This window comes from Taudactylus pleione, unplaced genomic scaffold (genome assembly GCF_031769625.1).
Source record: "Taudactylus pleione unplaced genomic scaffold, aTauple2 ptg001950l, whole genome shotgun sequence".
Lineage (NCBI taxonomy): Eukaryota > Metazoa > Chordata > Amphibia > Anura > Myobatrachidae > Taudactylus > Taudactylus pleione.
In genome coordinates, this window is record NW_028286346.1 from 299262 (window position 1) to 366999 (window position 67738).

The following is a 67738-nucleotide window of genomic DNA, read 5'->3' on the forward strand; positions in this document are numbered from 1 at the left end:
CGCAGTCTCCTATATACAGACTCAGGAGCACACAGATATACAGGTGTCACATATCACATTACTCAGCGCAGTCTCCTATATACAGACTCAGGAGCACACAGATATACAGGTGTCCCATATCACATTGCTCAGTGCAGTCTCCCATATACAGACTCAGGAGCACACAGATATACAGGTGTCACATTACTCAGCGCAGTCTCCCATATACAGACTCAGGAGCACACAGATATACAGGTGTCACATTACTCAGCGCAGTCTCCCATATACAGACTCAGGAGCACACAGATATACAGGTGTCACATATCACATTACTCAGCGCAGTCTCCCATATACAGATTTAGGAGCACACAGATATACAGGTGTCACATATCACATCACTCAGCGCAGTCTCCCATATACAGACTCAGGAGCACACAGATATACAGGTGTCACACATCACATTACTCAGCGCAGTCTCCCATATACAGACTCAGGAGCACACAGATATACAGGTGTCACACATCACATTACTCAGCGCAGCCGCCCATATACAGACTCAGGAGCACACAGATATACAGGTGTCACATATCACATTACTCAGCACAGTCTCCTATATACAGACTCAGGAGCACAAAGATATACAGGTGTCACATATCACATTACTCAGCGCAGTCTCCATATACAGACTCAGGAGTACACAGATATACAAGTGTCACATATCACATTACTCAGCGCAGTCTCCTATATACAGACTCAGGAGCACACAGATATACTGGTGACACATATTACAATATTCAGCGCAGTCTCCCATATAAAGACTCAGGAACACACAGATATACAGGTGTCACATATCACATTACTCAGCGCAGTCTCCCATATACAGACTCAGGAGCACACAGATATACAGGTGTCACATATCACATTACTCAGTGCAGTCTCCTATATACAGACTCAGGAGCACACAGATATACAGGTGTCACATATCACATTACTCAGCGCAGTCTCCATATACAGACTCAGGAGCACACAGATATACAGGTGTCACATATCACATTACTCAGCCCAGTCTCCCATATACAGACTAAGGAGCACACAGATATACAGGTGTCACATATCACATTACTCAGCGCAGTCTCCCATATACAGACTCAGGAGCACACAGATATACATGTGTCTCATATCACATTACTCAGCGCAGTCTCCTATATACAGACTCAGGAGCACACAGTTATACAGGTGTCACATATCCTATTACTCAGCACAGTCTCCCATATACAGACTCAGGAGCACACAGATTTACAGGTGTCACATATCACATTACTCAGCGCAGTCTCCCATATACAGAGTCAGGAGCACACAGATATACAGGTGTCACATATCACATTACTCAGCGCAGTCTCCCATATACAGAGTCAGGAGCACACAGATATACAGGTGTCACATATCACATTACTCAGCGTAGTCTCCCATATACAGACTCAGGAGCACACAGATATACAGGTGTTACACATCACATTACTCAGCGCAGTCTCCCATATACAGACTCAGGAGCACACAGATATACAGGTGTCACATATCACATTACTCAGCGCAGTCTCCCATATACAGACTCAGGAGCACACAGATATACAGGTGTCACATTACTCAGCGCAGTCTCCCATATACAGACTCAGGAGCACACAGATATACAGGTGTCACATATCACATTACTCAGCGCAGTCTCCCATATACAGAGTCAGGAGCACACAGATATACAGGTGTCACATATCACATTACTCAGCGCAGTCTCCCATATAAAGACTCAGGAGCACAGAGATATACAGGTGTCACATATTGCATTACTCAGCGCAGTCTCCCATATACAGACTCAGGAGCACACAGATATAGAGGTGTCACATATCACATTACTCAGCGCAGTCTCCCATATACAGACTCAGGAGCACACAGATATACAGGTGTCACATTACTCAGCACAGTCTCCCATATACAGACTCAGGAGCACACAGATATATACGTGTCACATATCACATTACTCAGTGCTGTCTCCCATATACAGACTCAGGATCACACAGATATACAGGTGTCACATATCACATTACTCAGCACAGTCTCCAAATACAGACTCAGGAGCACAGAGATATACAGGTGTCACATATCGCATTACTCAGCGCAGTCTCCCATATACAGACTCAGGAGCACACATATATAGATGTGTCACATATCACATTACTCAGAGCAGTCTCCCATATACAGACTCAGGAGCACACAGATATACAGGTGTCACATTACTCAGCGCAGTCTCCCATATACAGACTCAGGAGCACACAGATATACAGGTGTCACATATCGCATTACTCAGCGCAGTCTCCCATATACAGACTCAGGAGCACACATATATAGATGTGTCACATATCACATTACTCAGCGCTGTCTCCCATATACAGACTCAGGAGTACACAGATATACAGGTGTCACATATCGCATTACTCAGCGCAGTCTCCTATATATAGACTCAGGAGCACACAGATATACAGATGTGACATATCGCATTACTCAGGGCAGTCTCCCATATACAGACTCAGGAGCACACAGATATACAGGTGTCACATATCAGATTACTCAGCGCAGTCTTCCATATACAGACTCAGGAGCACACAGATATACAGGTGTCACATTACTCAGTGCAGTCTCCCATATACAGACTCAGGAGCACACAGATATACAGGTGTCACATATCACATTACTCAGCGCAGTCTCCCATATACAGACTCAGGAGCACACAGATATACAGGTGTCACATTACTCAGCGCAGTCTCCCATATACAGACTCAGGAGCATACAGATAAACAGGTGTCACATATCACATTACTCAGCGCAGTCTCCCATATACAGACTCAGGAGCACACAGATGTACAGGTGTCACATTACTCAGCGCAGTCTCCCATATACAGACTCAGGAGCACACAGATAAACAGGTGTCACATATCACATTACTCAGCGCTGTCTCCCATATACAGACTCAGGAGCACACAGATATACAAGTGTCACATATGACATTACTCAGCGCAGTCCCCCATATACAGACTCAGGAGCACACAGATATACAGGTGTCACATATCACATTACTCAGCGCAGTCTCCTATATACAGACTCAGGAGCACACAGATATACAGGTGTCACATATCACATTACTCAGCGCAGTCTCCTATATACAGACTCAGGAGCACACAGATATACAGGTGTCACATATCACATTACTCAGCGCAGTCTCCCATATACAGACTCAGGAGCACACAGATATACAGGTGTCACACATCACATTACTCAGCGCAGCCGCCCATATACAGACTCAGGAGCACACAGATATACAGGTGTCACATATCACATTACTCAGCGCAGTCTCCATATACAGACTCAGGAGCACACAGATATACAGGTGTCACACATCACATTACTCAGCGCAGTCTCCTATATACAGACTCAGGAGCACACAGATATACAGCTGTCACATATCACATCACTCAGTGCAGTCTCCTATATACAGACTCAGGAGCACACAGATATACAGGTGTCACATATCACATTACTCTGCGCAGTCTCCCATATACAGACTCAGGAGCACACAGATATACAGGTGTCACATATCACATTACTCAGCGCAGTCTCCATATACAGACTCAGGAGCACACAGATATACAGGTGTCACATATCACATTACTCAGCACAGTCTCCTATACACAGACTCAGGAGCACACAGATATACAGGTGTCACATATCACATACTCAGCGCAGTCTCCATATACAGACTCAGGAGTACACAGATATACAAGTGTCACATATCACATTACTCAGCGCAGTCTCCTATATACAGACTCAGGAGCACACAGATATACTGGTGACACATATTACAATATTCAGCGCAGTCTCCCATATACAGACTCAGGAACACACAGATATACAGGTGTCACATATCACATTACTCAGCGCAGTCTCCCATATACAGACTCAGGAGCACACAGATATACAGGTGTCACATATCACATTACTCAGTGCAGTCTCCTATATACAGACTCAAGAGCACACAGATATACAGGTGTCACATATCACATTACTCAGCGCAGTCTCCATATACAGACTCAGGAGCACACAGATATACAGGTGTCACATATCACATTACTCAGCGCAGTCTCCTATATACAGACTCAGGAGCACACAGATATACAGGTGTCACATATCACAATACTCAGCGCAGTCTCCCATATACAGACTCAGGAGCACACAGATATACAGGTGTCACATATCACATTACTCAGCGCAGTCTCCCATATACAGACTAAGGAGCACACAGATATACAGGTGTCACATATCACATTACTCAGCGCAGTCTCCCATATACAGACTCAGGAGCACACAGATATACATGTGTCACATATCACATTACTCAGCGCAGTCTCCTATATACAGACTCAGGAGCACACAGTTATACAGGTGTCACATATCCCATTACTCAGCACAGTCTCCCATATACAGACTCAGGAGCACACAGATATACAGGTGTCACATATCACATTACTCAGCGCAGTCTCCCATATACAGACTCAGGAGCACACAGATATACAGGTGTTACACATCACATTACTCAGCGCAGTCTCCTATATACAGACTCAGGAGCACACAGATATACAGGTGTCACATATCACATTACTCAGCGCAGTCTCCCATATACAGACTCAGGAGCACACAGATATACAGGTGTCACATTACACAGCGCAGTCTCCCATATACAGACTCAGGAGCACACAGATATACAGGTGTCACATATCACATTACTCAGCGCAGTCTCCCATATACAGAGTCAGGAGCACACAGATATACAGGTGTCACATATCACATTACTCAGCGCAGTCTCCCATATACAGACTCAGGAGCACAGAGATATACAGGTGTCACATATCGCATTACTCAGCGCAGTCTCCCATATACAGACTCAGGAGCACACAGATATAGAGGTGTCACATATCACATTACTCAGCGCAGTCTCCCATATACAGACTCAGGAGCACACAGATATACAGGTGTCACATTACTCAGCGCAGTCTCCCATATACAGACTCAGGAGCACACAGATATACAGGTGTCACATATCACATTACTCAGCGCAGTCTCCCATATACAGACTCAGGAGCACACAGATATACAGGTGTCACATTACTCAGCGCAGTCTCCCATATACAGACTCAGGAGCACACAGATATAGTGGTGTCACATATCACATTACTCAGCGCAGTCTCCCATATACAGACTCAGGAGCACACAGATATACAGGTGTCACATTACTCAGCGCAGTCTCCCATATACAGACTCAGGAGCACACAGATAAACAGGTGTCACATATCACATTACTCAGCACTGTCTCCATATACAGACTCAGGAGCACACAGATATACAGGTGTCACATATCTCATTACTCAGCGCAGTCTCCCATATACAGACTCAGGAGCACACAGATATACAGGTGTCACATATCGCATTACTCAGCGCAGTCTCCCATATACAGACTCAGGAGCACACAGATATAGAGGTGTCACATATCACATTACTCAGCGCAGTCTCCCATATACAGACTCAGGAGCACACAGATATACAGGTGTCACATTACTCAGCGCAGTCTCCCATATACAGACTCAGGAGGTACACAGATATACAGGTGTCACATATCACATTACTCAGCGCAGTCTCCCATATACAGACTCAGGAGCACACAGATATACAGGTGTCACATATCACATTACTCAGCGCAGTCTCCTATATACAGACTCAGGAGCACACAGTTATACAGGTGTCACATATCCCATTACTCAGCACAGTCTCCCATATACAGACTCAGGAGCACACAGATATACAGGTGTCACATATCACATTACTCAGCGTAGTCTCCCATATACAGACTCAGGAGCACACAGATATACAGGTGTTACACATCACATTACTCAGCGCAGTCTCCTATATACAGACTCAGGAGCACACAGATATACAGGTGTCACATATCACATTACTCAGCGCAGTCTCCCATATACAGACTCAGGAGCACACAGATATACAGGTGTCACATTACTCAGCGCAGTCTCCCATATACAGACTCAGGAGCACACAGATATACAGGTGTCACATATCACATTACTCAGCGCAGTCTCCTATATACAGACTCAAGAGCACACAGATATACAGGTGTCACATATCCCATTACTCAGCACAGTCTCCCATATACAGACTCAGGAGCACACAGATATACAGGTGTCACATATCACATTACTCAGCGCAGTCTCCCATATACAGACTCAGGAGCACACAGATATACAGGTGTCACATATCACATTACTCAGCGCAGTCTCCCATATACAGACTCAGGAGCACAGAGATATAGAGGTGTCACATATCGCATTACTCAGCACAGTCTCCCATATACAGACTCAGGAGCACACAGATATAGAGGTGTCACATATCACATTACTCAGCGCAGTCTCCCATATACAGACTCAGGAGCACACAGATATACAGGTGTCACATTACTCAGCGCAGTCTCCTATATACAGACTCAGGAGCACACAGATATACAGGTGTCACATATCACATTACTCAGCGCAGTCTCCCATATACAGACTCAGGAGCACACAGATATACAGGTGTCACATATCACATTACTCAGCGCAGTCTGCCATATACAGACTCAGGAGCACACAGATATACAGGTGTCACATTACTCAGCGCAGTCTCCCATATACAGTCTCAGGAGCACACAGATAAACAGGTGTCACATATCACATTACTCAGCGCTGTCTCCCATATACAGACTCAGGAGCACACAGATATACAGGTGTCACATATCACATTACTCAGCACTGTCTCCATATACAGACTCAGGAGCACACAGATATACAGGTGTCACATTACTCAGCGCAGTCTCCCATATACAGACTCAGGAGCACACAGATATACAGGTGTCACATATCACATTACTCAGCGCTGTCTCCCATATACAGAGTCAGGAGCACACAGATATACAGGTGTCACATATCACATTACTCAGCGCAGTCTCCCTTATACAGACTCAGGAGCACACAGATATACAGGTGTCACATATCACATTACTCAGCGCAGTCTCCTATATACAGACTCAGGAGCTCACAGATATACAGGTGTCACATATCACATTACTCAGCGCAGTCTCCCATATACAGACTCAGGTGCACAGATATACAGGTGTCACATATCACATTACTCAGCACAGTCTCCCATACACAGACTCAGGAGCACACATATATACATGTGTCACATATCACATTACTCAGCGCAGCCTCCCATATACAGACTCAGGAACACACAGATATACAGGTGTCACATATCACATTACTCAGCGCAGTCTCCATATATAGACTCAGGAGCACACAGATATACAGGTGTCACATTACTCAGCGCAGTCTCCTATATACAGACTCAGGAGCACACAGATATACAGGTGTCACACATCACATTACTCAGCGCAGCCTCCCATATACAGACTCAGGAACACACAGATATACAGGTGTCACATATCACATTACTCAGCGCAGCCTCTCATATACAGACTCAGGAACACACAGATATACAGGTGTCACATATCACATTACTCAGCGCAGTCTCCATATACAGACTCAGGAGCACACAGATATACAGGTGTCACATATCACATTACTCAGCGCAGTCTCCTATATACAGACTCAGGAGCACACAGATATACAGGTGTCACATATCACATTACTCAGCGCAGTCTCCCATATACAGACTCAGGAGCACACAGATATACAGGTGTCACATTTCACCTCACTCAGCGCAGTCTCCTATATACAGACTCAGGAGCACACAGATATACAGGTGTCACATATCACATTACTCAGCGCAGTCTCCTATATAAAGACTCTGGAGAACACAGATATACAGGTGTCCTATATCACATTACTCAGCGCAGTCTCCTATATACAGACTCAGGAGCACACAGATATACAGGTGTCCCATATCACATTGCTCAGTGCAGTCTCCCATATACAGACTCAGGAGCACACAGATATACAGGTGTCACATATCACATTACTCAGCATAGTCTCCCATATACAGACTCAGGAGCACACAGATATACAGGTGTCACATTATTCAGCGCAGTCTCCTATATACAGACTCAGGAGCACACAGATATACAGGTGTCCCATATCACATTACTCAGCGCAGTCTCCCATATACAGACTCAGGAGCACACAGATATACAGGTGTCACATTACTCAGCGCAGTCTCCCATATACAGACTCAGGAGCACACAGATATACAGGTGTCACATATCACATTACTCAGCGCAGGCTCCCATATACAGACTCAGGAGCACACAGATATACAGGTGTCACATATCACATTACTCAGCGCAGTCTCCCATGTACAGAGTCAGGAGCACACAGATATACAGGTGTCACATATCACATTACTCAGCGCAGTCTCCCATATACAGAGTCAGGAGCACACAGATATACAGGTGTCACATATCACATTACTCAGCGTAGTCTCCCATATACAGACTCAGGAGCACACAGATATACAGGTGTTACACATCACATTACTCAGCGCAGTCTCCTATATACAGACTCAGGAGCACACAGATATACAGGTGTCACATATCACATTACTCAGCGCAGTCTCCCATATACAGACTCAGGAGCACACAGATATACAGGTGTCACATTACTCAGCGCAGTCTCCCATATACAGACTCAGGAGCACACAGATATACAGGTGTCACATATCACATTACTCAGCGCAGTCTCCTATATACAGACTCAAGAGCACACAGTTATACAGGTGTCACATATCGCATTACTCAGCACAGTCTCCCATATACAGACTCAGGAGCACACAGATATAGAGGTGTCACATATCACATTACTCAGCGCAGTCTCCCATATACAGACTCAGGAGCACACAGATATACAGGTGTCACATTACTCAGCGCAGTCTCCTATATACAGACTCAGGAGCACACAGATATACAGGTGTCACATTACTCAGCGCAGTCTCCCATATACAGACTCAGGAGCACACAGATAAACAGGTGTCACATATCACATTACTCAGCGCTGTCTCCCATATACAGACTCAGGAGCACACAGATATACAGGTGTCACATATCACATTACTCAGCACTGTCTCCATATACAGACTCAGGAGCACACAGATATACAGGTGTCACATATCACATTACTCAGCGCAGTCTCCCATATACAGACTCAGGAGCACACAGATATACAGGTGTCACATTACTCAGCGCAGTCTCCCATATACAGACTCAGGAGCACACAGATATACAGGTGTCACATATCACATTACTCAGCGCTGTCTCCCATATACAGAGTCAGGAGCACACAGATATACAGGTGTCACATATCACATTACTCAGCGCAGTCTCCCTTATACAGACTCAGGAGCACACAGATATACAGGTGTCACATATCACATTACTCAGCGCAGTCTCCTATATACAGACTCAGGAGCTCACAGATATACAGGTGTCACATATCACATTACTCAGCGCAGTCTCCCATATACAGACTCAGGTGCACAGATATACAGGTGTCACATATCACATTACTCAGCACAGTCTCCCATACACAGACTCAGGAGCACACATATATACATGTGTCACATATCACATTACTCAGCGCAGCCTCCCATATACAGACTCAGGAACACACAGATATACAGGTGTCACATATCACATTACTCAGCGCAGTCTCCATATACAGACTCAGGAGCACACAGATATACAGGTGTCACATTACTCAGCGCAGTCTCCTATATACAGACTCAGGACCACACAGATATACAGGTGTCCCATATCACATTACTCAGCGCAGTCTCCCATATACAGACTCAGGAGCACACAGATATACAGGTGTCACATTACTCAGCGCAGTCTCCCATATACAGACTCAGGAGCACACAGATATACAGGTGTCACATATCACATTACTCAGCGCAGGCTCCCATATACAGACTCAGGAGCACACAGATATACAGGTGTCACATATCACATCACTCAGCGCAGTTTCCTATATACAGACTCAGGAGCACACAGATATACAGGTGTCACATATCACATTACTCAGCACAGTCTCCTATATACAGACTCAGGAGCACACAGATATACAGGTGTCACACATCACATTACTCAGCGCAGTCTCCTATATACAGACTCAGGAGCACACAGATATACAGCTGTCACATATCACATCACTCAGTGCAGTCTCCTATATACAGACTCAGGAGCACACAGATATACAGGTGTCACATATCACATTACTCTGCGCAGTCTCCCATATACAGACTCAGGAGCACACAGATATACAGGTGTCACATATCACATTACTCAGCACAGTCTCCTATATACAGACTCAGGAGCACACAGATATACAGGTGTCACATATCACATTACTCAGCGCAGTCTCCATATACAGACTCAGGAGTACACAGATATACAAGTGTCACATATCACATTACTCAGCGCAGTCTCCTATATACAGACTCAGGAGCACACAGATATACTGGTGTCACATATCACAATATTCAGCGCAGTCTCCCATATACAGACTCAGGAACACACAGATATACAGGTGTCACATATCACATTACTCAGCGCAGTCTCCCATATACAGACTCAGGAGCACACAGATATACAGGTGTCACATATCACATTACTCAGTGCAGTCTCCTATATACAGACTCAGGAGCACACAGATATACAGGTGTCACATATCACATTACTCAGCGCAGTCTCCATATACAGACTCAGGAGCACACAGATATACAGGTGTCACATATCACATTACTCACCGCAGTCTCCTATATACAGACTCAGGAGCACACAGATATACTGGTGTCACATATCACAATACTCAGCTCAGTCTCCCATATACAGACTCAGGAGCACACAGATATACAGGTGTCACATATCACATTACTCAGCGCAGTCTCCTATATACAGACTCAGGAGCACACAGTTATACAGGTGTCACATATCCCATTACTCAGCACAGTCTCCCATATACAGACTCAGGAGCACACAGATATACAGGTGTCACATATCACATTACTCAGCGCAGTCTCCCATATACAGAGTCAGGAGCACACAGATATACAGGTGTCACATATCACATTACTCAGCGCAGTCTCCCATATACAGGGTCAGGAGCACACAGATATACAGGTGTCACATATCACATTACTCAGCGTAGTCTCCCATATACAGACTCAGGAGCACACAGATATACAGGTGTTACACATATCACATTACTCAGCGCAGTCTCCTATATACAGACTCAGGAGCACACAGATATACAGGTGTCACATATCACATTACTCAGCGCAGTCTCCCATATACAGACTCAGGAGCACACAGATATACAGGTGTCACATTACTCATCGCAGTCTCCCATATACAGACTCAGGAGCACACAGATATACAGGTGTCACATATCACATTACTCAGCGCAGTCTCCCATATACAGAGTCAGGAGCACACAGATATACAGGTGTCACATATCACATTACTCAGCGCAGTCTCCCATATACAGACTCAGGAGCACAGAGATATACAGGTGTCACATATCGCATTACTCAGCGCAGTCTCCCATATACAGACTCAGGAGCACACAGATATAGAGGTGTCACATATCACATTACTCAGCGCAGTCTCCCATATACAGACTCAGGAGCACACAGATATACAGGTGTCACATTACTCAGCGCAGTCTCCCATATACAGACTCAGGAGCACACAGATATACACGTGTCCCATATCACATTACTCAGTGCTGTCTCCCATATACAGACTCAGGATCACACAGATATACAGGTGTCACATATCACATTACTCAGCACAGTCTCCATATACAGACTCAGGAGCACAGAGATATACAGGTGTCACATATCGCATTACTCAGCGCAGTCTCCCATATACAGACTCAGGAGCACACAGATATAGATGTGTCACATATCACATTACTCAGCGCAGTCTCCCATATACAGACTCAGGAGCACACAGATATACAGGTGTCACATTACTCAGCGCAGTCTCCCATATACAGACTCAGGAGCACACAGATATACAGGTGTCACATATCATATTACTCTGCGCTGTCTCCCATATACAGACTCAGGAGCACACAGATATACAGGTGTCACATATCACATTACTCAGCACAGTCTCCATATACAGACTCAGGAGTACACAGATATACAGGTGTCACATATCACATTACTCAGCGCAGTCTCCCATATACAGACTCAGGTGCACACAGATATACAGGTGTCACATATCACATTACTCAGCGCAGTCTCCCATATACAGACTCAGGAGTACACAGATATACAGGTGTCACATATCGCATTACTCAGCGCAGTCTCCTATATATAGACTCAGGAGCACACAGATATACAGATGTGACATATCGCATTACTCAGGGCAGTCTCCCATATACAGACTCAGGAGCACACACATATACAGGTGTCACATATCACATTACTCAGCGCAGTCTTCCATATACAGACTCAGGAGCACACAGATATACAGGTGTCACATTACTCAGCGCAGTCTCCCTTATACAGACTCAGGAGCACACAGATATACAGGTGTCACATATCACATTTCTCAGCGCAGTCTCCCATATACAGACTCAGGAGCACACAGATATACAGGTGTCACATTACTCAGCGCAGTCTCCCATATACAGACTCAGGAGCACACAGATAAACAGGTGTCACATATCACATTACTCAGCGCTGTCTCCCATATACAGACTCAGGAGCACACAGATATACAGGTGTCACATATCACATTACTCAGCACAGTCTCCATATACAGACTCAGGAGTACACAGATATACAGGTGTCATATATCACATTACTCAGTGCAGTCTCCCATATACAGACTCAGGAGCACACAGATATACAGGTGTCACATATCACATTACTCAGCGCAGTCTCCCATTTACATATTCAGGAGTACACAGATATATAGGTGTCACATATCGCATTACTCAGAGCAGTCTCCTATATATAGACTCAGGAGCACACAGATATACAGGTGTCACACATCACATTACACAGCACAGTCTCCCCTATACAGACTCAGGAGCACACAAATATACAGGTGTCACATATCACATTTCTCAGCGCAGTCTCCCATATACAGACTCAGGAGTACACAGATATACAGGTGTCACACATCACATTACACAGTGCAGTCTCCCATATACAGACTCAGGAGCACACAGATATACTGGTGTCATATATCACATTACTCAGCGCAGTCTCCCATATACAGACTCAGGAGCACACAGATATACAGATGTAACATGTCGCATTACTCAGCGCAGTCTCCCATATACAGACTCAGGAGCACAGAGATATACAGGTGTCACACATCACATTACTCAGCGCAGTCTCCTATATACAGACTCTGGAGCACGCAGATATACAGGTGTCATATATCACATTACTCAGTGCAGTCTCCCATATACAGACTCAGGAGTACGCAGATATACAGGTGTCACACATCACATTACTCAGCGCAGTCTCCCATATACAGACTCAGGAGTACACAGATATACAGGTGCCACACATCACATTACTCAGCGCAGTCTCCCATATACATACTCAGGAGTACACAGATATACAGGTGTCACATATCACATTACTCAGCGCAGTCTCCCATATACAGACTCAGGAGCACACAGATATACAGGTGTCACATATCACATTACTCAGCGCAGTCTCCATATACAGACTCAGGAGCACACAGATATACAGGTGTCACATATCACATTACTCAGCGCAGTCTCCTATATACAGACTCTGGAGCACACAGATATACAGGTGTCACATATCACATTACTCAGCGCAGTCTCCTATATACAGACTCAGGATCACACAGATATACAGGTGTCACATATCACATTACTCAGCGCAGTCTCCATATACAGACTCAGGAGCACACAGATATACAGGTGTCACATATCACATTACTCAGCGCAGTCTCACATATACAGACTCAGGAGCACACAGATATACAGGTGTCACATATCACATTACTCAGCGCAGTCTCCTATATACAGACTCAGGAGCACACAGATATACAGGTGTCACATATCACATTACTCAGCGCAATCTCCTATATACAGACTCAGGAGCACACAGATATACAAGTGTCACATATAACATTACTCAGCACAGTCTCACATATACAGACTCAGGAGCACACAGATATACAGGTGTCACATATCACATTACTCAGCGCAGTCTCCATATACAGACTCAGGAGCACACAGATATACAGGTGTCACATATCACATTACTCAGCGCAGTCTCCATATACAGACTCAGGAGCACACAGTTATACAGGTGTCACTTATCACATTACTCAGCACAGTCTCACATATACAGACTCAGGAGCACACAGATATACAGGTGTCACATATCACATTACTCAGCGCAGTCTCCCATATACAGACTCAGGGACACACAGATATACAGGTATCACATATCACATTACTCAGTGGAGTCTCCTATATACAGACTCAGGAGCACACAGATATACAGGTGTCACATATCACATTACTCAGCGCAGTCCCCCATATACAGACTCAGGGAAACAGATATACAGGTATCACATATCACATTACTCAGTGGAGTCTCCTATATACAGACTCAGGAGCACACAGATATACAGGTGTCACATATCACATTACTCAGCGCAGTCTCCCATATACAGAGTCAGGAGAACACAGATATACAGGTGTCACATATCACATTACTCAGCGCAGTCTCCCATATACAGACTCAGGGACACACAGATATACAGGTATCACATATCACATTACTCAGTGGAGTCTCCTATATACAGACTCAGGAGCACACAGATATACAGGTGTCACATATCACATTACTCAGCGCAGTCTCCCATATACAGACTCAGGGACACACAGATATACAGGTATCACATATCACATTACTCAGTGGAGTCTCCTATATACAGACTCAGGAGTACACAGATATACAGGTGTCACATATCACACTACTCAGCGCAGTCTCCCATATACAGACTCAGGAGCACAGAGATATACAGGTGTCACACATCACATTACTCAGCGCAGTCTCCTATATACAGACTCTGGAGCACGCAGATATACAGGTGTCATATATCACATTACTCAGTGCAGTCTCCCATATACAGACTCAGGAGTACGCAGATATACAGGTGTCACACATCACATTACTCAGCGCAGTCTCCCATATACAGACTCAGGAGTACACAGATATACAGGTGTCACACATCACATTACTCAGCGCAGTCTCCCATATACAGACTCAGGAGTACACAGATATACAGGTGTCACATATCACATTACTCAGCGCAGTCTCCCATATACAGACTCAGGAGCACACAGATATACAGGTGTCACATATCACATTACTCAGCGCAGTCTCCATATACAGACTCAGGAGCACACAGATATACAGGTGTCACATATCACATTACTCAGCGCAGTCTCCTATATACAGACTCTGGAGCACACAGATATACAGGTGTCACATATCACATTACTCAGCGCAGTCTCCTATATACAGACTCAGGATCACACAGATATACAGGTGTCACATATCACATTACTCAGCGCAGTCTCCATATACAGACTCAGGAGCACACAGATATACAGGTGTCACATATCACATTACTCAGCGCAGTCTCACATATACAGACTCAGGAGCACACAGATATACAGGTGTCACATATCACATTACTCAGCGCAGTCTCCTATATACAGACTCAGGAGCACACAGATATACAGGTGTCACATATCACATTACTCAGCGCAATCTCCTATATACAGACTCAGGAGCACACAGATATACAAGTGTCACATATAACATTACTCAGCACAGTCTCACATATACAGACTCAGGAGCACACAGATATACAGGTGTCACATATCACATTACTCAGCGCAGTCTCCATATACAGACTCAGGAGCACACAGATATACAGGTGTCACATATCACATTACTCAGCGCAGTCTCCATATACAGACTCAGGAGCACACAGTTATACAGGTGTCACTTATCACATTACTCAGCACAGTCTCACATATACAGACTCAGGAGCACACAGATATACAGGTGTCACATATCACATTACTCAGCGCAGTCTCCCATATACAGACTCAGGGACACACAGATATACAGGTATCACATATCACATTACTCAGTGGAGTCTCCTATATACAGACTCAGGAGCACACAGATATACAGGTGTCACATATCACATTACTCAGCGCAGTCTCCCATATACAGAGTCAGGAGAACACAGATATACAGGTGTCACATATCACATTACTCAGCGCAGTCTCCCATATACAGACTCAGGGACACACAGATATACAGGTATCACATATCACATTACTCAGTGGAGTCTCCTATATACAGACTCAGGAGCACACAGATATACAGGTGTCACATATCACATTACTCAGCGCAGTCTCCCATATACAGACTCAGGGACACACAGATATACAGGTGTCACATATCACATTACTCAGCGCAGTCTCCATATACAGACTCAGGAGCACACAGATATACAGGTGTCACATATCACATTACTCAGCGCAGTCTCCCATATACAGAGTCAGGAGCACACAGATATACAGGTGTCACATATCACATTACTCAGCGCAGTCTCCCATATACAGAGTCAGGAGAACACAGATATACAGGTGTCACATATCACATTACTCAGCACAGTCTCCTATATACAGACTCAGGAGCACACAGATATACAGGTGTCACATATCACATTACTCAGCGCAGTCTCCTATATACAGACTCAGGTGCACACAGATATACAGGTGTCACATATCGCATTACTCAGCGCAGTCTCCTATATACAGACTCAGGTGCTCAGAGATGTCAACAGGGGAGGAATGTGCTCTAAGCCTACCCTTCTCCCACCTCTAACTCCCCTTTTCTGCACCCTAAACCTAGCTCTTGTGGGTGGGGTGCCTAACCTTATTGCTCGTTTCCCTTAGTCTAACCCAGTCCCCCCAGGGAAGGCCAAACCTAAGATTGATAATAGGGAGAGTGACAGGTAATGGGGAGAGTGACAGGTAATGGGGAGAGTGACAGTTAATAGGGGAGAGTGACAGGTATTGGGGAGAGTGACAGGTATTGGGGAGAGTGACAGGTATTGGGGGACAGTGACAGGTAACGGGGACAGTGACAGGTAACGGTGGACAGTGACAGGTAGTGGGGGACAGTGACAGGTAATAGGGGACAGTGACAGGTAATAGGGGACAGTGACAGGTGATGGGGACAGTGACAGGTATTGGGAACAGTGACAGGTGATGGGGAGAGTGACAGATAATAGGACAGTGACAGGTAATGGGTGGGGACAGTGACAGGTAATGAGGACAGTGATAAGTAATAGGGGATAGTGACAGGTAATGGGGACAGTGACAGGCAATAGGGGACAGTGACAGGTGATGGGGACAGTGACAGGTGATGGGGACAGTGACAGGTGATGGGGAGAGTGACAGGTAATGGGGACAGTGACAGGTATTGGGACAGTGACAGGTAATGGGTGGGGACAGTGACAGGTAACGGGGACAGTGACAGGTAACGGGGGACAGTGACAGGTAATAGGGACAGTGACAGGTAGTGGGGACAGTGACAGGTAATGGGGACAGTGACAGGTAGTGGGGACAGTGACAGGTAATGGGGACAGTGACAGGTAGTGGGGACAGTGACAGGTAATGGGGACAGTGACAGGTAGTGGGGACAGTGACAGGTAGTGGGGACAGTGACAGGTAATGGGGACAGTGACAGGTGATGGGGACAGTGACAGGTAATGGCGTATAAGGAATATAGAACCAATACAAGGAACAGAGCTGTGAAAGTAGTAGCGAGGGAAGTAGGAGACTCTCATTAACCCTCGGAGTGTACTCAGTAAGAGGAACCTGTCATTAACCTCTGTATTGCTGGACTGTAGTTATCATCACTCTGCCCTATATAGGTAGAAGACAGTAATCACATAAACTGGTCCTTGTCTATCCTGCTGTACAGTCAGAGGTTCTGTGCTGTATAATGGCAGATGGACATATGGATATAAGATAATAGCGGAGCCTCTGCTCTCACACACTGACCACATGCTGCACAAACAGGACAGGCTTCTCCTCTACATCCGCTCACTGACCTGCAAGCCCATTACTAAGGGAACTGACACCCAGAGAGGTCCCCGACTCCTCATTGCAGCATGAAGGCTGTGGCTGGGCTCCTGCTTATGCTGGAGGGGCTGCAAGGTATCATCCAATTATATATACTGTATAATCTATCTATTTATCTATATATGTATCTATCTATCTATCTCATATCTGTCTATCTATCTATCTATCTATCTATCTATCTATCTGTCTCATATCTATCTATCTATCTCATATCTATTTATCTATCTATCTATCTATCTCATGTCTGTCTATCTATCTATCTATCTATCTATATATCTATCTATCTGTCTCATATCTGTCTATCTATCTATCTATCTATCTATCTATCTAATATCAATCTATCTATCTATCTATCTATCTGTCTCATATCTATCTATCTATCTATCTATCTCATATCTGTCTATCTATCTATCTATCTATCTATCTATCTGTCTCATATCTATTTATCTATCTATCTATCTATCTATCTATCTCATGTCTATCTATCTATCTATCTATCTATCTATCTGTCTCATATCTGTCTATCTATCTATCTATCTATCTATCTATCTATCTAATATCAATCTATCTATCTATCTATCTATCTATCTGTCTCATATCTATCTATCTATCTCATATCTATCTATCTATCTATCTATCTATCTCATATCTATCTATCTATCTATCTCATATCTATCTATCTATCTATCTCTCATATCTATCTATCTATCTATCTATCTAATATCTATCTATCTCTCATATCTATCTATCTATCTCCTATCTATCTATCTATCTATCTATCTATCTATCCCATATCTATCTATCTATCTAATATCTATCTATCTATCTCTCTCATGTCTATCTATCTATCTAATATCTATCTATCTATCTCTCTCATGTCTATCTATCTATCTCATATCTATTTATCTATCTATCTATCTCATATCTATATATCCATCTATCTATTTCATATCTATCTATCTATCTATCTCATATCTATCTATCTATCTATCTATCTCATATCTATCTATCTATCTCCTATCTATCTATCTATCTATCTATCCCATATCTATCTATCTATCCCATATCTATCTATCTAATATCTATATATCTATCTCTCTCATGTCTATCTATCTATCTATCTATCTCATATCTATTTATCTATCTATCTATCTCATATCTATATATCTATCTATCTATTTCATATCTATCTATCTATCTATCTCATATTTATCTATCTCATATCTATCTATCTATCTATCTATCTATCTATCTATCTATCTATCTATCTCATATCTATCTATCTATCCCATATCTATCTATCTATCTATCTAATATCTATCTATCTATCTATCTATCTATCTATCTATCTAATATCTATCTCTCTCATGTCTATCTATCTATCTATCTATCTATCTCATATCTATTTATCTATCTATCTCATATCTATATATCTATCTATCTATTTCATATCTATCTATCTACCTATTATCTATCTATTTATCTCATATCTATCTATCTATCTATCTATCTATCTATCTAATATCTATCTATCTCATGTCTGTCTATCTATTTATCTCATATCTATCTATCTATCTATCCTATCTATCTACTATCTATCTATCTCATATCTATCTATCTATATATCTATCTATCTCATATCTATCTATCTATCTATCTATCTATCTATCTATCTATCTATCTCATATCTATCTATCTTTCTATCTATCTATATGTCTCATATCTATCTATCTCATATCTATCTATCTCATATCTATCTATCTATCTATTTATCTCATATCTATCTATCTATCTATCCTATCTATCTACTATCTATCTATCTCATATCTATCTATCTAACTATATATCTATATATCTATCTATCTATCTCATATCTATCTATCTGTCTATCTCATATCTATATATCTATCTGTCTCATATCTATCTATCTCATATCTATCTATCTGTCTATCTCATATCTATCTATCTATCTATTTATCTCATATCTATCTATCTATCTATCTATCTATCTATCTCATATCTATCTATCTCATGTCTGTCTATCTATCTATCTCATATCTATCTATCTATCTATCTATCTATCTAATATCTATCTATCTCATGTCTGTCTATCTATCTCTGTATCTCATATTTATCTATATATCTCATATCTATCTATCTATCTATCTATCTATCTATCTATCTATCTATTAGGGATGTTGGGGACCCACCTGATGAGGTCACCATGATGTGCTAGGTGGGCAAACATGTACTAAGAACCTCTGTAGAAAACCATGTCAATTGATAGTTTATTATATATATTTTGATATTTAGCATTCTTAGTGCGTAGTGTGAATCTGCATTTCCCCCTTTTTTCTGTATTGTTTAAATGAGAATGTACAGCCCAGACCCCCCTTTTTGTCCTACGTATGCATATATCTATACTACAATCTATCTACAGTATATATATGTATATGTTATAAGGGCACGGTCGTGCCCTTATATTATTATTATTATTATTACATTTTATTTATAGGGTGCCACAAGAGGTCCGCAGTGCCATACATACAGTACAGGGTACACAGAACATTACATTACAGTAACCGAAATATAAACAGAGCACAAGTAACAATTAGTAACACAATTCTCCATACACAGTACAGTGGGGAAGGTGAGGGCTGTCATAGAAGTGCTAGAGAAGAGGCTGTGAGACAGTGGGGAGGAGGACCCTGCTCCTAGGAGCTTACAATCAAGGGGAGAGGGGAGACGGACAGATGACATGAGGCATGAGTGTGTAGAGGGGGACCTGAGTGCAGGAAGTAGGTTAGGTAGAGATTGCTGAGGCGGGAGGGACAGAGTCCTGGTAACATGGTTATGTGGTGGAAGGGTATGCTTTGGTGAACAGGTGGGTTTTCAGTGCACGTTTGAAGCTCTGCAGGGTCGGGGAGAGCCTAATTGAGCGAGGAAGCTCATTCCAGTGTAGGGGGGCTGCACGGGCAAAATCTTGGACACGAGCATGAGATGAAGTAACCAGGGTGGAGGCGAGGTAACAGTCATTGGCAGACCGAAGTGAGCGGGAGGGAGTGTGTAAGGAGATGAGGTTGGAGATGTAGGGAGCAGTAGAGTTAGAGAGGGCCTTGTATGTGAAGGTGAGGAGCTTGAAGAGGATTCTGTAGGGGAATGGGAGCCAGTGAAGGTTTTGGCAGAGGGGAGCAGCAGAAGTGGAATGGTGGGAGAGGAAGATAAGTCTAGCTGCCGCTTTGAGAACAGACTGGAGGGGAGTAAGATGGCAATGTGGGAGGCCAGTAAGGAGAAGGTTGCAGTAGTCAAGCCGAGAAATGATTAATGAATGAATAATCAGTTTGGTAGCATTCTGGGAGAGGAAAGGCCTAATGCGAGCGATGTTGCGTAGTTGGAGCCAACAGGATTGTGACAGAGATTGAATGTGGGGGATGAAGGAGAGTGTGGAGTCAAGGCACCCAAACAGTGCAGTTGGTGGAGGACAGGGGAGATGATGGTGTTGTCAACAGTGATAGCGAGATTGGTTGGAATTGAGACTCTATTAGGGGGAAAGATGATGAGTTCGGTTTTGTCCATGTTGAGCTTCAGAGAGAGCTCGGACATCCAGGTAGAGAATGTGGAGAGGCAGCTGGATACCTGAGAAAAGACAGAAGGGGAGAGTTCAGGAGAGGAGAGGTATAGTTGCATGTCATGGGCATAGAGGTAGTTTGGAGGCAAAAGGGAGAAGATAAATGGGGCGGTAATTGACGGGTGAGGACGGGCTGAGGTTGGGTTTTTTAAGAATAGGTATGACAAGAGCATGTTTGAATGAGGAGGAAAAGATGCCAGTGGAGAGAGATAAGTTAAAAAGGTGAGCAAGGTGGGAGCAGGCGGTGGAGGAGAGGGAACGTAGAAGGCGAGAAGGGAGGGGGGTCAAGGGGGCAGGTGGAATGGGGAGAGGACAAGATAAGGGAGTAGACCTCATCGCCCATGGTGGGGCTGAAGGAGCACAAGGTGGGATGGCCAGGAGATGGTGGGGGAGGTGGGGTTGCAGCAAAGAGATTGAAGGAAATACTGAATTGCCTCAATTTTGGACGAGAAGAAGGAGGCAAAGTCAAATGCAGTGAGGGAGGATGGGAGGGGTGGAGGGGGGGGACGAAGGAGAGTGTTGAAAGTACCAAAAAGGTGGCGGGGATTAGAGGACTGAGAGGTGATGAGCGACTGGAAGAAGGATTGCTTGGTGAGGGAGAGGGCTGAGCTGTATGAAGAGAGGACAAACTTGAAGTGAAGGAAGTCCACCAGAGAGCGAGATTTCCTCCAGAGACGCTCGGCTGTGCGCGAGCACTTTTGGAGAAACCGGGTCAGTTTGGAGTGCCAGGGTTGGGGTTTGGACTGATGGAGGGGGACAGAGTAGGTGGGGGAAACAGTCAAGTGCAGAAGTGAGGGTGATGTTGTAGAAGGAGGCTGCCTGGTTAGGGCAGGCCATGGTTGATAGAAGAGAGTATCAAGTGATGAAGACAGGACAGCAGGGTCAAGAGTCTCAAGATTGCATCTGATGATGGTGGCTTTGGGTGAGGGTAGGAGTTGAGGAATTGAGAGAGTGAAGGAGAGCAGATGGTGGTCAGAGAGGGGGAAGGGAGAGTTGGAGAAGTCAGAGAGAGCACACAGATGGGTGAAGACAATGACAATGGAGTGGCCGAGACAATGGGTAGTGGTGGAGGTCCATTGAGAAAGTCCAAAGGAGGAGGAGAGGGCAAGAAGATTGGTGGATGCAGGATTAGTGATGTCAATAGGGATGTTAAAGTCACCAAGGATTATAGAGGGAAGGTCATCAGAGAGGTAGTGGAAGAGACTAGGTAAATAGTGTTGGAGGAATAAAAGTCAAATGATGAGTAGGAAATAATACACTGGTAAGAAGTACATTTAGACAGGGTATTCGTGTGTATATAAAGCAAAATTACATTATTTGGGATGTGCATTCAGATGTTTTCCAAAAACTGAAACTTCAATGCAAGAAGCTGCAGCTGTGGAGAAAGGTTTTGCAGTGTCCAAACCACAGAGATCAGTGTAGAGTGTGCAGGTTATGCAGTGTCCAAACCACAGAGATCAGTGTAGAGTGTGCAGGTTATGCAGTGTCCAAACCAGTATGATCAGTGTAGAATGTGCAGGTTATGCAGTGTCCAAACCAGGGAGATCAGTGTAGTGTGCAGGTTATGCAGTGTCCAAACCACAGAGATCAGTGTAGAGTGTGCAGGTTATGCAGTGTCCAAACCACAGAGATCAGTGTAGAGTGTGCAGGTTATGCAGTGTCCAAACCAGGGAGATCAGTGTAGAGTGTGCAGGTTATGCAGTGTCCAAACCAGGGAGATCAGTGTAGTGTGCAGGTTATGTAGTGTCCAAACCAGTGTGATCAGTGTAGAATGTGCAGGTTATGCAGTGTCCAAACCACAGAGATCAGTGTAGAGTGTGCAGGTTATGCAGTGTCCAAACCAGGGAGATCAGTGTAGAGTGTGCAGGTTATGCAGTGTCCAAACCAGGGAGATCAGTGTAGAGTGTGCAGGTTATGCAGTGTCCATACCAGGGAGATCAGTGTAGAGTGTGCAGGTTATGCAGTGTCCAAACCAGGGAGATCAGTGTAGAGTGTGCAGGTTATGCAGTGTCCAAACCAGGGAGATCAGTGTAGAGTGTGCAGGTTATGCAGTGTCCATACCAGGGAGATCAGTGTAGAGTGTGCAGGTTATGCAGTGTCCAAACCAGGGAGATCAGTGTAGTGTGCAGGTTATGCAGTGTCCAAACCAGTGTGATCAGTGTAGAATGTGCAGGTTATGCAGTGTCCAAACCACAGAGATCAGTGTAGAGTGTGCAGGTTATGCAGTGTCCAAACCAGGGAAATCAGTGTAGAGTGTGCAGGTTATGCAGTGTCCAAACCAGGGAGATCAGTGTAGAGTGTGCAGGTTATGCAGTGTCCAAACCAGGGAGATCAGTGTAGAGTGTGCAGGTTATGCAGTGTCCAAACCAGGGAGATCAGTGTAGAGTGTGCAGGTTATGCAGTGTCCAAACCAAGGAGATCAGTGTAGCGTGTGCAGGTTATGAAGACTGCAGGAGTTAGTTTTGATGATTTTGGCGACTCACTGTGTAGCTTGAGTGTAGTCCATCTGTGTTAGTGTTAGTGTTAGTGTTAGCTTGCAGTGTGTTTTTCATCCGGTCAAACGCTAATATTGATTTTAAATGCTCAAAACACTTTAGAACTGGACACCCAAACGGCCTACACTGAACTGCAAAATATAAGGCTACAAACATGTGTGCATCCTGATTACCCCCTTGCAAACAGCCCTCCAACCCCAGCAGAAGTTGCTAATCAAATCTGTGCATAGTGAGGTCTGTATACCACTCTAATTCCTTTTAATATAAAAACATAGTACAAGTTTAAAACAAATTACAGCAACTAATATCAATTTACCTATGTAATGTAATAGCTGCTATGCTATAAAAAGGGTGTAATAGGTATTACCGCCAGACGCATGTCCAGCGGTTCAAACCCTGACAGCAACAGCCCGGCAAGGGTGAAAATCCTGATCGTCCCTAAGGTAAGTATCGCTAACCTAATTCCCCCCCTAACCCTCCCTTAGGGGTGCCTAACCCTAACCTCCCCTTCCCCGCCACCTAAACCTAAGTCCCCCAAGGGGGTGCCTAACCATAACCTCCCCCCGGAGGTGCCTAACCCTAACCCCTCCTTCCCCTAGCCTAACCCTAACCTCCCAGGGGGGTGCCTAACCCTAAGTCCCCCCACGGCTATCTGCACCTGGCATCACTTCGATCGGGATGCTGGACGTCGGTATTCCGGCATCTGGTTAATGACAGGCATCTAAATTTAGACGCCTGCCATTAGTACCACACCAGGATTAGAACGTCTGGAAGCCGGCGGTTGGGATTTAGACCGTCAGATTCCAAACTACATCCCTATATAAGACATTGATTTGTTACATCTGGTTGGAGTAGTTACCTGTGGGATGAAAGATGGCAGTGTCACTTCACAGCTAACAAGAACGCCGGTCTAACGCTAATATTGATTTTAAATGCTCAACACACTTTAGAATTGAACACTTGAGAAACTGGACTACACTGAGGCTGAATAGAAAAAAATTGAAGAATTCCGAGGGGGGGGGCTACACCTCAAAAGCTGTTGGAGGTACGGAGCTGAAATTCGCCATAGATGGGTAAAACTTTTGCTTGGTGCTGCATGCCAAGTTTCAGGGCAAAAACCTAAAAAATGAGGATTTGGGAGCAATTAAATCTCCCTGTCACTTTTTTCTGACACTCAGTTAGGACCACTTTTCTGCTGTTCTCTGTGGGGGATATTTGGGAAGGCATAACTCAGGGTAGGGGGAGAATTTAGACTTGGGGTTTGTTTTATTAGGTAGCTCTTGTTCCAGAGTAGGGCCTTTTGGGGTTCAGGTAATTGAGAAAGTTACAGTTTTTAAACTATTACCTCACGAACCCGCCATTATACAAATAGGAAGTTTCAATTCCTTGCGCAGCCACAGTAGGAGCCTCCAGCAGGTGTACTTGGCTTCACTTGGTTGCAGCAAGATGGCTGCCTTTTGCAGGCGGTAGCGGGGGCCGGGTCCGGGGGGAAGGAAGCTGGCATTTGCTGCTGCCGGAATGCGGGGGAGAGGGGGTAGGGGTACCTACATTTGTGTTTAAAAAAAGCAAACTCAGAAGCAGGGACGGGTCATTGAGAACCATCTGTGCTTCTGTGTTTAATAAAAAAAACCTGTGTAAAAAAAAAATTTCGTGGCCCCCTTCCCGAAAACAACAACCAGCAATGGGCTTTGGAAAGCCAGTACTGGTTGTGCTAAATACAGGGAAAAATTACTTAGGGGTCCCACATAGAAATCACAACCTTTTCGGAACCAGTCCTGGTTGCCAAAATATGGGGGACAAATGATGTGGGGTCCCCTGTATTCAGTGTAACCAGCACTGGGCTCTGAGTCACCCTGGTTTTGGAAAATACATTGGGAAAAAATTTGCATAGGGTCCCCCTGTATTTACCAGAACCAGCACCGGACTCTTTGTAGCGGGGGGGTGATGCCACAGCCAGGGGAGCCCTTTCCCCTTTCCCGTTGGGCCCCCCAGCCGAAGCATCACCCCTGACTGCTAGTCAGCCCAGGCCGGGGATCCCTGGAGAGCTGGGGACCCCCCCAATAAATGTGTCCCCCTCTCCAGGGCACCCCAGGCCCAGGCTGATAGCCCGGGCTATCCCTAAGCGATGGGTGCCGGGTTGATTGTGTAAAATGTGGTGCAAGTAAAGTTAAAATATTGGCTTTTGCTGTGGAACTACAGTTCCCAGCAAGCCTCCCCCGCATGCTGGTACTTGGAGAACCACAAGTATCAGCATGTGGGGCATTACGAGCCTGCTGGTACCTGTAGTTCCACAACAAAAGCAATATTAAAAAAACACAACACACACCGTAGAAAAGTACAATTTTATTAAAACATACATGCACACACACATGTACTCACTATCTCACATACTCACCTATGTATCCCTGATGCCAATCTGTCCTCTTCTCAAGTAGTAATAAAAATTCCATACTCACCTCCGCCTATCTGTCTTCTTCAGACAATCCAGGGTCTTGGCAAAAAAACCCGGAAATACACGGACCTTCATCGCACATTAGTTGTGTTCTCTAAGAACACTACTACCCCCAAATGACAGCTCCATCCGGCATTTCAGTTCAGAAATCCCGCGGCGGAGCGCTCATTGGCTGAGAGAGGCGAGCCTTCCGCCTCTTAGCCAATGAGCTGTTCTCATCATTGACTTCAATGGTGAGAACCAAGCGTGCCCTTTTAAAAATGGCGCCTCAGCGCCATTTTTTAAATTCAAAGATGACCGCCGCGAGCCAATCACGGCTCGCGATATCATTGCCCCGTAACCTCGTCTGGCTCATGTACAGCCAGCGCGAGGCACCATGCAGTCAGTCATTGGCTGGGGAGCTGGAGAGAAGACCAGCTGAAGCAAGAAAATGCCACGGAAGGCCTGGATGGGTGGCAGCCATGAAACAGAGCTTAAAGGCTGCCGTCCCACAGGTAAAGATGCCGTAGGGGTCCTGGGGGAAGCGGCAGCCATGTAAAAGAGCTTAAAGGCTGCCGCTCCCCAGGTGAAGGTGTGGCTAAATAAAATACTTGTGTCTTTTTTTAAATTTTAATATTTCTTTTGCAGGGGTACTATAGGTGCCAGCAGGCCCTTAATGCCCTGCCTACTGGACTTGTGGTTCTTCACGTGCCAGTATGTGGGGATGCCTGTTGGGACCTGTAGTACTACTGCAAAAGACAATATTTATATTTTCATATGCACCACACAACAGTCAACCTAGCACCCACTGCCCAGGGGTGCTGGGGATAGCCCTGGGCTATTGGCCTGGGGTGCCCTGAGGAGGGGAACCCCTTTATTGGGGGTGTCCCCAGCTCCCCAGCGATCCCCTTCCTGGGCTGACTAGCGGTCAGGGGTGATGCTTCGGCTGGGGGGCCCAGTGAAAGGGCTCCCCTGGCTGTGGCATCACCCACCCCCACTAGAAAGAGTCCAGTGCTGGTTCTGGTAAATACAGGGGGACCCTAAGCATTTTTTCCTCCTGTATTTCCAGAACCAGGGCCGGTTCAGAGCCCAGTGCTGGTTGCGCTAAATATGGGGGACCCTTACATCATTTGTCCCCCGAAATTTGGAAACCAGGACTGGTTCTGAAAAGCCTGGTGCTAGTTGTGCTTCATACGGGGAACCCCTACGTCATTTGTCCCCTGTATTTAGCACAACCAGTACGGCTTTCCAAAACCCGGTGCAGGTTGTTGTTTTTGGGGAGGTGGCCACGCCATTTATTTTTTTTTACACAGGTTTTTTTTTTAATTAAACAGAAGGACAGACGGGTCACTGACCCATCCCTGCTTCTGTGTTTATTTAAATACAGGTATCACGGATCTGAGCCTGCATCAGTCTGCTGCTACCTCCCCCGGGTTCTGCCGCCTGCACCACCACCGCTAACACCCATGGGTCCAGGCCGCAGCTATCCCCCAGGTCCGGCCACAGCTTATGGCTGCTTCCTTCCCCTGAGCCCACAGCCACTACCACCCACACTGACCTGCCATCTTGGTGCACCCAAGTGAAGCCACAGTGAGTACACCTGATGGAGGCTCCTACTGAGGCTGCGCATCAAGTTGAAACTTCCTATCTCTATAATGGCGGATTCATGAGGTAATAGTTTAAAAACTGTTACTTTCTCAATTACGTAAACCCCAAAAGCACCTACCCTGGAACAATAGCTACCTAATAAAACAAACCTAAAGTATAAAGTTGCCCCCTACCCTAAGTTATAACTTCCCAAAAGTCCCCCATAGAGAACAGCAGAAAAGTGGTCCTAATTGAGTGTCAGAAAATACTGACAGTTGGAGCTTTAGATTACTCCCAAGTCCTCATTTTTAATGTTTTTGCCCTGAAATTTGGCATGCAGCACCGAGCGACAATTCTACCAGTCCATGCCAAATTTCAGCACCATACCTCCAACAGCTTTTGAGGTGTAGCCCCTTAAAAACCATACCCCCTCGGGATTCCTCTATGGGAAAATTCTGTTTTTTTCTCGTCCCCTGTATTTTGGCAACCAAGACTGGCTCTGATTAGCCTGGTGCTGGTTGTGCTGAATACAGGGAACCCCTATGTCGTTTGTCCCCTGTGTTTAGCACAACCAGTACTGGGGCTCCAAAGCCCGATGCTGGTTGTGCTGTGGAGGCATGTCATTTTTTTTTTTATATTACACATTAATTTTTCAAAACAATACATGGATGGATCTCACTGATACAGTATGTCCATGCATCTGTGTATTATTGATTTGATTTTCTCAGGTGAATGCCCAGCACCAGTGAATCCCTCTGTCGCCCACTGATGCTTCTGTGCACGCCCGTTGCTGCCACTGCTCTGTACCTCCACTGCTGCCACTGCCCCACAGACCTGCAGCCTGCCCCCGCAGCCATCTCTCCATCTGCACCCTTAAAACGCTTCCTGTGTGCTATCTGCTCCTCCATCCGTGTTCGTGTACCTATTTGTTGTCCTTCTGCCCTCCAGGTGGCCCGCTTTGCTCGTCAAAACCCAGATAGTTAATAAATTATAAAAAAGCAATGAAATTCCATAGACAAAATACCTTACGGTTTTACATGTCCCATTAAGGCTTCTTAGACATGATCGGAAATTTCACAAAACCTACTGAATTTGTGCCACTCAAACTAAAAAAAGCAATGAAATTATGATCATTAAGGCTGATGCCTTAATGGATGTGTTCCTTGCACAATACAGATATGGTATGCCATCACACCCTGTGGTTAACTGCAGATTCAGCACTCTCACAGAATGAGATCACTGTCTTTCACAAAATGGTGGAGCTGCTAATTCACAGAATTGTGTGCTCATTGGAATACACACATGCAGTCTATGCAACTGAAGTCTAAGCAGAAAATAGAGCTGTGCAGATGGGATAAAAGTGGTGTGGATGGGGGGAGGAGAGAGCAGCGTGGATAGGTGAGACAAATGGATGTGTAGAGGAGGGAAGATTAAGCAGTACAGATGGGGGGAGGGTAGCCAAAGTGATGCAGATGGGTGAAAAACAGTGGTGCGGCTAGGGTGGAGGAACAAAGTAATGTAGATGGGTGGAAAACAGTGGTGCAGATGGGGGGAAACAGTGGCACGGTCTGGGAGGACAGCGACATGGATGGGGCAGAGTGGCATGAACATGGGAAGACAGCAGTGCAGATGGGTAAAGACAGATTGGTGCGGATAAGGGAATACAGACTAACACAAATGGGAGAACATACATCGGTAGGGATTGGGGAAGCCAGATTGGTGTGGATGGGTAGGAAGACAGATTGGAGCGGGTGGGGGGAGGAGACAGAGTTCCAAAGTTGGGGGGGACAGAGTGTTGCAGATGGAGGAAGAAAGAGTGCCACAAAGGAAAGGAAGACAGAGCGGCGTGGCTTAAGAAGGAAGTGGCATAGAAGGAAACAGAGTGGCACGGATGCAAGGCGGTGCGGATGGAGAAACACAGATTTATGCGGAAGAGAGAACACAGACTACCATAGTTCAGAGACCACACAGCAGTAGGGATTGGGGCAGAAAGATTGGTGTGGATGGGGAGGTAGACAGAGTGGTGTGTGTGGTAGGGGGAGACAGAGTTGAATGGTTGGGGGGACCAGAGTAGTGCAGTTGGAGGAAGAAAGAGTGTCACAGATGAGAGAAAGACAGCAACGTGGCTGTGGAGAAGACACAGATACAGGGCGGTGCGGCTGGGGAAAAACTTTGGTCCGGATGAGGGAACACAGACTATCACAGTTGGGAGACCACACAGCAGTAGGGATTGCGGACTATATAGCAGCATGGAGGCATATAGGGGAAGAAAGTGTACATGCATAGACAGAGTATGATCGTCTTAAAAATAAGGGAACTGAACGTGTATTATAAATGAGATGAATGTATGCAGTGAGAAGGATATTGAAAGCCAGTGAGATTGTTGTGGTGATCGAATGGGAAGATTGTGGGCACTGAGTGGAATGTGGGAGCCACATAACTGCTCAAACCTCAGTTGCATAGACTCCATGTGTGTATTCCAATGAGCACACAATTCTGTGAATTAGCAGCTCCACCATTTTGTGAGTGACAGCAATCTCATTCTGTGAGAGTGCTGAATCTGCAGTTAACTTAATGGCACATGTAAAACCATAAGGTTTTTGTATATGGAATATATCTATAATATCTATCATCTACATATCTCAAAACTACAGTAACTATCCTGTGCTCATCGCCTTTCCTATTTGCAGTAAGTCATTTTGTAATAATTTCCTGCTATGTCTCCAGATATCAGGTTACTGAATATATCACTCTCTATATATCAGGAGTTCTCTCCCACACAATCCACGTATCCCAGATCCCTGTAATACTCACCGCAGAGGGCAGCTCGGTCACATTACCCTGTAACTACAGCATCAGCGGCACAGAAGATGCAATAATCGGCTCCTACAAGTGGTACAGACACATGGTGAGGACTGGGCCTGAGGTCACTGATAGTAATAAGGATTTCACAGGCAGGATCTCCAGAACGGACGCAGATGAGTTTACTAGTAGCAGATCCGCCAATATCACCCTACACAGAGTACATGTCACAGACACCGGGATGTATTACTGTGATGTCACTTTCCATCAGGATGATGGAGATATGTATGGACATGGCATTGGGACATACCTCAATGTGACATCACCCAATGTGGCAGGTAAGATTTTATGTATTTATCTATTTATCCATCCATCCATCCACCACATATCTATCTATCTATCTATCTATCATAAGATTATCCTTAGAAAGAAACATGCATGATAGCAGTTGTACTTGTCAGATGGCTTTTACTTACCAGCTCTCTATCACCTGGCCGACTAATTCAGCATCAGGAGCACCTTACAACTGAATCCCACAATCCTTTATGCTTCACACACACACAGAAATCAAACTGTGATTTAAAGATATCCAGCAGGGAACAGCCATATCTTTACCACTGCCTACTCTTTGTTTTAGGGAATGAGTCCTGTTCTTTATAGTAGAACATGGCAAATAACCCTCTTTGCCACATACCCATACCTTTATCTTCACCATGCTTGGTGAAGTGGACCCTTTAACTGAAAAGGATTTTCCCACCTCCCCCTCACTTGGCTTTGCCAACTTTGGTGACTCAGCTGCCCTATACAGTGCAAACTTCCACAAGCGGGCATCAACATTATTTTGGGTATCCCCAGTTTTGGTTTTCCCATCACCTCCTTCTGTAATCTATTGAGGTGGGGGTCGAGGACAGAGGGGCCTATGACCCCTGGTCAAACCCCTTGTCACATGGATTATAGGAGCATAGAAAGGCTTGGGTGTCAGTACCCCTCTTTGGTTGCCCCTGTACCCCCTTTAAGCATTGCTTTACTTTGAATCTGGGACTGTAGGCAGGGGTATCTGGGGAACTCCATAACATGGCCTAGCTATGGTTCTAATCCCGACAGCGGCATCCCGGCAGAGGAGGAAATCCCTATCGTCAAAGGTAAGTATATACTAACCTAATCCTACCCCCTAACCCTCCCTTAGGGGTGCCTAACCCTAACCTCCCCCCAAAATGCCTAACACTAATCACCCCTCTAAGTGCCTAAACAAAACCCCCCTTCCCCGCCGCCTAAACCTAAGTCCCCCGGGGAGGTGCCTAACCCTAAGCCCCCCTTCCCCTAGCCTAAACCTAACCTCCCGGAGGGGTGCCTAACCCTAAGTCCCCCCCAGGAACCCTAAACCTAACCCACCCCCACCCACCACAGCTGTCCGTGCCCGGCGCCCAGCTTACTTTCAATCGGTAAGCCGGGTGTCAGGCTCCTAACATAGGTAGAATAACAGGCGTCAGGATATCGACACCTGTCATTTAACCCCTGGCCGGGATTAGACAGTCGGGAAGCCGATGATCGGGATTCCGTCCATCGCCTTCCTGACTGCTGCCCGCCTACCACACTACATTAATTTCCACAACATTTTTATAGGCATTTGCCAGTGCACAATCCTTTAATTTGTCTCTAGTAAGGTCTTGGAGTGTTACAGTTTTGGAAGCAGGAGACCAGTCTTCTCCCCCAGCTGGCCAGGTTTCTGCTTCCTCCCATCATTTTCTGAGCAGGCCTTCTTCTTCTTCATGCCCTATGATAGGCGATGCTGGTCTGATTGCATCCAAAGCCTGGCACCCAGGCTCCAGATCTTGCTGCTCTCTGATGTCTCCCTCCGACTATGGAATGTGAGCAACAGGATCATGTAGGGTGGGATGTCCAGCCGGTATTTCAGTTGCCGGCATGTCAAGACCTATCTGGTAGTATCTGGTATAATCTTCCAGAACAGGGGAAAGTCTCACCCCAGAATAAGGGGATATGGCAACCTCAGTGCTATTACCACTACCACTTGTACCATTTGTCCCCTCACAGTCACATTCCTTAGTGGCCTCGTGGATGCACAGTGCCTGTACTGGCAGCAGCCGATTGACCAGTCCTTCTGGAACCAGAGTGCTGGAAACCAGGGTGACTTCATTGCCCAAATCCATCAAAGCCAACACTGCCTATTGCTCTATCAGGATTGGCCCTCGGAACAGCAGTGGGCTATCCAGGGATGAGGACATGGCCGCACAGACAGGGAATGTGGGGCCCCATCAACCCACTGAACAATCCATCGGTTCCTGCTGATTTGGACAAGTCCTCTGTAAGTGCCACGGATTGCCACACTTAAAGTACCCTTCTGGGGTCACCCTCCGCTCTGTCCCCACATCTTTTGCTGATTCTTTTTTGAATTACAGGCTGACAACCTTCTCTGCTGTCTGGGCCATATTTCCCAGGGCGAAATATCAGTCAATGGCTACCGCAAGCTCCCCAAATGACTGAGGATTGCTCCGCTGGCCACGGTACCGGCCCGCCCGCCCTAGATAGCCAGTGTAGCGCCGACCGCAATGAGTGCGGTCAGCGCTACACATTTGCACAGGACCGGTGCTAGGCTTGCAGCGCCGGTCCTGTGCTGCACGCCTGAGCCTGTTCCCTCCCCCTGAGCGCTTGCCCAATAGCGCCAGGAGGTGGGCTCAGGCTGTGCATAACACACGCATCGCCGCCAGCGCTGGCGGCGATGCATGTGTTAAACAGCAGCCAATGAGAGTCAGATAGACTCTCATTGACTGCTGCAGCACCCACTGCAAGAGCCGGACTTCCGTCCGGCTCCTGCAGTGGGTAATGGGACTGACGTCATGACGTCAGTCCCATAATGCTGAGCGCGCCAGCCCGGGCGGACTGGAGGGCGGGAGCGGCATCGCGGACAGGAGCAGGAGCAGCGTGGAATCAGGTAAGTATATTTTTATTAGGGGTGTGCACCGGCCACTTTTCGTGTTTTGTGTTTTGGTTTTGGATCTGGATCTTTCTTCGTGTTTTGGATCTGGATTGGTTTTGCCAAAACCACCCTTCCGTGTTTTGGGTTCTGGGTTTTGTGTTTTGGATCTGTATTTTTTTGAAAAAAAGCATAAAAACAGCTCAAATCACAGAATTTGTAGGTTTTTCTGCTCCTATGCTATTATTAACCTCAATAACCTTAATTTCCACTCATTTCCAGTCTATTCTAAACACCTCACACCTCACAATAGTGTTTTTATGTCCAAAAGGTTGCACCGAGGTAGCTGGATGACTATGCTAAGCGACACGAGTGGGCGGCACAAACACGTGACCCATCTAGGAGTGACACTGCAGTGGCAGACAGGATGGCAGTTTGAAAAACTAGGCCCCAAACTGTACATAATGCAAAGAAAAAAAAGAGGTGCAAGATGGAATTGTCCTTGGGCCCTCCCACCCACCCTTATGTTGTATAAACAGGACATGCACACTTTAACAAACCAATTATTTCAACGCCAGGGTCTGCCACACAACTGTGGCTGAAATGATTGGTTCGTTTGGGCCCCCACAAAACAAGCTGGCAATTAATCTGTCCCTGCACAAACTGGCTCTACGGAGGCAAGATGTCATCCTCATCCTCCTCATCCACCGATTCCTCACTCTCTTCAGTGTGTACATCCTCATCCTCACAGAGTATTAATTCGTCCCCGCTGGAATCCACAACCACAGGTCCCTCTGTATGTTCTGGAGGCTGGTCTCCCTGGAAGAGTTGATAATTCATTTTATGAACATCATCTCCACATTTTGTGGAAGCAACCTCCTACGCCTTTCGCTGACAAGGTTCCCGGCTGCACTAAACACTCTTTCGGAGTACACACTGGAGGGGGGGCAACTCAGGTAAAATAGAGCCAGTTTGTACAGGGACCTCCAAATTGCTTCTTTTTCCTGCAAGTACAGGTACGGACTGTCTGACATGCCTACTTGGATGCTGTCACCGATGTAATCCTTTAACAGACAGATGCACGCTTGTCGCTGCTGCTTTGAGGATGCAGGTGCGGCTACAGCCCACACAATTCACAAAGACAGAAAAAAAAGAAGAATATTTTTATTGTTTGTGTAGCACACTTTGAGGGTGTCACCACCCTTTAACAGACAGACGCACGCTTGTCGCTGCTGCTTTGAGGATGCAAGTGCGGCTACAGCCCACACAATTCACAAAGACAGAAAAAAGAAGAATATTTTTATTGTTTGTGTAGCACACTTTGAGGGTGTCACCACCCTTTAACAGACAGACGCACGCTTGTCGCTGCTGCTTTGAGGACAGTATCATATGCAGTGACAGTAGACTTGTCAGAAATTGTTGGCACGTCCTTCAGTCCAGACCAGATGTCCAAACCAGCCCTTGACTTATGACACAGGCGCACGCTTGGCGCTGCTACTATGTTGATGCACGTGCGGCTACATCGCACACAAGTCACAAACACATTAAAAAAAAAATTTTTATTTTTTGGAGCACTTTGAGAGTTACACCACCCTTTAACAGACAGACGCACGCTTGTCGCTGCTGCTTTGAGGATGCAAGTGCGGCTACAGCCCACACAATTCACAAAGACAGAAAAAAAAAGAACAATATTTTTATTGTTTGTGTAGCACACTTTGAGGGTGTCACCACCCTTTAACAGACAGATGCACGCTTGTCGCTGCTGCTTTAAGGATGCAGGTGCGGCTACAGCCCACACATTTCACAAAGACCGAAAAAAAAAGAAGAATATTTTTATTGTTTGTGGAGCGCACTTTGAGGGTGTCACCACCCTTTAACAGACAGACGCACGCTTGTTGCTGCTGCTTTAAGGATGCAGGTGCGGCTACAGCCCACACATTTCACAAAGACCGAAAAAAAAAGAAAAATATTTTTATTGTTTGTGGAGCGCACTTTGAGGGTGTCACCACCCTTTAACAGACAGATGCACACTTGTCGCTGCTGCTTTGAGGATGCAGGTGGAATCTAGACGGGATTTGGAACCGGGGACACACTACCTCCATCAATTGTCTAAATCCCACTGCACTAATGGCGGATACCGGACCCACGTCTAACACCAACATAGCAGTCAAGGCCTCAGTTATACATTTTGCTTCAGGATGACTGCTGTCGTACTTCATCCTCATCGCTAGGGACTGTTGGAGGGTCAATTGTTTAGTAAAAGTAGTGATGTTCCTACTTCCTCTCTGGGATGATGAACAACTCCCAGCAGCAGCAACAGCACTAGGAGGAAGTGGTTCTTGATCTTTCCCTATTTTATTTTTATCGGAGAAAGTTTGGTCCTCCATTTATGTTATATTGATATATACGTGCGGCTAAAGCGCACACAAACACAGAAAATATTTTTTTATTTTTGCTGGAGAGTTGTGCACTTTGTGGGTTACACCACCCTTTAAGAAATGAGCCAGCCGGCTCTTTAATTATGGGACACAGGCGCACGCTTGGCGCTGCTCCTTTGTTGATGCACGTGCAGCCACAGTGTACACAAGTCACAAACACAGAAAATATATTTTTGGGGGATTTGGACTGGAGTGTACTTTGGGGGTTACAGCACCCTTTAACGGTCAAGCCAGCCGGCCCTTTACTTATGACACAGGCGCACGCTTGGCACTACTTTGTTGATGCACGTGCGGCTACTGCGCACACAATTCACAAACACAGAAAATATATATTTTTTTGGTTTGGACTGGAGTGTACTTTGGGGGTTACAGCACCCTTTAACGGTCAAGCCAGCTGGCCCTTTACTTATGACACAGGCGCACGCTTGGCACTACTTTGTTGATGCACGTGCGGCTACAGCGCACACAATTCACAAACACAGAAAATATTTTTTTTTTTGGTTTGGACTGGAGTGTACTTTGGGGGTTACAGCACCCTTTAACGATCAAGCCAGCCGGCCCTTTACTTATGACACAGGCGCACGCTTGGCACTACTTTGTTGATGCACGTGCGGCTACTGCGCACACAATTCACAAACACACAAAAAATATTATTTTTTCAGCACTTGGGGGGAGCACCCCTGATGGACAGAGCACCCCCTGGACAACACTACAGCACCCCTTTAGGACTGGGACACTGCACAGGACTTTGGAGTGGACACAGCCCCTATGGAGAACTGACTGCACAACACAGTCCAGCCAGCCCCTATGGACTTTGAAGTAGTGGACACAGCCCCTATTAACAACAGCAGCACAGCACAACACAGCCAGCCCCTATGGACTTTGAAGTAGTGGACAACAGCAGCACAGAGCAGCACAGCACAACACTACTCTGCACTACACTACAAAGCCCTAACTCCCACCCTCCCTCTTCACTGTCCACAGCCGAGTGAGAAAATGGCGCCGACGCGGGTACCTTATATAGGTTCCAAAACCCGCGAGACTCGGAAGGCGGGATGATGACGTTTTGCCTCGATTTCAGATCTGAGTCAGGCGGGAAAAGTCGAGCCTGACTCAGATCTGCCTCGGATCGGGGGGGCTCGTGGGGGTTCGGATTTCAGAAATCTGAACACGCTCACCCCTAATTTTAATATATATTTATTTATTTTTAAACCTATCTGCACAACGGGGGAGGGGTTGGCTACTACTGGTGGGACCTCTACTGGGGGAGGTGTGGCTACTACTGGGGGTGCCATTGGGAGGACCTCTACTGGGGGGGGCTACTATACTGGGAACTACTACTTGGGGGGGGGACTACCACTGGGGGCATTCTAAAAGGGGCCTATTACTAGAGGCACTGCACTCGGGGGACCACTACTGGGGGCAATAATAGGAAGGGCCACTACAGGGACCACTGGATAGGGGGGGGTCACTACTGGGGGTACTGAGTAAGGGGAACTAATTGGGGGCTGTATAAGGGGGACCACTACTGGGGATACTGTATAAGGGGCACTACTATGGGCCTGCATGAGAGGGACCACAACTGTATACTGGGGGTACTGTATAAGGGGTACTACTGGGGTTAAGGTGCATATGGATAGGAATGTTCAGTTTGAAAATAAAGGGGTGTGTCATGTTGACACGCCCCATTTTTAAGTGACCACACCCGTTCTTTTTGGGGGGGGGCTCCCTTTTCAAATTTGCCCTGGGCTCCAAATACCCTAGTTACGCCACTGCCTGTCACCCCTACCCATGCCAGAATTGTGGCCTTTAGCAGTCAATAATTTGCCATCTGGGCTTCGGGCATAGCCACAGAGGCCTGTTGGGCTTCACCCATCAAATAAAGAGACAATTGTGCCACCAACTCCTTTATTGGCCATTTAAGCCGAGTTGCCATCCTCTCAAATGACAACAGAAATGCATCAACATCGTCTCATGGTGTCATCTGCTGCATCATGGCAGTCCTGGATTCACCCAGTCGCAGCTGACTGAGCTCTGCCCACAGCAGTTTGTTGCTCTCCACCTGGCCCTCAGCGACTGCCAGCATCTGGGCCTGTTGTGCCAAAGCTACACTTGTTAAGGCAAGGGGTATTTCCTCCATTTTGCTGTGTGAGCTAACTGAGTAGCGGAATTGGACTTCTCTTATCATACACCGGCCAACCAGTGTTTTCACACCAACATAAACCAGCTGTCAGCGGCCACTGCGTATTATCTTCTAAAGAGGCACAACACACTTGAAAAATAAAAACTTCCCCTTTTAAGCGGGTTTAAATCGTCTTGCAAATTAATTGTTTGTTCACAATACACATAGGGAAAAATTTCCCTGGTTTACTTGTACCACGTTGTGTTTGAATACAGTCATAACATTTCATGTGGCACTACAATAACCAGCAATAACCAAAGCACTGTCTCTTTAACTGGGTTTATACAGTCTTAAGCCCCCATACATCAGCAATCGATTGTGGCAATTCTGTGTTTAGTAGATGATTGTGTAAAAAAATCTGCAATGTATGGGGGTCACAGATCGCAGATTGCAACCAAAAAGTGATTGGAATTGTTAAATCAGATTGTCCAACATGTTGGATTTCACAGATCAATTTAGGCTGTAGATTACTAGTGTATGGTGACAATCAGCAGATTTGCAGACCGTTACCAGTAAAAGGATGGAGCCTTTCAAGATTGGCAGATCTGAATTTGCTGAAAATGATCTGTAATGTATGGGTGCAGATTGCTAGATTGGGAAATCCTAAAATCGAGCAACAAATCTTCAAATTGTTCAATTGTGGTTTTCTGATTGCTGATATATGGGGGCCTTAACATAGATACACCTTTCCTTAGCAGCCTGTGATTAGATATCTGTACCACACCAAAACTTAACAAGGCCAAGGGAAAACAGAGAAAACACATTTGCACCCAACACAACTTTTCCACATGTGCAAATGAACAGATTTTTAAGTTTCGGTTAACCTCACTCATCGACCCACCAAGACAGCGCCTGGTCTCACACAGAGCTAGCAGAAGGATCCCACGAATGACACCACTTTGTAAGATTCTCGTTATTATAGCAGTTGCACTTGTCAGATGGCTTTTACTGATGAAAATCTTATATCATTACATTTACCAAACAGCATATGGCTCCCTAACACTAATCTCTCTATCACCTGGCCAACAGGAGCACCTTCCCCCGAATCCCACAATCCTTTATGCTTCACCCACACACACAAATCAGACTCATGTGGTGCAGCTGTGTCTTAAACGGTATCCAGCAAGAAACAGCAACATATTAACCCCTGCTTACTCTTTGTTCCAGGGAATGATTCATGTCCTTTAAACAGTAGCACAAAATGGCAAAGAACCCTCTATGCCACACTATCTATCTACTGTTTCTATCTATCTATCTATCTATCTATCTATCATCTATGTATCTCATATCTATATATCTCATATCTATGTATCTCATATCTATGTATCTCATATCTATATATCTCATATCTATATATCTCATATCTATATATCTCATATCTATGTATCTCATATCTATATATCTCATATCTATGTATCTCATATCTATATATCTCATATCTATGTATCTCATATCTATCTATCTCACATCTATGTATCTCACATCTATGTATCTCACATCTATGTATCTCATATCTATCTATCTCATATCTATCTATCTCATATCTATGTATCGCATATCTATGTATCTCATATCTATGTATCTCATATCTATATATCTCATATCTATGTATCTCATATCTATATATCTCATATCTATATATCTCATATCTATGTATCTCATATCTATATATCTCATATCTATATATCTCATATCTATGTATCTCATATCTATGTATCTCATATCTATCTATATATCTCATATCTATGTATCTCATATCTATGTATCTCATATCTATATATCTCATATCTATGTATCTCATATCTATGTATCTCATATCTATATATCTCATATCTATATATCTCATATCTATGTATCTCATATCTATATATCTCATATCTATCTATATATCTCATATCTATGTATCTCATATCTATGTATCTCATATCTATATATCTCATATCTATATATCTCATATCTATGTATCTCATATCTATGTATCTCATATCTATATATCTCATATCTATATATCTCATATCTATGTATCTCATATCTATATATCTCACATCTATGTATCTCATATCTATATATCTCATATCTATATATCTCATATCTAGCTGGCTTGTTGTACTCATCTCCTGTCCTATTTACAGTAACTCATTTTGTAATAATAATTTCCTGCTATTTCTCCAGATATCAGGTTACTGACTATATCACTCTCTATATATCAGGGTTTCTCTCCCACACAATCCACGTATCCCAGATCCCTGTAATACTCACCGCAGAGGGCAGCTCGGTCACATTACCCTGTAACTACAGCATAAGCGGCACAGAAGATGCAATAATCGGCTCCTACAAGTGGTACAGACACGTGGTGAGGACTGGGCCTGAGGTCACTGATAGTAATAAGGATTTCACAGGCAGGATCTCCAGAGTGGACGCAGATGAGTTTATTAGTAGCAGATCCGCCAGTATCACCCTGCACAGAGTACACGTAACAGACACCGGGCTGTATTACTGTGATGTCACTTTCCATCAGGATGTTGGAGATATGTATGGACATGGCATTGGGACATACCTCAATGTGACATCACTCAATGTGACAGGTAGGACTATTTATCTATGTATTCATCCATCCATCCATCCACCACATATCTATCTATCCATCTATCTCTCATATACAGTATATCTATCTCATATCTATCTATCTATCTATCTATCTATCTATCTATCTATCTATCTATCTATCTAGCTTTCTATCTATCTGTCATATCCATCTATCTTTCTATCTCATTATCTCTCATATCTATCTATCTCATATCTCTATCTATCTATCATCTCTATCTATCTCATATCTATCTATCTATCTCATATCTATTTCTCATATTTATCTATCTCATATATATCTATCTCATAGCTATCTATCTATCTATCTATCTCATATCTATCTATCTATCTATCTCATATCTATCTATCTATCTATATCATATCTATCTCTCATATTTATCTATCTATCTATTTCATATCTATCTATCTATCTCATATCTAGCTATCTATCTATCTCATATCTATCTATCTCTCTGTCACAGTGCGCCGGACACCGGCTTTCACTTATTGGGTCCGGCAGCACTGGAGTCTCCGTCGGCGGCAGGCAGCGGGCAGGGAGTTCCCAGTGCCTGCTGCTGTGACGTCCGCCCTGGGTCCCCCTCACGCTGGAAGTGTGAACAGTCTCGTCGCTTCAAGTTTAAGCTGGCTCCACGATTCACACCACCTACTGAGTCTCCAGAAGAACCCATGCAAATTGGGAAATCTCGCCTTTCTGCTGTGGAAAGAGAAAGGAGGTTCAAAAATAAACTTTGTACTGTGGTGAATCAGGCCACCTTCTCTCTGGCTGTCCAAAGCGTCTGGGAAACGAGAAAAATGATCGAGGGGTGGTCAGTTTAGGTGCGTTGAAATACACCCCAGAAAACTAAGTTACTTCAGAGTTTTCCATTGATGTAACCCTGGTCGTGGGAAATTCCTTGGAAGAAGTCAAAGCGTTCTTAGATTCAGGTGCCGATGGCAATTTCATAACGGCTAATAAAGTCAAAGAGTTAGGTATTACTAGCATGCCGCTGCAAAAAACCCATGGCATCATTGGCATGGATGGAAATAAACTTCCCATGGTTACCATTCACTCACGGACGACGGAAATCACCATGCAAATAGGGGCTCTTCATTGGGAATCAGTAACCTTCTACATCCTCCCGTCAGCCGAAAGTCCTGTTATCTTGGGTCTTCCTTGGCTTCTCAAGCATGCCCCTGTCCTGGACTGGAGTGAGCCTCAAATCCTGTCATGGGGTTCTCAATGCAGAAGGTCTTGTCTATTATACATCAAACCACCTCATCGCATCATTCGGACCTCCATTGTCTCTTCGGAAGATCAGCTTCCGGCACCATACCAGTCCTTCAGAGATGTGTTCAGCAAAAAGGCTGCAGAAACGCTTCCTGCCCATCGGGAGTGGGATTGCGCTATTGATTTATTGCCTGGAAAGGTCCCACCTCGTGGAATCATTTTTCCCGTCTCACTTCCCAAATCCCAGGCAGTTACTGAATACATTACAGAGAACCTGGAACGTGGATTTATCAGAGTCTAAATCACTTGCTGGAGCTGGTCTCTTTTTTGTTAAAATGAAGGATGGGGGTTTGAGACCTTGCATCGATTAAAGGGGCCTGAACGCAATTACCATCAAGGATCGGTTCCCTCTACCTCTGATTTCAGAACTCTTTGATCGGATTAAAGGGGCTAAGATTTTCACTAAGCTAGATCTTCGCGGGGCCTTCAATTTAATGAGAATCTGATCTGGAGATGAGTGGATGATGGCCTTTAACACTCGAGATGGCCACTACGAATACTTAGTTATGCCTTTCGGATTAAGCAACGCCCCGGCTTTTTTTCAAAAATAGATGAATCATATTTTCCGTGAACTGTAGTATAAATATGTAGTGGTATACTTGGCTGATATCCTAATATTTTCTGAAGATACAGTATAGCAAGTCATCGCCAACATATATGTGAGGTGCTTTCACAACTCCGAGCTAATCAGCTTTTCTGCAAACTTGAACAATGCTCTTTTGAGCAAATGAACTGACATTTCTAGGGTACATCATTTCAGGTTCCCACCTTCAAATGGACCCAGAGAAGCTTGCTGCTATTGTCAACCAGTCCCTCCCAGTTGGATTGAAAGCTATACAATGCTTCCTGGGTTTTTGCAACTTCTACCGCCAATTCATCAGGAACTACTCTTCCATCGCTGCTCCCATCACTGCTCTCACCAGAAAGTGTCAGAACACTCATGAATGGTCAACTGAGGCAGAGGAAGCCTTCGTCCATTTAAAACAGCACTTCCTTTCAACACCCATCCGGAGAAAACCTAATTGTGACCAAGCATTTTTTCTGGAGATGGACGCTTCCACAGTTAGGGTTGGGGCAGTCCTGTCACAGAGAGACAAAGGAAATAAGTGGTACTCCTGTAGGTTCTTCTCCTGAAAGTTCTATTCATCAGAGAGGAATTATGCTGTCGGTGATAAGGAGCTGCTTGCCATCAAATTGGCTCTACAAGAAAGGCGATACTTGTTAGAAGGAGCTAAATTTCCCGTAACAGTCTATACGATTATAAGAATTTGGCATACCTCAGGACAGTTCACTGTCTAAATTATCGTCAGTCCAGATGGTCATTATACTTCAATCGATTTAATCTGGTGATTAAGTACCGGCCGGGTAATAAGAACATCAAGGCCAATTATATGTACAAGGACCAAGATCGATTGATTTATATTGTGATATGCTATATGTCTGGCTTACCCCTTTTCCCTTCTTTTTCCTTCTGTATCCCCATTTCTTTGTATTAAACTTTCAATAAAAACTATTATGAAAAAAAAAAAAGAACATCAAGGCCAATGCCCTGTCTTGTGCATTTAGTTCTGCGGAAATGGAGGAAATAAATGAGGATAAGGCCATTTTAAACTCTGAATGTTTCATAGCAGCCACCCAGAGGGTCAAGTTTCTGCTGGGAAAAACATTCGTAGCCTCAGAACTCTGGGCCAAACTACTTCAGTGGGCGCATTCATCACGTTTTTAGTGGGCATTCAGGTGTCAAGAAGATATTGGAGCTGTTCCTCAGGTGGTACTGGTGGCCGACGATCCATCAGGATGTAAAAGACTTCGTGGCAGCCTGTCATATTTGTGCTCAGCACAAGATTCCACCGAACTCTCCATTGGGTCCCCGGTTGCCACTACCTGTGCCTGATTGCCCTTGGACTCACATTTCTATGGACTTTGTGACTGATCTGCCTTCATGCCAAGGGTTCAAAACAATCCTGGTGGTGGTGGATAGGTTCTCCAAGACCACTCACGTTATTCCTTTGAAAGGTCTACCTTCAGCACCAAAGTTGGCGGAGGTCTTTGTAAAAGAAATCTTTAAGTTACACAGGTTTCCTAAGGACATTGTTTCCGACCGAGGGGTACAGTTTACCTCTAAGTTCTGGAGAGCATTGTGAAGGTGCTTTGGAATCAACCTGAGCTTTTCTTTGGCCTATCATCCCCAGAGTAATGGCCAGACTGAACGAGTAAACCAAGAATTGGAAAAATTCATTAGGATGTATGTTTCAGCCAATCAAGATGACTGGGTCTCTCTGCTAGCCTGGGCTGAATTTGCCCACAATAATCTGTACCATGAGGCATCGGAACACTCTCCATTCTTTGTTCAGTATGGTCTGCATCCAGTGTTACCAGAGTTACCAGGTCTTCAGCCAGTATCACTTCCAGCTGTACGTGGTACAGTAAATCGATTCTTTAAGATCTGGAAGATGGTAAAAATAAATTTATGTAAAACTTCTTCAAGGTACAAGCTGTTTGCAGATAGGAGAAGGAGGAGGGGTCCGGTGCTGGCTCCTGGTGATAAAGTCTGGTCGTCAACCAAACATCTGAGATTAAGGGTTCTGACAATGAAATTCGCTCCCAGATTCATTGGCCCTTTTCAGATCTTACAAGTGATCAACCCAGTAGCATATTATTTGAAACTTCCAAACACTCTAAGAATACCCAATGTGTTTCACGTTTCTCTTCTCAAGCCCTTGGTGTTCAATTGTTTCTCAACTCTTTGCTGCCCTCCTCCTGCGATTCCGGTAGACCATCAAGAGGAATATGAAGTGAAACACATTCTGGACTCTAGGGTTTCTAGAGGAGCTGTTCAGTTTCTAGAGGATTGGAGGGGTTATGGTCCTGAGGAACGTTGCTGGGTCAAGGCTTCTGACATTCATACCCCACAGCTTCTTCAGAAATTCCACCAGAAATTTCCTAACAAACCATTTGTGGGGTGTTCGGTGCCCACCCCTAGAGAAGGGGGTAATGTCACAGTGCGCCGGACACCGGCTCCCACTTACCGGGTCCGGCAGCACTGGAGTCTCCGTCGGCGGCAGGCAGCGGGCAGGGAGTTCCCGGTGCCTGCTGCTGTGACGTCCGCCCTGGGTCCCCCTCATGCTGGAAGTGCGGGCGGCCGCGGCGCCGACCTGCAGGGGGACTTAAAGTGACAGGTGCACCAAACGGGAAGTCACGTTTGGCGCGAGAATTGAACTCACCCTATCTAAGGAAATCTCCGGCACCAGATAGGTGCCAGAGTATAGGCTCCATACCATACTCCAGTGTTCTTGAAGTACTTACCTGTTATCCTGATCTTGTCCTTGGCTTGTTTGTGACTCCGAATTCATCTGTCCCCTTATTCTGTTCCTGATATCTGGTTCTTACCCCAGCTTCTCCCTGTGACCTGTTTACATCTGCTCCCTGATACCGTCTCGTTTGTTTGGTTCTTATCCGGCCTGTCCACTATGTTATTCTTCTGCACCTGATCCAGTGTCCACCAGTACCTGTATAGGGGAACCTAACCTGAGGGCTGCGACCTGTGTGTCGGACGCAGCCAAGTCCATACCTTCTTGCGAGGGTCCCTGGTGAATACCATCAGCACATTAGACTCTGCGCCTCAGGTATAGGTCTAGCCAATTCCCTAATATGGGCCGCATCCACAATCCGTCCTGGAATTGCGACACTCTCATATCTATCTCATATCTATCTCTTATCTATCTATCTCATATCTATCTCATATCTATCTCTCATATCTACCTATCTTTCTGTCTCTCATATCTATCTATCTCATATCTATCTATCTATCTCATATCTATCTATCTCATATCTATCTATCTCATAAATATATAGAGGGAAGCGCTCTGTGGTAAATGGAATAGAGAATAAAATAGTATAGCAAGCTTCAATAGACTGGCAGGCTATTGGGTATATTTGGGAATATTGTATTAGTCAGATAGAGTTAATATGTCTACTTGGCATCAGGTGGGCAAAAACTTGGGGCTGAATCTTGTTAATAGTGGTGAATATAAGTCTTGAGGGAGGGAAGGAGTTTATATCCAGGTCTTCTGGGCAATAACTGTAGGCAGGGGCTTCAGTATATCCTCAGTATGCCAAAGGAATATAGATGTCAGTGTTATAATCCATATTTATGAAACATAATTCTGGAACAGTAGGCAAAAACTTTAGGCTGGATGTTCTAATTAAATGGGTGCTTCTTCCTCATGATCCTGATGCAAACCTTCTCCTCACCACTCTCAATACCTCAGAGGACAGGAACGCAGTATCAGTGATAAGTAAGTTTAATTCACTCACCCAATCTGGTGCTGCTGGTCCGTCACCTGTCTGTGAGTCCTCTGATGATAACGTACCTGTGAGTGGGAGTAGGCTATGGGGTCTGAGGGTGCACCTTTCAATAATGTAGAGGCTCCAATATAAATGACTGTTTATTGGTCACTTTAAAAACTATGTACTATGACCCAAGGTAGCAGTCACAGCTTCATATACAAGGTTAGGAAAATAAAAGTGTGTAATGCCACCAACGCGTTTCCTCCCATAAAGGGACTTTATCAAGGGCAAATGTCTGCAGCCAACTGCTCACTTTGTTTTGTACTAATGCTCCTCATTAATTAAACCTCTGGTTCTGCTAATCGCACAAGCTCAGATGTGCGTTTGTGCATGTAATCCACTCCCACATAGGTTGGTGAGGGACATACATTATTAATACTATGATATGTTTCCCCTTATACTTCCCTATATAGACTTGCCTCAGCTTGTCCTATTTATGTCTCCATCTATGGCGGTGGCCATTTTGTGAGAGACTATTGTATGTATGCGGCGGCCATCTTGAAACTCACTAGCTCTAGTGTCGGTGGCCATTTTGTGTGGGATATTTTTATACAAACATCTGTCTCATATCTATCTATCTATCTATCTATCTATCTATCTATCTATCTATCTATCTATCTATCTCATATCTCTCTATCTCATCTATCTATCTCATATCTGTCTCATATCTATCTATCTCATATATATGTCTCATATCTATCTATCTATCTATCTATCTATCTATCTATCTATCTATCTATCTATCTATCTATCTATTTATATATCTATCTAAAATCTCTCTATCTAATACCTATCTATTTATCTCATATCTATCTATCTGTCTCATATCTATCTATCTATCTATCTATCTATCTATCTATCTATCTATCTATCTATCTATCTATCTATCTATCTCATATCTATTTATCTATCTCATGTCTATCTGTCTCATATCTATCTATCTATCTAAAATCTCTCTATCTAATACCTATCTATTTATCTCATATCTATCTATCTGTCTCATATCTATCTATCTATCTATCTATCTATCTATCTATCTATCTATCTATCTATCTATCTATCTATCTATCTCATATCTATTTATCTATCTCATATCTATCTGTCTCATATCTATCTATCTATCTATCTCATATCTATTTATCTATCTCATATCTATCTGTCTCATATCTATCTAACAATCTATCAATCTCATATCTATCTCATATCTGTCTCATATCTATTTATCTATCTCATATCTGTCTCATATCTATCTGTCTCATATCTATCTATCACATATCTATCTATATATCTCATATCTATCTATCTCATATCCTTCTATCTATGGTCTAAAATGTGTACAAGGTTGGAACGGCTTTGGCGTAATACAGTAAGGGCAGGAACGGCATTGGCTTGATGGAGGAAGTGCAGGAACGGCATTGGCATGATGGAGGAAGTGCAGGAACGGCTTTGCGTGATACAGTAAGGGCAGGAATGGCTTTGGTGTGATGGAGGAAGTGCAGGAACGGCTTTGCATGATACAGTAAGGGCAGGAACGGCTTTGGCGTGATACAGTAAGGGCAGGAACGGCTTTGGCGTGATACAGTATGGGCAGGAATGGCTTTGGCGTGATACAGTAAGGGCAGGAATGGCATTGGCGTGATAGAGGAAGTGCAGGAACGGCATTGGCTTGATGGAGGAAGTGCAGGAACGGCATTGGCGTGATGGAGGAAGTGCAGGAATGGCTTTACGTGACACAGTAAAGGGCAGGAACGGCTTTGGCGTGATACAGTAAGGGCAGGAATGGCTTTGGCGTGATACAGTAAGGGCAGGAACGGCTTTGGCGTGATACAGTAAGGGCAGGAACGGCATTGGTGTGATAGAGGAAGTGCAGGAACGGCATTGGCGTGATAGAGGAAGTGCAGGAACGGCTTTGGCGTGATAGAGGACGTGCAGGAACGGCATTGGCGTGATGGAGGAAGTGCAGGAACGGCATTGGCTTGATGGAGGAAGTGCAGGAACGGCTTTGGCGTGATACAGTAAGGGCAGGAACGGCTTTGGAGTGATACAGTAAGGGCAGGAACGGCTTTGGCGTGATACAGTAAGGGCAGGAACGGCATTGGCGTGATAGAGGAAGTGCAGGAACGGCTTTGGCGTGACACAGTAAGGGCAGGAACGGCTTTGGCGTGACACAGTAAGGGCAGGAACGGCTTTGGCGTGATAGAGGAAGTGCAGGAATGGCATTGGTGTGATAGAGGAAGTGCAGGAACGGCATTGGCTTGAAGGAGGAAGTGCAGGAATGGCATTGGCTTGATGGAAGAAGTGCAGGAATGGCTTTGGCGTGATACAGTATGGGCAGGAACAGCATTGGCGTGGTAGAGGAAGTGCAGGAACGGCATTGGCTTGATGTAGGAAGTGCAGGAACGGCATTGGCGTGATGGAGGAAGTGCAGGAATGGCTTTGCGTGATACAGTAAGGGCAGGAACGGCTTTGGCGTGATACAGTAAGGGCAGGAACGGCTTTGGCGTGATACAGTAAGGGCAGGAACGGCATTGGCGTGATAGAGGAAGTGCAGGAACGGCTTTGGCGTGATAGAGGACGTGCAGGAACGGCATTGGCGTGATGGAGGAAGTGCAGGAATGGCATTGGCTTGATGGAGGAAGTGCAGGAACGACTTTGGCGTGATACAGTAAGGGCAGGAACGGCTTTGGAGTGATACAGTAAGGGCAGGAACGGCTTTGGCGTGATACAGTAAGGGCAGGAACGGCTTTGGCGTGATAGAGGAAGTGCAGGAACGGCTTTGGCGTGATAGAGGAAGTGCAGGAACGGCATTGGCTTGATGGAGGAAGTGCAGGAACGGCATTGGCGTGACACAGTAAGGGCAGGAACGGCATTGGCGTGACACAGTAAGGGCAGGAACGGCATTGGCGTGACACAGTAAGGGCAGGAACGGCTTTGGCGTGACACAGTAAGGGCAGGAACTGCTTTGGCGTGACACAGTAAGGGCAGGAACGGCGTTGGCATGATAGAGGAAGTGCAGGAATGGCATTGGTGTGATAGAGGAAGTGCAGGAATGGCATTGGCTTGAATGAGGAAGTGCAGGAATGGCATTGGCTTGATGGAAGAAGTGCAGGAATGGCTTTGGCGTGATACAGTAAGGGCAGGAACGGCATTGGCGTGGTAGAGGAAGTGCAGGAACGGCTTTGGCGTCATGGAGGAAGTGCAGGAACGGCATTGCCGTGATGGAGGAAGTGCAGGAACGGCATTGGCGTGATGGAGGAAGTGCAGGAACGGCTTTGCGTGATACAGTAAGGGCAGGAACGGCTTTGGCATGATACAGTAAGGGCAGGAACGGCCTTGGCGTAATACAGTAAAGGTAGGAATGGCTTTGGCGTGATACAGTAAGGGCAGGAACGGCTTTGGCGTGATACAGTAAGGGCAGGAACGGCTTTGGCATGACACCGTAAGGGCAGGAATGGCTTTGGCGTGATACAGTAAGGGCAGGAATGGCTTTGGCGTGATACAGTAAGGGCAGGAACGGCTTTGGCATGATGAGGAAGGGCAGGAACGGCTTTGGTGTGATAGAGGAAGTGCAGGAACGACATTGGCTTGATTGAGGAAGTGCAGGAATGGCTTTGGCATGATACAGTAAAGGCAGGCACAGCTTTGGCATGATGAGGAAGTGCAGGAACAGCTTTGGCGTGATGGAGGAAGTGCAGGAATGGCTTTGCGTGACACAGTAAGGGCAGGAACGGCTTTGGCGTGACACAGTAACGGCAGGAACGGCTTTGGCGTGACACAGTAAGGGCAGGAACGGCTTTGGCGTGACACAGTAAGGGCAGGAACGGCTTTGGCGTGACACAGTAACGGCTGGAACGGCTTTGGCGTGACACAGTAAGGGCAGGAACGGCTTTGGCGTGACACAGTAAGGGCAGGAACGGCTTTGGCGTGATACAGTAAGGGCAGGAACGGCTTTGGCGTGATACAGTAAGGGCAGGAACGGCTTTGGCGTGACACCGTAAGGGCAGAAATGGCTTTGGCGTGATACAGTAAGGGCAGGAATGGCTTTGGCGTGACAGAGGAAGGGCAGGCACAGCTTTGGCATGATGAGGAAGGGCAGGAACGGCTTTGGTGTGATAGAGGAAGTGCAGGAACGACATTGGCTTGATGGAGGAAGTGCAGGAATGGCTTTGGCATGATACAGTAAAGGCAGGCACAGCTTTGGCATGATGAGGAAGTGCAGGAACAGCTTTGGCATGACAGTAATGGCAGGATCGGCTTTGGCATGATGAGGAAGTGCAGGAACGGCTTTGGCGTGATGGAGGAAGTGCAAGAATGGCATTGGCGTGATACAGTAAGGGCAGGAACGGCATTAGCGTGGTAGAGGAAATGCAGGAACGGCATTGGTGTGGTAGAGGAAGTGCAGGAACGGCATTGGCATGGTAGAGGAAGTGCAGGAACAGCATTGGTGTGGTAGAGGAAGTGCAGGAATGGCATTACCGTGGTAGAGGAAGTGCAGGAATGGCATTGGTGTGATAGAGGAAGTGCAGGAATGGCTTTGGTGTGATACAGAAAGGGCAGGAATGGCTTTGGCGTGATACAGTAAGTGCACGAATGGCATTGGCGTGATACAGTAAGTGCAGGAATGGCATTGGTGTGATAATACATGTGCCCCTTTCTCGCAGACAAACAGTATATTGACACTTATTACATGTGCGCCTTTCTTGCAGACACACAGTATAATGACATTTATTACATGTGCGCCTTTGTCGCAGGCACACAGTATAATGACACTTATTACATGTGCGCCTTTCTCGCAGGCACACAGTATAATGACACTTATTACATGTGTGCCTTTCTCGCAGGCACACAGTATAATGACACTTATTACATGTGCGCCTTTCTCGCAGGCACACAGTATAATGACACTTATTACATGTGCGCCTTTCTCGCAGACACACAGTATAATGACACTTATTACATGTGTGCCTCTCTCGCAGGCACACAGTATAATGACACTTATTACATGTGCGCCTTTCTCGCAGGCACACAGTATAATGACACTTATTACATGTGCGCCTTTCTCGCAGACACACAGTATAATGACACTTATTACATGTGCGCCCTTCTCGTAGGCACACAGTATAATGACACTTATTACATGTGCGCCTTTCTCACAGGCACACAGTATAATGATACTTATTACATGTGCGCCTTTCTCGCAGGCACACAGTATAATAACACTTATTACATGTGCGCCTTTCTCGCAGGCACACAGTATAATGACACTTATTACATGTGCGCCTTTCTCGCAGGCACACAGTATAATGACACTTATTACATGTGCGCCTTTCTCGCAGGCACACAGTATAATGACACTTATTACATGTGCGCCTTTCTCGCAGTTATACAGTATAATGACACTTATTACATGTGCGCCTTTCTCACAGGCACACAGTATAATGACACATATTACAGCTGGGATCTCTCTGCTATCTTCCAGCATTACCGGATGCGGGGATCAGACAGGTCTCCTACATTGTGCTGAATGTGATCAGATTAATACTCGGGGTCCTGGTCTGCGCGTTACTCTGTTACTTTGTGGTGACGGCTGCGGTGAGTGAGAATTGTCACATTATTTCTTTCCATCATTATATGTAACTTCAGGGAATGATATTGTTCTGGCAGATTTGGTTACGTCCGATGCCCTTGGACACGGCGGGAGATTGATGATTTCTGCACGTAGGATACCGGAATATCGCTGCAGCACAGACCTGTAGCCAATAAACGCATCTGCCAGGACAATAGACATTGCACATGGCGGGACTGCGGGATTTCCCTGTGGTCATTGTTTGTTTTATTCTACAGGTTTCTTCATTCAGAGGAGGGGACGACACATGTTCTGCCGCTGGTAGAGACCCGTCTCCGGCTGCCGCAATATAACACACGGGCTCCAGGGACAGCGCTAGATGCGTATTTCTTACAGGGTATGGACTGTCGCTTATTGTCACCAATGGACATCCCCACTCATTGCAGTGATGAACAGTATGGAGAAGAGTGGGCTCCTGCGTTGTCTCCTCCCATACAGTGATGTGCCAGCGGGATGGCGTCACTGCCACACTAGTGAGCATACACCATCTCTGCTGGCATCACTGTGTACAGAGCCGCAGTACTACACGTGCATGCGCCTTACCTGAGATCTGTTATTACCGCTGCCACTGCGATTGCTTGTTTACCGCTGGTAACCCTGTGCCTACTGCTGGTAACCTTGTGCCTACTGCCACCACCGCTGGTAACCCTGTGCCTACTGCTACTACTGCTGGTAACCCTGTGCCCACTGCTGCTACTGCTGGTAACCCTGTGCCCACTGCTACTACCACTAGTAACCATGCCCACTGCTACTACCACTGGTAACCCTGTGCCTACTGCTACTACCACTGGTAACCTTGTGCCTACTGCTACCACCGCTGGTAACCCTGTGCCTACTGCTACTACTGCTGGTAACCTTGTGCCTACTGCTACCACCGCTGGTAACCCTGTGCCAACTGCTACTACTGCTGGTAACCCTGTGCCCACTGCTACTACTGCTGGTAACCCTGTGCCTACTGAAACTACCACTGGTAACCCTGTGCCTACTGCTACTACTGCTAGTAACCCTGTGCCTACTGTTACCACCGCTGGTAACCCTGTGCCTACTGCTACTATCGCTGGTAACCCTGTGCCTACTGCTACTACTGCTGTTAACCCTGTGCCTACTGCTAATACCGCTGGTAACCCTGTGCCCACTGCTACTACTGCTGGCAACCCTGTGCCTACTGCTACCACCGGTGGTAACCCTGTGCTACTGCTACTACTGCTGGTAACCCTGTGCCTACTGCTACCACCGCTGGTAACCCTGTGCCCACTGCTACTACTGCTGGTAACCCTGTGCCTACTGCTACTACCGCTGGTAACCCTGTGCCAACTGCTACTACTGCTGGCAACCCTGTGCCTACTGCTACCACCACTGGTAACCCTGTGCCTACTGCTACTACTGCTGGTAACCCTGTGCCTACTGCTACCACCGCTGGTAACCCTGTGCCTACTGCTACTACAGCTGGTAACCCTGTGCCTACTGCTACTACTGCTGGTAACCCTGTGCCTACTGCTACTACCGCTGTCACCACTGGTAACCCTATGCCTACTGCTACTACTGCTGGTAACCCTGTGCCTACTGCTACTACTGCTGGCAACCTTGTGCCTACTGCTACTACTGCTGGCAACCCTGTGCCTACTGCTACTACCGCTGGCAACCCTGTGCCTACTGCTACTACCGCTGGTAACCCTGTGCCTACTGCTAATACCGCTGTCACCACTGGTAACCCTGTGCCTACTGCTACCACGACTGTCACCACTGGTAACCCTGTGCCTACTGCCACTACCGCTGGTAACCCTGTGCCTACTGCTACTACTGCTGGTAACCCTGTGCCTACTGCTACTACCGCTGTCACCGCTGCTAACCCTGTGCCTACTGCCACTACCGCTGGTAATCCTGTGCCTACTGCTACTACCACTGGTAACCCTGTGCCTACTGCTACTACCGTTGGTAACCTTGTGCCTACTGCTACCACCGCTGGTAACCCTGTGCCTACTGCTACTACTGCTGGTAACCTTGTGCCTACTGCTACCACTGCTGGTAACCCTGTGCCAACTGCTACTACTGCTGGTAACCCTGTGCCCACTGCTACTACCACTGGTAACCCAGTGCCTACTGCCACTACCGCTGGTAACCCTGTGCCTACTGCCACTACCACTGGTAACCCAGTGCCTACTGCCACTACAGCTGGTAACCCTGTGCCTACTGCTACCACCTCTGGCAACCCTGTGCCTACTGCTACCACCGCTGTCACCGCTGATAGCCCTGTGCCTACTGCTACTACCGCTGGTAACCCTGTGCCTACTGCTACTACTGCTGGTAACCCTGTGCCTACTGCCACTACTGCTGTCACCGCTGATAGCCCTGTGCCCACTTCTACTACCAATGGTAACCCTGTGCCTACTGCCACTACCACTGGTAACCCTGTACCTACTGCCACTGCAGCTGGCAACCCTGTGCCTACTGCTACCACCGCTGTCACCGCTGATAGCCCTCTGCCTACTGCTACCACCACTGTCACCGCTGGTAACCCTGTGCCTACTGCTACCACTGCTGTCACCGCTGGTAACCCTGTGCCTACTGCTACCACCGCTGTCACCGCTGATAGCCCTGTGCCTACTGCTACTACCACTGGTAACCCTGTGCCTACTGCTACTAGCGCTGTCACCTCTGATAACCCTGTGCCTACTGCTACTACCGCTATCACCGCTGGTAACCCTGTGCCTACTGCTACTACCGCTGTCACCTCTGATAACCCTGTGCCTACTGCTACTACCGCTATCACCGCTGGTAACCCTGTGCCTACTGCTACTACCGCTGGTAACCCTGTGCCTACTGCTACTACCGCTGTCACCTCTGATAACCCTGTGCCTACTGCTACTACCGCTATCACCGCTGGTAACCCTGTGCCTACTGCTACTACCGCTGGTAACCCTGTGCCTACTGCTACTACCGCTGGTAACCCTGTGCCTACTGCTACTACTGCTGGTAACTCTCTGCCCATTGCTACCACTGTTTGTAACCCAGTGCCTACTGCTACTACTGTCACCGCTGATAGCCCTGTGCCCACTTCTACTTCCACTGGTAACCCTGTGCCTACTGCTACCACTGCTGGTAACCCTGTGCCTACTGCTACTACTGCTGTCACCGCTGATAGCCCTGTGCCACTTCTACTACCACTGATAACCCTGTGCCTGCTGCCACTACCACTGGTAACCCTGTGCCTACTGCCACTACCACTGGTAACCCTGTACCTACTGCCACTGCAGCTGGCATCCCTGTGCCTACTGCTACCACTGATGGTAATCCTGTGCCTACTGCTACTACCGCTGTCACGCTGGTAACCCTGTGCCTACTGCTACCACCGCTGATAACCCTGTGCCTACTGCTGTCACCGCTGATAGCCCTGTGCCCACTTCTACTACCACTGGTAACCCTGTGCCTACTGCCACTACCACTGGTAACCCTGTACCTACTGCCACTGCAGCTGGCAACCCTGTGCCTAGTGCTACCACCGATGGTAACCCTGTGCCTACTGCTACTACTGCTGTCACCGCTGGTAACCCTGTGCCTACTGCTACCACCGCTGATAAGCCTGTGCCTACTGCTACGACTGCTGGTAACCCTGTGCCTACTGCTACCCATACATGCCTACCCTCCCGGTTTTCGCGGGAGGCTCCCGATTTTTCGGGTTACCCCCTGCACTCCCGGAAGGGTAGGCATTTCTCCCGCATTAGGAAGTTGGTAGAATGAGGAGAATACCCGTGGTGATCGCGGGTCTCTGTGAAGGGGGCGGGGCTTAAGATGTGATTCTGCATGAATCACAGCATTTGGCCCCCCTCCCTATGTAAATTTTACCCAATCGCGGCAGTTTTGCCATGAGGGGGTGGGGCTTAATGACGCGAATCGTTAGGCCCCGCCCCCATCGGCCCCCTGCTGCTTCTCTTACCCGGGCTTCTCCCGGGAAGAGATTTATAAAGGTATGTAAGTATGCTGCTACCACCGCTGGTAACCCTGTGCCTGCTGCCACTACCGCTGGTAACCCTGTGCCTACTGCTATCACCGCTGTCACTGCTGGTAATCCTGTGCCTACTACTGTTGTACCCAGGTGTAGTATGAGATGGTGACTGTAGCTAAACTGTTTTACCTGGTGAACTGGATTCTCATACAGATTCTTTCCACTTGTCAGAGAGGTAAGGAGATCAGTCCAGACAAAGGGTCATTCAAACAGTCTGCTCTGCGTAGAGCCGATTTATTAGAAATAACTGCAGTTTTGTGAATTTGAGAACTGGCTTCCAAACCCAAACTGCTTACTAAAATATTCAGTTAACAATAATCTGGCTCATATCACTCAGCAATATAATATGCAAATACAGTGTAATACATTCAGTTCAAATATGGTAGGGCAATTAACTTCAGATATGTATTCACTTCTCTGTCAATACTGTAAACATTCAATAATGAATTACTTTGCATTCTGTATAGGAAACAGCTACGATCATGAACAATATACTTCACAGTGTCATATAAATACAAGTGCAAAATAAAATTTCTCTATAAAAACTACGATCTCAAAAGCTTGGCAATAAACTACCGTGTTTCTCATTAGTACGCCCAGGAATAGTGTCCCTAATCTTCACTGATCAGCACGTTGGAGCTCATTATAAGAATACCCGGGTATTAAATTGTACTTGACATGGTTACAGAAAATCCACTTCCTATAAGATCAGTCTCTATAATTGTGCAGTCCTGCACCTGGCATGTAATACACTGCAAAGGATACCTGTCCAGATGCCAGCACGTGACTATCAGCATGTAACACATGACCTGCACAACCTCTCCTCTCTTTGGTGCTGTAGTAAGATCAGTAACACTGAGATCTTTCAAGCTCTCTTGTCTTTACATAGAGGGGGGTCTCCTCCTCACAGCCACTGTTACCCCGATCAGCTGCTGGTCCCCACTCTCTGTGCCCTCAGTCATAGCTCAGTGCAGCACACACACTCCTGGTAGTTGCTTCTCTCCAACAGCTCACACTACACTGCTCCTGTCATGCTCCACACGGCTGCTTCTGTTCTGCCTTCTCTAGTTTCACATTCCATTCTGGGCTCAGCAGTGCTGCTGCTGCTCAGAGGTGGCTGCTCCTGGGTCCTAGAGTCAATCCTCAGCAACACTCACTGTGGACAAGAAAGGACTGCCAGGCTAAGCAGTTTCTCTGGGGGTGCCACACTACTACTACCGCTGGTAACCCTATGCCTACTGCTACGACTGCTGGTAACCCTTTGCCTACTGCCATGACTGCTGGTAACCCTGTGCCCACTGCTACCACCGCTGGTAACCCTGTGCCTACTGCCACTACCGCTGGTAACCCTGTGCATACTGCCACTACCGTTGGTAACTCTGTGCCCACTGCTACCACCGCTGGTAACCCTGTGCCCACTGCTGCCACTGCTGCTAACCCAGTGCCTACTGCTACTACCGCTGGTGACCCTGTGCCTACTGCCACTACCACTGGTAACCCAGTGCCTACTGCCACTACCGCTGGTAACCCTGTGCCTACTGCCACTACCACTGGTAACCCAGTGCCTACTGCCACTACAGCTGGTAACCCTGTGCCTACTGCTACCACCTCTGGCAACCCTGTGCCTACTGCTACCACCGCTGTCACCGCTGATAGCCCTGTGCCTACTGCTACTACCGCTGGTAACCCTGTGCCTACTGCTACCACCGCTGGTAACCCTGTGCCTACTGCTACTACCGCTGTCACCTCTGATAGCCCTGTGCCTACTGCTACTACCGCTGTCACCGCTGGTAACCCTGTGCCTACTGCTACTACTGCTGGTAACCCTGTGCCTACTGCTACTAGCACTGATAACCCTGTGCCTACTGCTACTACTGCTGGTAACCCTGTGCCCACTGCTACCACCGCTGGTAACCCAGTGCCTACTGCTACTACCACTGGTAACCCTGTGCCTACTGCCACTACCGCTGGTAACCCTGTGCCTACTGCTACCACCGCTGGTAACCCAGTGCCTACTACTACTACCGCTGGTTACCCTGTGCCTACTGCCACTACTGCTGGTAACCTACTGGTGGCCTACTGCCACTACAGCTGGTAACCCTGTGCCTACTGCTACTACTGCTGGTAACCCTGTGCCTACTGCCACTACCACTGGTAACCCTGTGCCTACTGCTACCACCGCTGGTAACCCTGTGCCCACTGCTACTACCGTTGTCACCGCTGATAGCCCTGTGCCCACTTCTACTACCGCTGGTAACCCTGTGCCAACTGCTACGACTGCTGGTAACCCTGTGCCTACTGCCACTACAGCTGGTAACCCTGTGCCTACTGCTACCACCTCTGACAGCCCTGTGCCTACTGCTACTACTGCTGTCACTGCTGGTAACCCTGTGCCTACTGCTACTACCGCTGGTAACCCTGAGCCTACTGCTACCACCGCTGGCAACCCTGTGCCTACTGCTACCACCGCTGGTAACCCTGTGCCTACTGCTACTACCACTGTCACTGATGATAGCCCTGTTTACACCAATGTTACCAAATAAACCATCCAGACTGGACATCTGTGTGGACTAATCTCCACATCACTGACACCTATTGTAACCAAACCCGTTCTTTCCACAGTATTGATAGAAAATGATTGCGGCAGCGGAGCTCTATCCTGGCGCAGGGCGAGGTCACTCCGCTCTTATCGTATCTTTCTATCTACAGATAAACAAAATTCTGCAGAGACAGAAATACAGAGAGACTGATCATAGCTGGTCGGTGATGCAGCTGCGATCACCAACGCTCACGCAGGAATATGCAAGTGCTAATCTCACCCTTCCCATAGTGCTGGACGGTTCAATGGAGGGTACGAGCGCTGAGACGCCCACTTTCGAGCTGAGTGGTGCAATGGAGAGATGGTAAATACTCCAACATCTGCACAGCATCGGTCGCGCCATTGTCTACCGCAGCTACTCCCCTCTAATCCAGCTAAACAAACATGGCCACTGACGATGTGTCTTTGTGATTGGGAACACAGCAGCGCACCCAGGCATGGCTGTGACACACCCATAACACACCTGTGACACACACATAACACGCCTGAGACACACCCATAACATGCCCGTAACGCGCCCGTGACACACCCATAACACGCCTGTGACACACCCATAACACGCCTGTGACACACCCATAACACCCATAACACGCCTGTGACACGGCCCCTTTTTATGATCACTTTAGGTCCCCTCCCAGTCTCCACTCTGATACGCCCAGGGATCGCAAACTCCTCAAATGCTAGCGATTCTGAGCCTGATTCAGGAAGGATGGCTATTGCGTACGCAGCTGTGAATGTATGGTAATGCCTGCCATAGCTCATCCACCATAGCTCATCCGCCATAGCTCATCCACCATAGCTCATCCGCCATAGAGACGCCCACTGCTGCTCTCTCATATCCATACTACATACGCGTATACATCAATAACATCTGTCATACCTCATCCACCATAGAGATGCCCACTTTCTCATATCCATACTACACACACGTATACATCGGTACCATTCACGCACATCGGCCTATCATGCAACATTTACTCCAGGTCTGACCAGCCGCAGCGTCTGCAGGTCTCGTCGCATGCAGAGCGCTCTCATGCTGTGTAGGCAATCGCAGGGGCTAATTTATGCACGCCCAGGAAACGGCGTTCAAATGTACAGACACGCCTGCATTTTTCGAGCCACTCCCCCATCACCACCCCCAAACGCTCAGAGCCTGTCACTCACTCTGCGATGGATTCCTCTGTGTGTCCGTATTCACAGTGCGATCGCAGCACATATGCATGAGCAGTATTTAACGATCGAACGATCTGCGTACATCATTGCAATTGCGCATGCTGCTAAATCCGGACCTCTGTTCACAGATGTGAATGCTATCGGACACAGATTGGTTCGCGCATACGCAGAATGGGTTTGCAAGACTTTTCGTGCATGAGCAGCAGCAAAACATCGCTCAACTGCGTAAATATCAGCACTTTGTCCATCTCTGAATCAGAACCATTGTCTGAGCCACAAAACGACGTTCTTACCTGAGTATTTACAGCCGGGTATAACTTATGACACATACTGTAAGATCACAATGTAAGATACCCGATCTGCCAGTCATAAACGATGAACCAGTAATTAATATAAATGTAAGATCAAATAAACAGTGCAGGCTGCACCCCTCCCAAATATGAACACTGAGCAAAGCGCCAGGGCCTCTCAAAGACGAGGACACCTGCGGCATGGGTTTCCCTGTAATGGTGGCACACAGCTGAACTCCCTACCAGGATAAAGGCCGACCAAAGTTACCCCCACCCCCAGTGACATCCAGCCATGTGCCATAATACCAGGACTCTTTTCCAGTGCCGTAGCTAGACTTTTTGGTGCCCTGTGCATTGTGTCCCCCTCATTTTTCCAAGGGACATGATGCACCCAAAAAAGGGGAATGGCCTCATGGGGTAGGGCCAGGGAAGATATTGGGGAGGCCAGTAGATGCTGGGGATGAAATAAGAGGAAGTTATAAGTGAGAATGTGTTCCCGGTGGAACAGAATAAGGTTCTTGGATACAGAAGGTTAATTAAGCCACACAAACCAGTATCTTGAAAAAGGATATAATTTATTACAACACATGACAAGATATAAAAGAATAATAGTTACTTAGCTTCGGAATATAAATGGTTACACGATCCAGGAGCCTCATCTCTCAGAATGGAGAGCTGGAATGAACAATATCCAGGCCACCAACTGCAGTCTCTGGTCCAGGCTTGGGGCATGCCACTGGAAGCTTCTTTGTTCTTTGTTTATATAGTATCCTACTTGTCATACCCAGCTAACTTTACTAATATGGGTATAAGCCAACTACTGATAAGAACTTTCTAAAACTTAACGCAGGCGTACATCGCAGTAGACAATGCCTTGTGGATTTATGGCCTGTCTGCTTTCCACATTCCTGTACCATTTCATGCCTGATACCACCTCATGTCTGATACACACATAAGAACCATGAATAGAAATGGCTGTCAGTAGCCATTTTGCTATCCCAATACAATCCACCCTTGGGCTTATGGTGTGGAAGACATGTATATCATGTTCTCATAGGAATCTTTCCTCCTAATCGGCATCAATGTAACAGAATCCAGCGTGTTGCAACATTTCCCTGCACAAAGAAATAATACCTTGATCCCAAGATACATACATATTATAATCATGATTCCATAAATAAGCATATGCAGTAAACCAGTGAACCAACCCCCTACTCCTGAACAGGGTTGAACCACCGTAACCAACTTTCCTCATAATACTGTTTTAAAGGCCGCACTGCTCTCTTGGTTAACAAATGATGTGGAATCTGCTTGGTATAAACTTGATTCCCATCTGTAAAGAATGTGTTGGGGATCAAACGTCCCAATGAACAATTAGCAAATCCCCCATAGGGCCACCATTTGTAGGCCTTTCTCCCACAAAGGTAATACACATCATCTGGAAGAATATATAGAAGATTATCCACCACAGTGTATACATTGGTCAAAAGATCTCTGCTCTTATCAGGATCAGGTGTTAATTGCATCACGTCTGGGGTATCACTACAATTACGTGTAATGTTTAACAGAGCCCGCCATTCCCTGGCAGTATTAACCAATTGAGCTCCTACATCCCATATTTGAAATATCTTCCTACCCACCATATACTCAAACATAAACAATCCCCTTTTATATGTGAATACTCTAATAAAACAGTGAATAATACATATGATTATATCAAATATATCAGTTACTTAGAAGATAATTATTATCAGTAAAGTTCAGTTCAGGTCAATGAAATCCTGAAAAAGTCTTGAGAATATTGGTGAGTGTGGATCCAACCAATATAAGGCACAAGTTCAGTTTTGCAGAATGCACATAGATGTATGTAATGGTTGTGCCATCAGATCTTGTAAGTCTGCTGTCCTGGACTCTCCTCTGTATAAAGCTGCATACACACAACGAATTTGTTACCAATGATCTTATGAACAATTTTATGAATGATTTTCTGTCAGATTATATGTCAGATTTTTGAAAGTGTAATGAACAATTTTTTTGAACTACAAACGATTTTTGCATATTCCCTTAATGAAAATCGTTGAGTTGACAAGTCTGACTGAACTACAAACTACAAACGTGAACGATAATCGTTCATTGTTTGACTCAGAAAGTGAACGATTTTTTCAAACGATTATCGTTAAACGATATCGTTTAATGATAATCGTTCAAAAAATCGTGTGTGTATGCAGTTTAAGAAGTAACTCTCTGGGCATCGTCATCTCAGGCACACCTCCAGTGACTTTCTCTCATCTCCTGCTCCTAACCAGCAACTAGTGGGCTTAACAAAGTAACTGGGGGTGTGTTTAATGTTATTATTATGCTTTACTTTGATCGGTCGGCTGCAAGGAGGATCTCTTGACGAGGTCCTAAGCGGAGAGCTGGAGCGAAACGTAGTTTCTGGCAGGCAACACCTTATCATAAGTTGTTGTCGGGTGGCGGACCAGGATACAATCGTTACTGTGAGGTAAGGGTTCCACCTTTACCACCCTCTGGTTAACAAAATATATATATACAGTACATACTGCTCTAAAAACCCCAACATTGTGTATATATATATATATGTATATATATATATATATATATATATATATATACTGTATATAAACATTCCTGTTTCCTAAACAACACATCCACTCATTCAATCATACTGATGTCAGTTTTGTGAATGGTATGAAGCATAGAAAACCCAATATACTCCATGTTGTGTCTGTAGAATGGGCGTCTTTGTCTGCTTGTATCTTCTCAGACATCCCATAATATAAACAAATCACTAAGTCTGTGTCACATCTTCAGGAAAGTCTCTTATCTTGTATCACTCTGCCTGAGACAACGTCACTCCTGAATGTCAGTGTTCTGTAGCTGTTCAGTACAGCACTCGTCCTCCATCTTCTTGGTGACAAATGATGAATTCAAATTGCCAGACTTCTACAGTCATTTCACAGTATATGAGGCCTGTATCAGTAGTAAGCAAGGTAGGCCACACTCCCAGCTGTTGGCAATGTTCACAGTATATGAGGCCTTTATCAGTAGTAAGCAAGGTAGGCCGCATACCCAGCTGTTGGCAATGTCACAGTATATGAGGCCTGTATCAGTAGTAAGCACGGTAGGCCACATTCCCAGCTGTTGGCAATGTCACAGTATATGAGGCCTGTATCAGTAGTAAGTAAGGTAGGCCACATTCCCAGCTGTTGGCAATGTCACAGTATATGAGGCCTGTATCAGTAGTAAGTAAGTAGGCCACATTCCCAGCTGTTGGCAATGTCACAGTATATGAGGCCTGTATCAGTAGTAAGCAAGGTAGGCCACACTCCCAGCTGTTGGCAATGTCACAGTATATGAGGCCTTTATCAGTAGTAAGCAAGGTAGGCCACATTCCCAGCTGTTGGCAATGTCACAGTATATGAGGCCTGTATCAGTAGTAAGCAAGGTAGGCCACACTCCCAGCTGTTGGCAATGTCACAGTATATGAGGCCTTTATCAGTAGTAAGCAAGGTAGGCCACATTCCCAGCTGTTGGCAATGTCACAGTATATGAGGCCTGTATCAGTAGTAAGCAAGGTAGGCCACACTCCCAGCTGTTGGCAATGTCACAGTATATGAGGCCTTTATCAGTAGTAAGCAAGGTAGGCCGCAATACCCAGCTGTTGGCAATGTCCACAGTATATGAGGCCTGTATCAGTAGTAAGTAAGGTAGGCCACATTCCCAGCTGTTGGCAATGTCACAGTATATGAGGCCTGTATCAGTAGTAAGTAAGGTAGGCCACATTCCCAGCTGTTGGCAATGTCACAGTATATGAGGCCTGTATCAGTAGTAAGTAAGGTAGGCCACATTCCCAGCTGTTGGCAATGTCACAGTATATGAGGCCTGTATCAGTAGTAAGCAAGGTAGGCCACACTCCCAGCTGTTGGCAATGTCACAGTATATGAGGCCTTTATCAGTAGTAAGCAAGGTAGGCCACATTCCCAGCTGTTGGCAATGTCACAGTATATGAGGCCCTGTATCAGTAGGTAAGCAAGGTAGGCCACACTCCCAGCTGTTGGCAATGTCACAGTATATGAGGCCTTTATCAGTAGTAAGCAAGGTAGGCCACATTCCCAGCTGTTGGCAATGTCACAGTATATGAGGCCTGTATCAGTAGTAAGCAAGGTAGGCCACACTCCCAGCTGTTGGCAATGTCACAGTATATGAGGCCTTTATCAGTAGTAAGCAAGGTAGGCCACATTCCCAGCTGTTGGCAATGTCACAGTATATGAGGCCTGTATCAGTAGTAAGTAAGGTAGGCCACATTCCCAGCTGTTGGCAATGTCACAGTATATGAGGCCTTTATCAGTAGTAAGCAAGGTAGGCCACATTCCCAGCTGTTGGCAATGTCACAGTATATGAGGCCTGTATCAGTAGTAAGCAAGGTAGGCCACATTCCCAGCTGTTGGCAATGTCACAGTATATGAGGCCTTTAGTCAGTAGTAAGCAAGGTAGGCCACACTCCCAGCTGTTGGCAATGTCACAGTATATGAGGCCTGTATCAGTAGTAAGTAAGGTAGGCCACATTCCCAGCTGTTGGCAATGTCACAGTATATGAGGCCTTTATCAGTAGTAAGCAAGGTAGGGCCACACTCCCAGCTGTTGGCAATGTCACAGTATATGAGGCCTGTATCAGTAGTAAGCAAGGTAGGCCACATTCCAGCTGTTGGCAATGTCACAGTATATGAGGCCTGTATCAGTAGTAAGTAAGGTAGGCCACATTCCCAGCTGTTGGCAATGTCACAGTATATGAGGCCTGTATCAGTAGTAAGCAAGGTAGGCCCACATTCCCAGCTGTTGGCAATGTCACAGTATATGAGGCCTTTATCAGTAGTAAGCAAGGTAGGCCACATTCCCAGCTGTTGGCAATGTCACAGGTATATGAGGCCTGTATCAGTAGTAAGTAAGGTAGGCCACATTCCCAGCTGTTGGCAATGTCACAGTATATGAGGCCTGTATCAGTAGTAAGCAAGGTAAGGCCACATATCCCAGCTGTTGGCAATGTCACAGTATATGAGGCCTGTATCAGTAGTAAGTAAGGTAGGCCACATTCCCAGCTGTTGGCAATGTCACAGTATATGAGGCCTTTATCAGTAGTAAGCAAGGTAGGCCACATTCCCAGCTGTTGGCAATGTCACAGTATATGAGGCCTGTATCAGTAGTAAGCAGGGTAGGCCACATTCCCAGCTGTTGGCAATGTCACAGTATATGAGGCCTGTATCAGTAGTAAGTAAGGTAGGCCACATTCCCAGCTGTTGGCAATGTCACAGTATATGAGGCCTGTATCAGTAGTAAGCAAGGTAGGCCACACTCCCAGCTGTTGGCAATGTCACAGTATATGAGGCCTGTATCAGTAGTAAGCAAGGTAGGCCACATTCCCAGCTGTTGGCAATGTCACAGTATATGAGGCCTGTATCAGTAGTAAGTAAGGTAGGCCCACATTCCCAGCTGTTGGCAATGTCACAGTATGTGAGGCCTTTATCAGTAGTAAGTAAGGTAGGCCACATTCCCAGCTGTTGGCAATGTCACAGTATATGAGGCCTTTATCAGTAGTAAGCAGGGTAGGTCACATTCCCAGCTGTTGGCAATGTCACAGTATATGAGGCCTTTATCAGTAGTAAGCAAGGTAGGCCCACATTCCCAGCTGTTGGCAATGTCACAGTATATGAGGCCTGTATCAGTAGTAAGCAAGGTAGGCCACACTCCCAGCTGTTGGCAATGTCACAGTATATGAGGCCTGTATCAGTAGTAAGTAAGGTAGGGCCACATTCCCAGCTGTTGGCAATGTCACAGTATGTGAGGCCTGTATCAGTAGTAAGTAAGGTAGGCCACATTCCCAGCTGTTGGCAATGTCACAGTATATGAGGCCTGTATCAGTAGTAAGCAAGGTAGGCACATTCCCAGCTGTTGGCAATGTCACAGTATGTGAGGCCTGTATCAGTAGTAAGTAAGGTAGGCCACATTCCCAGCTGTTGGCAATGTCACAGTATATGAGGGCCTTTATCAGTAGTAAGTAAGGTAGGCCACATTCCCAGCTGTTGGCAATGTCACAGTATATGAGGCCTGTATCAGTAGATAAGTAAGGTAGGGCCACATTCCCAGCTGTTGGCAAATGTCACAGTATGTGAGGCCTGTATCAGTAGTAAGTAAGGTAGGCCACATTCCCAGCTGTTGGCAATGTCACAGTATATGAGGCCTGTATCAGTAGTAAGCAGGGTAGGTCACATTCCCAGCTAGTTGGCAATGTCACAGTATATGAGGCCTGTATCAGTAGTAAGTAAGGTAGGCCACATTCCCAGCTGTTGGCAATGTCACAGTATGTGAGGCCTGTATCAGTAGTAAGTAAGGTAGGCCACATTCCCAGCTGTTGGCAATGTCACAGTATGTGAGGCCTGTATCAGTAGTAAGCAAGGTAGGCCACATTCCCAGCTGTTGGCAATGTCACAGTATATGAGGCCTGTATCAGTAGTAAGCAAGGTAAGGCCACATTCCCAGCTGTTGGCAATGTCACAGTATATGAGGCCTGTATCAGTAGTAAGTAAGGTAGGCCACATTCCCAGCTGTTGGCAATGTCACAGTATATGAGGCCTGTATCAGTAGTAAGCAAGGTAGGCCACATTCCCAGCTGTTGGCAATGTCACAGTATATGAGGCCTGTATCAGTAGTAAGCATGGTAGGCCACATTCCCAGCTCGTTGGCAATGTCACAGTATATGAGGCCTTTATCAGTAGTAAGCAAGGTAGGCCACATTCCCAGCTGTTGGCAATGTCACAGTATATGAGGCCTGTATCAGTAGTAAGTAAGGTCAGGCCCACATTCCCAAGCTGTTCGGCCAATGTCACATTATATGAGGCCCTTTAATCAGTAGTAAGCAGGTAGGTCACATTCCCAGCTGTTGGCAATGTCACCAGTATATGAGGCCTGTATCAGTAGTAGTAA

The 67738-nt window shown here is 46.0% G+C and overlaps 1 protein-coding gene across 1 annotated transcript; it reads left to right on the plus strand.

Annotated features, from left to right (window-relative positions):
* Positions 1-27334: 27334 nt before the first annotated feature.
* Positions 27335-59528, plus strand: LOC148436144 (uncharacterized; the record flags this gene model as incomplete). The annotated part of the gene is made up of 5 exons (XM_088465272.1): positions 27335-27398; positions 31236-31610; positions 41035-41409; positions 52528-52640; positions 59387-59528. Coding segments are annotated over exons 1-5 (1069 nt in total), but the record flags the coding sequence as incomplete, so codon positions are not given.
* Between the last annotated feature and the right edge of the window lie 8210 nt (positions 59529-67738).